The 55,305-nt window shown below is 40.0% G+C and overlaps 6 protein-coding genes across 7 annotated transcripts; 3 read left to right on the plus strand and 3 right to left on the minus strand.

Moving 5' to 3' along the window:
* Positions 1–5,688: 5,688 nt before the first annotated feature.
* On the plus strand, positions 5,689–7,941 carry LOC117729384 (prostaglandin E2 receptor EP4 subtype-like). The gene is made up of 2 exons (XM_034530394.1): positions 5,689–6,468; positions 7,612–7,941. Exons 1-2 carry the CDS (start codon positions 5,689–5,691, stop codon positions 7,939–7,941), a joined length of 1,110 nt encoding a protein of 369 aa, XP_034386285.1.
* Positions 7,942–9,949: 2,008 nt separating this feature from the next.
* On the minus strand, positions 9,950–19,760 carry slc35e1 (solute carrier family 35 member E1). Its single transcript, XM_034530750.1, has 6 exons — positions 19,385–19,760; positions 17,778–17,848; positions 15,274–15,411; positions 14,594–14,719; positions 14,255–14,500; positions 9,950–13,766 (listed from the first exon to the last, which is right to left on the minus strand). Exons 1-6 carry the CDS (start codon positions 19,710–19,712, stop codon positions 13,545–13,547), a joined length of 1,131 nt encoding a protein of 376 aa, XP_034386641.1. The 5' UTR covers positions 19,713–19,760; the 3' UTR covers positions 9,950–13,544.
* Positions 19,761–20,705: 945 nt separating this feature from the next.
* On the minus strand, positions 20,706–25,497 carry LOC117730077 (mediator of RNA polymerase II transcription subunit 26-like). Of its 2 annotated transcripts, none has more exons than XM_034531575.1 (3): positions 25,152–25,497; positions 23,774–23,848; positions 20,706–23,675 (listed from the first exon to the last, which is right to left on the minus strand). In XM_034531575.1, exons 1-3 carry the CDS (start codon positions 25,221–25,223, stop codon positions 22,104–22,106), a joined length of 1,719 nt encoding a protein of 572 aa, XP_034387466.1. In that variant the 5' UTR covers positions 25,224–25,497; the 3' UTR covers positions 20,706–22,103. The 2 variants fall into 2 exon arrangements, with proteins under 2 accessions (XP_034387466.1, XP_034387465.1); XM_034531574.1 differs by having other exon boundaries at positions 20,715–23,675; positions 23,774–23,851; positions 25,152–25,484.
* A 949-nt stretch (positions 25,498–26,446) lies between these two features.
* smim7 (small integral membrane protein 7) lies at positions 26,447–28,481 on the minus strand. Its single transcript, XM_034530796.1, has 5 exons — positions 28,373–28,481; positions 28,104–28,145; positions 27,947–27,999; positions 27,729–27,819; positions 26,447–27,288 (listed from the first exon to the last, which is right to left on the minus strand). The coding sequence occupies exons 1-5, from the start codon at positions 28,396–28,398 to the stop codon at positions 27,273–27,275; spliced, it is 228 nt and encodes a 75-aa protein (XP_034386687.1). The 5' UTR covers positions 28,399–28,481; the 3' UTR covers positions 26,447–27,272.
* Positions 28,482–29,223: 742 nt separating this feature from the next.
* Positions 29,224–38,149, plus strand: tmem38a (transmembrane protein 38A). The gene is made up of 6 exons (XM_034530818.1): positions 29,224–29,837; positions 33,695–33,851; positions 34,618–34,802; positions 36,058–36,145; positions 36,588–36,705; positions 37,478–38,149. Exons 1-6 carry the CDS (start codon positions 29,714–29,716, stop codon positions 37,679–37,681), a joined length of 876 nt encoding a protein of 291 aa, XP_034386709.1. The 5' UTR covers positions 29,224–29,713; the 3' UTR covers positions 37,682–38,149.
* A 2,688-nt stretch (positions 38,150–40,837) lies between these two features.
* Positions 40,838–50,579, plus strand: comp (cartilage oligomeric matrix protein). Its single transcript, XM_034530817.1, has 19 exons — positions 40,838–40,904; positions 42,163–42,236; positions 42,659–42,710; positions 43,038–43,186; positions 43,733–43,870; positions 44,637–44,714; positions 45,691–45,843; positions 46,347–46,451; positions 46,836–46,943; positions 47,034–47,193; positions 47,487–47,605; positions 48,014–48,066; positions 48,179–48,372; positions 48,460–48,638; positions 48,744–48,792; positions 49,050–49,246; positions 49,625–49,797; positions 50,047–50,186; positions 50,511–50,579. Exons 1-19 carry the CDS (start codon positions 40,838–40,840, stop codon positions 50,567–50,569), a joined length of 2,247 nt encoding a protein of 748 aa, XP_034386708.1. The 3' UTR covers positions 50,570–50,579.
* The last annotated feature ends 4,726 nt before the right edge of the window (positions 50,580–55,305 follow it).

Here is a 55,305-nt window from a genome sequence, read left to right on the forward strand (position 1 = left end):
TCAGGTATCGCTCCCAATAGTGCTACGTCAAAGACTTCTCTCCAGTATGTATTTAATTTAGGGCATATATGTGTATGATTGGCAGCGCTTCCACAGTTCCGCCAACACAAGTTGGAATGTGTTGGGCCCACTCTTGGTTGTTTTGTAGGATAAACTTTCAGTCGTGACGCTGTCTCTCTTTCTCATCAGGCCTTCCACTTGAGAGGGATCTAAATACAAGCGATGCACTTTCTTACATAAATATTTATGACCTCAATCACTTGTGACATGATATTTAGGTTCGCAAAGAAGCTTCTCTGCATGAAGAAACATTTTCTCATGAAGAAAAGCTAATTTGTTGAAAAGCCCAAAAGCCAAGAGTCTCATGTCAGATTAGGCATGGCTTTCCCCTAAAATCTCCTCTAAATGAGATGGATTATTTTAAAGTCAAAATGATAATCAAACCTAACTATTCAGGTCAATTGGCAGAGACTTTAGTAACCTGGGGACATGAAATAATAGATTCAATCCACTTTGAAAAACAACCAAAGACGGTAAATGGTCACATAGATTACTGTCATAACAGCACTAAGGGGGTTTTAAGTTTACTTTTTTAAAAGAACAACAATTACAGACACATTTCCCAACAGTGACAGTGAAGCAGTCTGAAGATATGCCTCACACAGACTGAGCTGGGAGGATCAGCCACCCTGCAATGTGGGATTTATTAAGTTGTGTTTGTTGGTCGCCTTGTCATCATGTTGCCTGATTTTGGAGCAAGTTCCCTCTGTTGCTCCTTAAAGCCACTAAGCTTGATGAAAACATTGTCCAGGAAGAAGGTACATCCTCTTTTACTACAAAGTTCTGACTCATTGAACCAACATTGTGACCTGAAATCAAAATAGAAAAGGTCTCATATTGTCACTGCCAGGAAAATAATTCTTGGAGAAATACTGGAATCATCTAGAAAAGTACCCACCATGTGCAAGTTATTAATTGTAGTATCAAAATGCTAAAATCCACAAATTCACAAGGAAAGAAAAGACATACGACGTGACCTCAGTATCCTCAGTGATAGTTTCGGCCTGAATGACCTCCATGCTGGATTGTTGAACTCATGCCATGTTTGTGATGAATGACTCATCAGAATATTGACGCCAATGACCCCAAACCAACCACAACTTTGCTAACTGGAGCTGATTCTCAGTCTAAAATCCACAAATCTAAAATAATACCTGAATCCTGCAACAGATTTCGTCCTCTGATGCTGAAACACAGCCGAGTGCACCACAAATCATGTTAAATCAAATGTACAGAAATCCAGACTCAAGTTGTTACTTTGGACTGTTTTGTCTTCTAAACTTTTTCGTGTCATGTTGGTAATCTAACGTCAGCGCTTTCACACATCGTAGTCAAGCCTCTTGTATATGCCTGGGTTTTGAGTGTGCAGTGGTAGTAGCACATCAGCCACCACAGTAGACACTAGTGCATCATCCTATACAGTGCCAGCCAATGGCCTGCTGTGTGGTTGTCGCTAAGAGCAACACATATTTCTCAAAAATTAATCACCTGTCCAATAAATTGGACATCATGCATCGCTGGATATATTTGAACTACAATTTACACTATAACTTTGATTTAAGTGAATTGATTCAGTAAAACTAAAGAAATGTATATTGCTGAATTACTTTTGGAGAGCTATGGACAATAGTTTTGGCTGCATGGTTTTGATTGGAGGCCCACACACTAGATCAATGTTGGCGAATATAATACTGAGGATACGTCAGTATGGAGTAACATAGCATATGGACTCCTGTAAGACCACTCTGCCTTGTACTGTCACTGAACTCCTACTGAACTCCTGGTTACACTTTACACACACAGTAGAGGTGTTTATTTAAATTCATGAACAGTTTACATTCACACTACTGTAGCAAACTTAAACAGAGCAAAGAGGACACTGTGTCTTCTAGAGACCTTTTATTAAATTCAAGATAATCTGGCGACGAGTGAATTTAAAGATATAATATGCAATAATGTCCGAGAAAACAATGTATAGATGCAAATAATAACGAAAGTTCGGAACACGTCTCAATACAGACGATACCGATTAGTCAATATGCTTTGATCAGCCCCGATACTGATCTTTAAGATTGATCAGGCCATAACTCGTCAATACATATCAGATCGATTGTCAGGAAATGTTGTACAGACAATTATGTTCCCCTGAGGATGAATCTTAATGACTTTGATCATCTGACTTTTCATCTAGTGTAATGATCACGTCAAAATGTTAATTTGTTAAAATACATAATGACCAAAAAACCTGCAAACCTATATGACATCTGACATCTGTGTTTAGTTTTAATAATCAAATATTAGCATGCAAATAAATGATTAACATGCATGGTAAAGATTACACCTGCCAAACATCATGCTAAAATATTAAACAAAGACTCAAGACTAAAGTTTTATTCACAACATTTGCAACATTGTCCAATAAAAACTCACGACAGTTTATAAGGAATATTTTGCCAGCAGCCATGTTGGGAAATTGGACAAATAAAACCACTAAAACTGCAGACAGCTGACTAACATTTCTGACATGAGAGACAGAAATCCAACTAAATGTCGAGAGCCTGGCATTCTTCATTCAGGCAATTAATCTGGCGTCCTGACCCAATGTGACTCAAAGTGCACGTCATGGACCCGCCTGAAATGATACAGTGTTTAATAATTGTGGCCAGCTGAGGGTTTTGTTGCTTGACTTGCATATAAAATGCCTTTAATGTCACTATTGCGACAATAAAGGAAACAATATTTTGCTTTGGCTCATTAGCTGGGTAATGAACTACAATTCCCAGTCAGCAGGGCATGCGGGGCCAAGGCTGCTGCCCAGCTGAAAGAGAGCAGGCTGATTACCTGGAAGGGGCTGACATGAGGGAGAACAAAGGAGAGGAGCAGAAGAGATGAAAGAGAGTATTTTTTATGTTATGTTAAAAACAATGAACCAGAAGAATACTTATGTTTGTTTTGTGTACGGCTTTTCTGCCGGAGTAAAATGTATCTTTTTTTTTTAAATACAGAATTTTGAGTTAGAAACCACTGCTTGTCATCCTGTTTTGTGCACCCACGCCTCACAAGCCGATCCCGACCTCTCAAGACATCACAAGGGGCAGAGCAGCAACTCAAACTGCATCAACAGAAATGTATGGAAGAAGAGGATAAGAGGTTATCTCCCAGAAGTACACATCGTGACAGTGAGATCTTATGGATGACAGAATCCCACAAGCTAATTGTTTTTAAAGTCAGGGGACTGGTCTCTGGAGGTATGGACTTCCAGAAAGCTTGACTATGACAGTGCTTGAATATCTTTACTATAAACTGAGTCACTTACTTACTGTAAGTGCAGGAATGTGACATGCAGGATGAATAATTTCCGTGAGACAACGTTTGTCTGGAACCCATTTTTGGGATTTAGCCACAGAAAATATACTTATCTTATCCTCTACATGCAAGAATACCATCATGTAGTCCTAAACGTAAAGGTAAAAGAGGAGGTTATCCTACTAACGCTTTTATCAAACACAATAAAATATATGTTATTGAGAAACTGAAATAAATATGAGCTGCATTGAACTTAAAGAGTTGTCTAATTGTGGTGGAGGAAGACAATCTGGGAAAAGGCAGAGTAACATCATTCATCAAAGGTTTGATGCTGAAGTTTTGGCAAATGATAAAAAGTCACCTAGTTTAACTAATAACTGGCTTCCTGGATTTTAAAAGCAGCTCCAAGAAAAACAGTACAGCGCTGCAGGGTTTCAATATTTTCTGTTGGATAAACAAGTACCCTGAGAGACTTCAATGGCAAGGGTCAACTTCCTTGGAGTTTCACACAATATCAGAAAATAAAAAGTGAATTAATGGTTTTAATCTGGTCCGTGGTTATTTTCAATGTCACAGATTAACTGACCTTTTTGTGAACTAATTAAACAATTACACTACATTTACTGTAGGTTACCAAATAAATCCTTAATGATGACCTTTTAGAGGTATATTTTCTGTGTTACAGCTTATCATAGGCTACACTAAAAACAATGTACACTTTACAGCCCCATCCTGCTGCAGAGAGCACAGACATTTAAAGTGCATTTGCAATTAAATGAATCACCTTTACAACATTCAAGAAAACTATAAACTGTGCACAGACGGCTGGTACACCCCATGATTTACTGCAAACTGGGTTGCCATTCCAGTCAGCGTTGGAGTTTCCAAGCCTTGGCATCACTTAAGTGGTTTGTTGTTTCTGTAATCTGCCAGCTCCCTTTTGTCTGCAACAGAGATGAGCAGTGGTGGTTTACCTTTCGGAGAGGTGTTGTGTTCTGTCTTTTAAGGTCGGCTGCAGACAGAAACCCTCGCTGCAGCTCCTCACTGTAAACATGAGTCAGCCTGTAATGAATGTGATGGCTGGAGAGTCAGAGCAGGCTAAGTGCATTGACGTCCCGTGTGTGTTCTCGATGTCCATCAGCCTTCTGTTGATCCTCACAACCATTTACAGTCATCTCTCTTTGGGACAAAGCTTGAACAAATGTCTTCCCGCTTTGTCGCAAACCAAAAGACTGAAGATCAATGCTTAACCTTAACTGTGCATATGTGCATGTACACTACTGTGAGTACATTTAAACTTCTGAGGCTTTGACAGCACCAATTCACACCATTGAAAACACACGATCATGAAAGGACGCAGGAAGTCCATTAAAGGCTCAGTTTATCAAAATGATGGTAAATGTATTTTTATTCCTGCTGGTTCCAATGTTCAAAGCATTTAAACAATCATTTAACAGTCAATTAAGCAATCATTTACATGTAAAAAGAGTAACATGTTTTTGCAAAAGCAGCATCCCTTTACATTACATTACATTTTATTTAGCTGACGCTTCTATCCAAAGCAACTTACAATAAGTGCATTCAACCATGAGTACAAACTCAGATCAACAAGAATCAAGAAAGTATAATTCCATCAAGAAAGCCAAACTTAATACATAACCCTGCTAACTAGCTTATCATAGTGAGATGTATAGAATATATCTCAAATTTTGAGAAAATAGAAACTATCTGTGCGGCTAGAAGTTATTCATTATTTATAAATGTGTAATTTGGGTGGACTGGCCCTTTAAAAAGATAACAGTGAAAAAACACTCATTCATTGTTATTTGATTTGATTATCTCTTAATATCTCTGTGATATAAGCTGACCAAACTGTTTCATCATTTAAATATGACTCATGTCTATCTTGGTGAAGTCAGCTGAATTGAGGCGTCTTCGTTATTCTTTCTTTACGCCAGTCAAGTTGACCTCCTGACAGGCGGCAACAACTATTACGCAGGGCTGGGATGACGCCCACAGATGAGACATGAAGCGTGGATTGAAAGGGGACACAAAGATATGTTCATTATCATTTGTCTATCGCTTATCCTCAAAGCATCCCATCCATTACGTCAGGGTGATGGATGTAAATTAGAGACAGCCCACCTCTCCGCAACGACCTCTGGTCAACTGCAGCTGGAATGCTGGGAAGCAGAGGGGATGAGACTACCAGAGAAAATGCCCCCGCTGACTACTTAACACATGTTACAGCTGGTTAAATTGGATATGCACTCCCAAATCCACGAAAGACCACATTAACCAAGCGTATCGATGTATTTCGCGATGGAGAGCCAGAACTTTACGCACGGACCCGTTTCCACAAATGAGACTCAGATAAACGCTTTACCGATTTTTATGTTTGCCGGAGGAGCAATTGGGAATTTAATTGCAATAATCGTCCTTTCGGTATCAAGACAGGAGAGGAAATCTTCAGCTTTCTACACGCTGGTGTGCGGTCTGGCGGTGACTGACTTGCTGGGCACGTGTCTGGCCAGTCCGCTCACCATAGCCAACTTCCTGGACCCTAATGTGCTGAAGGACCAACGTCTCTGCGAGTTTCACTCCTTTTTGTTGCTGTTTTTCGGTTTAACAGGACTGAGCATCATCTGCGCCATGGCAGCAGAGCGGTACCTGGCTATATGCTGCCCGTACACCTACGAGCGGTGGCGGGTGAACCGACGCTTTGCGCAAAAGTTCCTTTTCTTCATTTACATCAGTCACATCTTCTTCTGCTGCCTCCCGGCGATGGGCATGTCCAGGAGCGAGGTGCAGCGGTCTGGCACGTGGTGCTTCATCAACTGGGGGAAACACGAGCCCGTACCCGCCTCTTACTCCGTCATGTACGGCGTCGTGAGCCTGCTGCTCATCCTGGGCACCATCGTGCTGAACCTGGCGGTGTGCGGAGCGCTGCTGCTGATGCGGCAGAGGACCGCGCAGCGGCCCGTCACCAGGGCCAGCGTCCGGCAGAGGTGGAGGGCTCTATCCTCGGCTGCAGAGACGCAGATGATCGCGGTGCTGGTGACGACCTCCGTGGTGGTTCTGGCCTGTTCAGCTCCGTTGGTGGTGAGTCAGGACCGGATTGTTCTTCAGATTACTGATGTTGCATCCCCTTTGCCTATTAAGTATGGAACAGATAAGCTTTACATTTTCTTCCCAGAAACTAAACAAAAGGGGAATGCACACAGTTTAGCTATTATATCTTGAGTTTTTTCCATTATGCTAAATTAATTATTGATAGAAGTATTCAAATGCTTTGCTGAGGATTAGTAGCAAGTTCCTCCTAAAAATATTAAAATAAGAGTAAAACTTATGCATGCAGAAGTTGTGGAATAAAAAAGTGTGACTGTTGGATTATTGTTACACGCAGGCAGAATATCAATGTTTTGCTAGACCTGGGTAGTTTAATCTAATACATCATTTCATGTAAAATGACAATATGTTTCGTAAGCCACATCGTAATGTATAGAGTAACTAAAGTGACCGCATTGGTCAGATAAATGAAGAGGAATAGTATAAAACAAGCATTACATGTAAAAACTCAAGTACGGTAAAAGTAACAATGTTGCCCTTTCAGACCTCCAAAAAGTCGAAAGTCATCAAAATGAAACAATTTGAGAAGAGAAAATTGAAATATTTTAACACACAATTTGTAGAGATTGTCAGGATATGGAGTTTTTGTGTCTTGTTTCCTTTTTTATTTTGAAGTCCCCATCTCTTGTGTCCTCTGTTTCTCTACACTTCCTGTCCCTGTGATTGTCTGCCCTGTCCCTGATTGTTTCCTCCTGTGTCCAATCACCTGCACCTTCCCTGTGTATTTAAACCATGTTGGTCTCATTCCCCAGGGTTGGGTCGTCCTGCTTAGTTCCCTGGTGATCGCGTGTTGTAGACCTGTTGTTGTGTGTGATTCCTCAATTTAAGTGAAGAATAAAGTTTCTTTTGCAACGTTGTTGGCGTTTGGGTCCTGTCTCTCGGTGGCCACACATGACAGAGATAGTAAACTGCTGACAAAGGGTCACATTTTGAAATGTATTAGTCTTAAGCAAAAGCCAAACAGTTTGGGAACCAGTTAAAATAGTTCTTGCTCACTTTTCAGAATACATTTAGGAATGATAACCTTGATTTGAGTTGGGAAACCAGACAAGTAATGAAAAAGAGCACATATTCCAGTATTTTAAAACTCGTAATAACATGTTTTTCTCCCTTAAGGTCCGTTTGTTTGCCAACCTCATGATGAATAAATACCCTGACGCTGACCTGGCTGCCATCCGGATAGCCTCTGTGAACCCCATCCTCGACCCCTGGATCTACATCCTCCTCAGGAGGTCCTTGTTTCGGCGGTTACTCCGTTTATCCAGGCGAGGGAGGAGCACTCGCAGGAGTTCATCTCCTGCAACACAAAGGAACCTGTTTCATCCCGAACTCATGAGGGAAAGCCACGTGTTCACCCAGCTGATGTGCAATGCAAACATCATGACTCAGCTGCCTGCCACTGTCGAATTCACTCCGCACAACGCAGAGAGCCTCTGCCAGTCTTAAACAGAGGGAAGACGTGGTTGACATCTATGAATGTTTGGCTCTCGCTGGCTGCGAGCAGCTCGATGTAGGGACTTTGTCTCCGAGCTGTTGTCAGTGGGACGGAAAGACTGTGATGTCTCTGTGGACCCACAGCTGGACAGGACCCTCAGGGTTACTGAAATATTATTTATTAAATAAAAGTAAACTGCTGATCTGCATCTATAGACATCTCCTGAAGTGACACAGGACACAATGAACTATAGGACTTGGACAAAGTGCAACAATAAGACATGGTCGAGCCTTTATTTTGTGCCTTTCACTGTCTTCCAGCTTCGCCTCATACAATCGGGGCTCTGACTTCAACCTTTTGATCTCTCATCAGCTCCTCCCTCCACCTGATTAGCAACACAGATCATGTTAATGTATCAGTATGATGCTACAGGAAAGGTGTACAGCTCATTTCATCTGGAGGTTCCATTGACCAGAGACTCTTGAGTTACGGCCATTGACACGTTAAACTAGCAAGAGGTTAGTTTTGCATCAGGAGAGACTGATAAGCTTGATGAAGCAGACTGAATTACACTAATTCATGTGTAGCCTATAAAGATCCTATTGAGCCTTGCTGTCTTTTGTCTCTGTGTTTGTCTTGACTGGATCTCATGTTGTTATCATCTCAGATGGTGTTGACCATCTTTGAATCCCCTTCTTACAGTTCACATTGATAACGGATGGAAACTCAGTGGTCCTGACAATGGCAAAGAAAATATTCAACTACCTTTTTCCAGCAGCACATTTAAGCTTTCAGTTTTTCAGATCAGATTCTGTTTCTGTTGTAAGCAGTCAGTCACACAAGCCCAATTGGCCATCGACTATTCCTTTTGGTCTCCTAAACTTCGACCATATTGGGGCTGAACTTACCTGCATGTCGTACACTGAAGAGTTTGGTTAAAGGAGTTTCACCAATGAAGGGAGGCCACATAGTGGTAACTGTAACATCACAACTGGGATGATGACGTTCTCTCCAGGATGTTGTTCAAAAGGTAATGCAATTGATGCTGCATTAAATGATGTACGGCCACCAGGGGGCAGGAAAACAAAAAACACTACTGGTTTTATACAACAATGTCATATTTTACTTTCAGCTGTGGTTAAAAGCCTTCTGCAGCTTCTGGTGAAAATATCTAGGCTTGAGCTTCCAAGACTCTAGTATGTACACAAACCCCTTTTAATTAAGTAAGTTACACTTTCCAGGTGAAGACAGTTGCCTCCACATATTCATCCTACATGTCCTGACTAGTTAAGTGATATCTGTTTTAACTCCAGATAAACCACGTTAAAGGCAGAGGGCAGCAATACGTTTCTTGTTCGTTAAATCTGAAACCTTAAACGGTTCCACATTAAACACCTGCTTTCATAAATTACACACAAATATGACACTGCAATATGTAAAATGATCATTTAAGTGTGGCTGAATTCAAAGTTTTCCAGCATTCAAAATGTAAATAAAAAGAATGAAACATAAATGTGTACATTAATAAAGATATTCACTCTTTATCAGTATTCCATAATGCATTTATTCCCCCCCCCCCTCCCCAACATTTAAAAATACCATTTACTAAAATAAGCAGACAAGACTGTGCATAGCTGCACTTCTGTACAACATGTTTGTAACTTGACACCATAAATAAAAATCTATGAACATCAGTTAAGTAAAAAGTCTGCCTCGAGATCAACTGCAGACACAGAAATAATAATTGTACAAGTTTTACAAATTAAGCTCCCCTTTCTCCATTCATTGACATTTACATTCCAGTTAAACGCTTTACAAGAGAGAGCACACATCCAAATGAACAGTGTTCTCCCAGTGAGCTCACTCTACAGAAACAAACAGTGTGTCTCAATCAGAAGGAAATGCATAAACTACGTGTCCTACATGTTGTAGTTTATGAATTTTAACATCTGACCCACCTGCAATAGTCTCCCACCCTGTGGTGCATCAACACCAAAAAATTATACTTTTTGCACACTGCTTTTGGCAACATGAAGAAAAGACATGAAGAAATCCAAAAGGGCCTAAAAACAAATCAACCACAAAAGGTTTAAATGTGACTGGAACGCTTTTCATTTTCTGCAGGTCGTATATTACATTCTTGAATGAAAGGATTGTCTATTTGGATATTGTTCATCGATGTCACACTGCCTACAATGTAATCACATTTCTCAGCTGTTGATAGCATTTAAGTATTTTCCTCCGCAATTCCCGTAAAACGTAGATTTAATCACACAATAAGTCCTCAACCTGATTTATTGAATCCGATAGGCAGATGAAGTCTCCATTTCATTTAAGCCATAAAAGGCTATTTGTACTGAAATTTGTCACCGACAAGCTAATTTAGATTGTTTCTAAAAGTATATATGACGATTAAAAGGGAGGAGATTTCCCCCTTTGACATTTACAAAAATAGTTTGCAAACAATCAGCTTTCTAAGTTATCAATGTTCCACCTGTTGAAGACACAATTTCGAGAACAAAGCTGTTTGTACATGATTTAGCATTGAAGAAACGATTGCTTATTGTTTAATATTATATCAGGACAAGTACTCAAAATAGCTTTTTCAGACATCTGATTCGTCACATAACAGTAGTAAAAAGTAGGATTTTACAGTGAAATAAACATTTAAATGTGAATGATATCCACTTTTCATTAGGCTGTTTCGGTCTCTTTTTGATAATCGGGTGCTTTAGGTGTGAAACGCTCCACTTTGTTCTGCAGTGAATCGTTCTGCTGCTTTGGAGCTGAAACACAAGCTTGAAGGGAGTTGATGAGCATTTACCATACAGGATATGTGCGGCTGTAAAGCCAAACAGAGGGCCCTCTACTTTCATATCACATAATAAATGATGCCTCTATGAATTTTTTTTTATTATCCGTGCTTACACCAGAGGATTTTACTTTTAATATTTATGAGGCTGCCGTTTGTGGTGGGAGTTCTAATAATTCTGCTTTTGTGTTTCCATTTTATCGAAAATGTAAACACCTCAAAGTGTGCAACACAAAAACTACAACAGCAGTGTTATAAACATTGACAATTGAATAAGGTAATCTTTATTCCAGGGCTGTTGAAGTGAACTATATGCCAACATGCAGGTGTTTCTGGTCAAACAGTCCAAAACAGCCAACTTGATCTTTGTATCAAAAACAGTGGTGATTTCATTCCCTGCTGGAGAGAACCAGAGCAGCTACGTAAGACTACAAACAATGTCAGCTACAAACTATCTCAGCACTTACTTAGATTTATATATAACTTAAAAAAATATTATTATTACTGATACTAGTTTGTCTCTGGGAAGGCCAGAGCGCACCAACCCCACAGAGCTCGTTTACCTCCAGACTAAATAATGTGACAGTGTTTTTAATTTGTCAGAGAAGACAAAACCAGTGCACCATAAAAAGAGAGGGTGTATTAATAACCACACTATCCCCTTACCCACATCTACATGGGACTACAGCTGAAAAACCAAGCTCACAGGCTACAACTGGCACTTTTACAAAAATTAAATTAACGAGCATTGTCCTTACAAAATAAATGAGCAGAAATTCTACATTGATTTCCAATGCTGAGACAGCTGAATCACCAAAACAAAAAAAATAACCGTATATTGCTGCAGTGAGATTCAGATCAGAGATCCTACAGTAAGAAGAGCAAGCGACTGTTTCCTACATTAAATAGTTCTTCAAGCAGGAAAAAGGCATTTCAACAAATGATTATTAGTTAAACATTTTGCAGACAGTAATCAATAGTGATAATCAACCTTTTTTTAATTACAGTTGAATCTTTAATTGCAAAACCAAACCTGTGATTTCATGCATGTCTCCTTTTGAATCTGTCCAGTTACAAAAATGTCTTAAAGTAAAACACCATGACGTTCAAATCACTTGACAGAACGCCACAATCTGCAGAACACATTTTGTTGTTTCATGATGTGCAAACTGGAACCGGGCCTGCTTGTTCAGGCTTGGGGGGGGAAAAAAAGAAGAAAAAAAAACACCCGACAGGAGAGAAAATATCATTCTTCCTGAGAAGCTTTGCAAATCAATAAATACCAGTAATCAATTTTAAAAAATTGTTAATTGTCTCAAAACTGACAGCAAAATAATGCCTATTACATTTTTACATGGTTAGACTTAGAAAGATGGAATACGAGAATTCTTATGCACTGAAAGGATGCTTTGATTTGGTAAATCTAATTGTAACTTTTACATTTATGCTCCATGATAGCAAACCATGAACTAAATAGTTATGTTGGGGAAAGGACAGACGCGTGGCCATTGAGAGGTCATTGACAGTTCTGGGAGACAGAACTGGTCTCACTCTGAAAGTTAATCTTTCACACGGCCTCCATAGTTCAAAGATACGGAGGCCGCATGTGTTCAGTGATGAAAATATGGTGATAGTTAAAAACACTCAGTTGTGACTTAATGTTAACGGATCTGCTTGTGCAACAAGTTTTCGAGCATCAGTTTCTTGCAGATGCAATGATTTTTTAAATGTTTATATTTGGGCATTTTTGTTCATTAGGCACTTGTAATTTTGAGGGACGTTGCAAAGTGAGTGCAGTCTAAATGCTACTGTTGCCATGCTCACAATGACAATGCTAACATGCTGATATTTATTTACATTTACTATGTTCACCATGTTAGTATAGCATGCTAGTATGCTAACATTAACTGTAAACAAAGGCTGAGGCTGATGGGAATTGTCATTAATTTTGCAGGAATTTAGTTATGAATATAAGTTTGGGCCATTTTGACCTGTTGGTGGCGCTAGAACAACGTCAGAGGGTCACCAACATCATTACAGTTCACCCTGAGGGAGAAATTAATAACTGAACTGATCAGACCAAATCTACAAAATCTCTAAGTGAGCGTTTCCTAAAGTCCCATCTGCATCAAATGTTTGAAGAGTGCAATGTATTTTATTCACTGAGGACAACGATTCAAACCGATTGTTTCTCCTCATATCATTACAGGTGCCTCATGTAGAAAAATAACGCCTACACATGAAATGCCTTAAACGAAAATGTTAAGGCTTTCCACTGAGATTTGTTTGTTAAAAATGTATACACGACTGTTGTTTCGGTGCAAGTTAGCGTTCACATTAAACAATTACAGCCTTTCCTCTGAAAGTGAACAAAATTACCCAAAATACCAAATTATGGATGGTTTTGAAAACAAAACATTTCCAGACAGTAAGGTGCAAATCATATATTAACTACCTTTTGCATGTCCACCTACAGCGACGCATTTCTGTGTGTGAATAACATGGCTGAATCTGTCACCCAAATGTCTGAAAACAGGTGATTTAAGTTTTGTTTCCTCTCAGACCATCACATACAGTCTCTACAAAAACTAATAAATAAACAATGTCATACAGCGAAGCTGTCAGAAAGTGATGTTTAGAAGCGGAGGAGCTTGGGAGAGGTCACGTCACTGGCCATCTCATTCTTCCTATCCAGAACAAACAGCACTTGCCTTCAGTCTCGTGTTTGGAGCAGGGCTGTGTCCCGCTGCTGGGAGGGCGGCGACACAGTAATGTCTATGACGTCGAGGACAGGACCCTCCTTCACACCACGTACTGGTGGTTGCCGTTTGTCGTGTAGGCCTGCCGGCTGTATTGGAAGTGGTCAGTAAGCTCGTTGTTCCAGTTGTGCTGCTGCTCTGAGCCGTGGGAGAAAGGCATTGACCCGTTGGCCTGGACCTTCTCCAGAGTCGGGTTGTCAAAGGACACCAGGTCCTGATTGGCGCTTGGCAGCAGCTTCTTCTCCTTGTTGTCGTCATACTTGGCCTGTTAGTACAGGAGAAGGACAAATGGATATTAAATGACTGGGTGTCTTTGGAGTTGGTTCTTTGGTACTGCACCGTGGATCCTAAATAGTTTGGGTGGGTCAAATATTTCTCCAAGAGGAAGTGCAACTTAACCATTTACATTTAAGTGGGATGGAGAGTGAAAGATACGGAAAGTTGCTTTCCGGCAGAGTACCAAGCAGCTTGCAGCTTAAGAAAGAACAAGTGTGAATGGAGTAAAGTGCTGGTAGAGCATAAACTATAGACAGTGAATATAACTGTACACTGCAGAATAACTTTGGATTTAGAAACCTCCACACATTTCTACAATATCCTCTACTGATATTAGTTTGGTTGAGATGGCTGATGAAGAGCTTTCAGTTCAAAAGGAACAAAAGAAGATACATTCTTCTTGTCTCCTTTAACGTCTGCCTCTCCTCTGTCCTAGCTCCTCATTTAACTCCCTTCCTTCATCCAAGGCCGACTCACCTTGTTGTAGAGGAAGACCCCGACAATGGCTGTCATCATACCCATGACGTTTGTGAGGGTGACCGGGTTGCGCAGCATCAGCAGTGAGATGCTAATGACCATGATCCTCTTGGTGGCGTTGGCGACCGCGTAGCTGAGCGGGCTAACGATGTTCAGTACGCTGAACGCGATGACGTTCTGAGCAAAGTTGCAAAAGCCGCTGATGAGGAGGAGGACGAAGGTACCTGTCCATCCTGAGACTTCTGACTGAAAGGAAAGCAGCACGGTCAGGCTCCGTTCAGGTTCATATAACAAGCCAGATGCTGTAAATGTCATGAACAAGACAGTACTGCTACTCACCAGATCTCCATTAACAAGAAAAACAGAGAGATCCACCAGAATCCAGGTGGGCAGCATGAAGATAACGGCATTAAAGCCCAGGATGTTGAGCAGCCTTAAGTGGTGGATCTTTATGTCGCGCAACACCTTTAGGGAGGAAGGATCAGTTAAGACAAATGTAGTAGAACAATAAACGACTGCACTAGCAAAGGAGTTAAAGATGTAAAGTTTTGGGGCTTTCATTGTTACGATACTTCCGGTTGTCCACTACAACCGTACTCAACATGACACAGAATCCAGTCCTGCTGCCTCTTTAAAACAGAAACAATCCCTCACGGCAGAAAAAAAGTCAGTTCAGTGTGAGCCAAGATATTTAATAAATGGGCCTTATTCTCCTAACTTTTCCAACTCTGAAGATTGTTTTCACCTCATAATCACCAGATACATATACCGGTCAATATCAAAAGAGAAACAGGCTTTTGTGATTACAGTTAGTGGCACTTGTGAAATCCTCCTATTTATTATTTACAGAGCCACTTCTCTTATAAAGCAGCACTTTTAAAAACACACAGACATGCACAACTTCACAAACCAGGATGTCAGTTTCAGGCGTTTCACAGCAAACCACCAAGTGGTAACATTTTTCAATCCACCCCCCCAACCCCCCTCATGTGGCACACACCAGCCTGAGAATGACTTACCTTCTTGGAGAAGATGTTCTGCAGAGAGAAGCAGAGCGTGGCAGCCAGAGCACTGATGAGTCCAGAAACATCAAAGGACAGCTCAGTCGCTGTGGCCAGCAGCACTCCTCCAATGATGGGGATGAGCGATACATAAACCTACGACACGGACCACACGGAGACGGATGGCAGAGTCAGCAGCAACCAAGAAAAACAACAATTCAATTTATATCAAAGCATAATTTGCTCCATACGGGATTGTTTCTCAATAACGCTAATTGTTAGATGCACCCCTACTAAAATGAGCGAGAATATGAGCGGCCTGTTTCCTGGTTTGTACATCTACATTTAACATCGCAACACTGATGATAAAATAAAAGCTATACGTTACGTGAACATCAATAAATCATTATCACAGTAGCTCTGGCAGGCTGATAAAGTATGGGTGTGATTTCTGCATGTGTATTTCCAACATTCCCTTAAGCCTTGATTTCAAAGCACAGCTTCATTTCAACCTTCAATCTGAGACCACGCACACCTCAAAAAGGTATTCTACAACCGGATTTATTTGCATTTTTTAAATGTCGGATCATGAGAAATGAGGTGCCACAACAAGCAACAACAATGAGGGTCTCTGTAGTAAAGGAAGTAAAAACCGGTTGTGAACTTGTTTTAGCTAGAACTTGTCTCATCTCAACAATAAGTTAACACAACTGCAGACTGCGCATTTAAGCCATCTATTTCCTGTGTTGGTTGATGATTAAACCTTTTCAACAGATTGTGCAAAGAAACTTTGTGCAACAACTTGTTAAACACAACACAATATTTATTATCTTCTGCAAACACACCGATTATGCTAATCAATCAAAGTGCTTTTAACACAAGCACACTATTGTAAAGTGACTGGTTTTCTTCTTTGTGACCCTGAAAGTGAAGAAAGGCCTCGTCTATTTTGGCAGAGGCCTAGATTTCTGTCCCACTTCACGTTTCCCAACTTAATTTTTTTTTAATTCACCCGGAAGGCACTTTGCACTTAATAGGAAGACTTGGAGACTCCACGAATGTTTAGTCCAATGTACTCCGTTCTTGGAAAATCTACACTGTCCACTTTATGAGGTCAACTTGTGCAATCCAATACAACAGGTCTACCATCAACTCTACTTTTATGATGTTTGTTCTTTATGCTGTTATGTGGCAACTGAGCATATTCTGTATACTTTATGATGTTTGAGCATCTGTCATTTAAAAAAACTGAGAGATTGTGTTTTACAAAGTAGTTGTTAGTAGTCTTAAGGTTCTTCAGTACAGCAGAGCGGCCTGCTGCTGTTCAAACAAGATCTCTTCACACACAGAAACACGTCATCAACACCTACGTTCCCGGTCTGTGGACCAGTCTGAATACTGAAAGATAAACATGACAAGCTGATGCGAGACTCAAAGGTCTCCTAATTCACATGCAGTGACCTAGACTGTAAGATGTTCCACCATCAGGATGAAAAACAACCAACGACATTTTTGTTTTTAGATCAGTAGAAAATGATATGATAGCAATAGTTTTGATTTTGGAAACAAGATCTGTAATTGGACTAAATCAGCGTGCGTTCTAGGAAATTTAGATTTTTCAATCTTTTTTCACATTTCAGACCAAACAATTGACTAATGGAGAAAATAAACGTTGCTATGCAGCGATATGACCGTGTTACCATTTAAAGAAAATGTGTGGTCCATTAAAAACTAACAAAACGACTTATTAAAGGTTTTGTTTTGTGTTTTAATATAATGCTAAAACTTAACACTTGATACACTACAATATGTACTTAATTACATCAACTCAGGTGGATCAACCAAGTGTAAATCCCTCCCATGTTTATTGTCACTCCTGTTCTACAATTTAGTGAAATACATTTTGCTGGGAGGCACCATGAAAGAAAAAAATAATTAATAAAAGACATAATGTACCATAACAAAAAAAAGCAATCGAAATATACATTAATACAAAACAATAAAGAGATTGCAATAACTTTAAAAAATAGCCCTAATAAATAACCCGTAACCTAAAATATATCACTTATATCTTTACATAAGCAAAAAAATCAAAAATCAAAGAATGCTTGTGTGTACCTTACAGGTGATTTGTCTTGAATGACACCTTTGGGCCAGAAAATCTAGTTCTCATTTTACTCTGCAGTGCAAGTGTTCAACCACCTGAAGCCTTTCCACCAGCTGCCCACAGCATACTGAAGAAAGACATGAATGAACACCACTTCTATGGTATGAAAAGCAGTGGGTGAACGTGGGGCTTTAAAAAGGTGAATATGGCTTGTGGAAAGAAAAAGTTCTGACCGCCGACACCCCGAAAGAACATCTGATCAACTTCAGGGAAAAAAGCCGCTGCAGGTGGCCGTAATATTTGACACTACTGTGCCACATCACCACTGCTCAGTCTCAAACACTGAGACATAGCCTGAGGCCGCAGGCTGAAACAGAGCGTGCCTTGTTCCGTGTTTGCATTTTAACCTACTCACCTTTGTGGTTTGCTTCTCCTTCATGATTATTCTTGATAACAGCACCACCCATATTGGCATTGTAGCTTTGACTGTGTGAGAAAGAAAAAAAATAGAAAAGGGACAATGTCAGCTTAACAATCAATGTGTTTCCACCACAATGTAATGCCATTTAATGGCAGCAGGTAGAGTACAAGACTGATTACGTTTGGAGAATGAAATGATCCGATGTCAGAGCCCGGCCAACACCTCTGTCAAACACACCTCTGTTGCACTGCGTCTGACTGGTGTACTGTACATTAGGTTTATCCTGGTGTGTGTTACCAACAACAATGACAACTTCACTCAAGATTGGAGAAACCCTGATCTTTGAAAAAAGGTACTAAAAGGATCAACAACACATATTGTGTACAATGTACATGTTCACTGTCAGATTACTGGTGGAAACTGATGGAATGTATTCACTCGAGTAGTTTTAGCTGGTAAAATCAGTTCAAAGACTTAATGGTAACTATCATTGATGACAACACTCAGATTGTATCGACATTTCAGCATTAACACCTAAATTAGGTGCCAAGACAACCAGAATTCTCTAAAGTGGTGTAGATGGGGTGCAATTTCAAGTGCACTTGATTCTATAAACACTCATTTGGCAGTATATTCAGGTGGCCCAAACTAAATACGACAGGCATTTCAAGGTGAGAGGTTAACAGAATTCCTGGACTGTTTCAGTTTAAAGCCAGATGCCACTTTATTAGGTAAAGCCGTCTAATAATAGGCCTGCAATATGTCCTGCTGTCATGATGGCTGGTCAGTTGTTCTCTAAACCGTGTCAGAGATGTGTTGAATCAACCTTATGGTAATAGAGGCTCAACGTTGTGGTTGCTGTTGACCTATAACGTTTCATACCGAGAGGCGTTTCCTTTATCAAGCCTCTACTCACTGATATAGAAATACGGTAAACAAAAGTTTAGCAACATCCTCTCACCACACTCCAAAAAGACCGTAAAGCACTCAAAACAGTTTCAACATAAACTTAACATGATAACCGCCATTAAAGAAGAATTTAGTGAAGGCCAGTTCTGTCAGCTTGAATTAGTTTTAGCTAGTTAGGTGTAACGTTAAGTTAAGTGGCAACTGAGTGTAACTTACACAACAGACAGCTAGCGTTACTGAACTCCACAGCCAGTAACCCACTCGTGTTTCACATGGTTTATCTGAGGACACAATCCATTACATGAGGAGCTGTGATCTGATTTCCATCCGGCAGCCAGAGATCTAAGTTAAAGACGGCAATTCAGCCGGTCCAGTAATGGACCCTCCCCCCTGACGTTGTGCATCAGCCATCATTAAGTTGGCTAGCGAGCTAACAGAAGGTGGTTATTGCATGGAGCCTAGAGATGACCCGTTTGTAGTTAGAGGACCAACGGGGAATTCATTTATTTCACGAAAGTCCGTCTGTTCTCGACCTCAATAACGCCACAACAAACCGAGGCCCGCCAGCTAGTTACGTACTGCAGTCCATCGTTAGCCGCGGAGCTAGCGTCACCTGACGGCACCGACACATCACCAAGTTACCGGGTGGCCTCGCGTTAGGACCCACGTGAAGTCAGGCGGGCTGTACTCACCGGTATGCGCGTAGGAAACGGGTACTTTCCATATGCTGAAGTGTGCCGTCACAGACGCAAAGTATTTCCCGAAAGCTAAAGGCAGGATGTACCACTGGTAGTACTTGCTCGGCAGTTCTGTTTTGGGGACTCCCCACGCGCGCAACAGCGGCGGGAGGAAGACCACGATAGAAATAATATGAAACAGAGAGACTGTGACCGGGTACGGGAATCCATTGAGGATTATTTTGTTGACGATGTTGCCCCCCGAGCTGACCGTGTACCAGCCCACACACAGGAACACTATCCGGATCCCTTCCCTAACAGGGGGCCGGTCCGCCGCAGCCATCTTCCAGCGCGGAGTGACGAGACACAGGCGGTGTGCGTGTGTGGCTCATTGGGGGAGGGGGGCTCGACGCATAGCTTCCGGTGAATAGTTTCAAAATAAAAGCATCTTCAAGGACACGCGTTTATTAAACGAAATTTTTGTGAGCTGCAATCAAAATGGTAGATATTGGGGCGTTTGCATTTCTCTAATCTTGGAAATACATATTGAAAAAAGTACATGAATAAAAACAAATGAATTTAAACAAACCAATTGGCGCACCACAGCTGGAAGTGTAGACAAAGCAATGTCCCATACCTGTGACATGAAAGTGTTGAAAATGAAGCAAATAAAAACACATTGTGAAATAACTAAAAATAATAAATATACAATATACATAATCGTGACATTGTGAAATGTTCTTTTTCCTGTTTTATTTCATAATGCAACTTTTCATTTCAAGCCTCAGTGGAATGAGCTCAAATGGACATTCAGAACAATGAGTCTTCCTACATATTCCCTGGTGGCTACAGCATTTATGAAATCTTCATACTTGAGGTAGGAAAATCCTGCATTGAGGGCTGCATCTATCAGGTTTTATAATCGTTTAGATTTTTTCATATGATTGGGTCAATTTAAAAGTGTAACTATTTTCTCAATAACAGTGAAATTGCTTTTTTCACAAAACGGCACAAGACAAAGAGATGCAGCATATTATCGAAGAAGACAGAAAATCAGCAAATGCTCTAAGGAGTAGGGAATGTTTAGTTTGCTTGAAAGATTCATTAGAAAATAATGTTTTATAAAATAGATGACATTTTTTTCTGTTGAATTAATTGATAAAAACAGCTACAACCTTTTCTTATGAGCATAGCAATGTTGTCAAAACGTTTTCAGTATACAGGAATAAATGGTAATTCATCTGAGAGTGATGTGCACGCAGATTCTGCACTGTGGAAAATAATTTGTCAGTTAGATTAATGCAGTTGCAAAGAAAAAAGACAATCACAATTCTTTCAGGTTGTTTTTTATTAACACATAACATGTCCACTTAAAAGGACGAAGTAGCAAATATGTTCTCTTCTGCATTCAATGGAACACAAAAGGCTAATTTCTGTACATTCACTAAGGCTCTGTCTTTAGGGAAAACACAGGTTTCCATAAGGCAAACAATATCTACAGGAATGATATTAAGTACTTTATCCAGCATGTCAATTTATATCTCAGTTCTTCCTGACAGTACAAAGATGCAAGCTATAGCGTTAATTGCCCTGCCATTTCAATTAATATTTTACATCTTAAATACACAGTAAAGGGAAAAGGCAAGTATAAAATAAAGTTCACATTATCAGAATGTGTCTTTTTGGAGTTTCCTGTGTAATGTAGGTTTGGCGCATCAGCAGGAAAAGGTTGGACTGTCACTGACCCAATTCTGAATAAAACAAATCAGACAAAAATGTTTGTGTAACTGAACATGTAAATCTTAAAATGAATACGTAAATAGCAATAAATATCATACATGACAGCCACATTTATTTATCAACGTGCATTTTTCAACCATCATACCAGCATTTCTTTCCCTCACCCCAACTGAAGAGTCACATCTGGCAGTTCAATGTCACTTTATTGAACAGCATTCAAACCTAACACAAGAACAATACTCAATTGTTTTAAAGCTGATTTGTCAGTTATGTTTCTGGTAAAAGAGGCTGTAAGAGACAGTTTTTCAGTGGGTACACATCTGTTCTAAAGATAAACATTTTTCACAGCAGTATAGTTGTTAGTACCAAATGGTAATAGCTACTTGAAGATTAATTTCAGCTTTAACAGCTAAATAGCCTTCAAGATTCACGAGTGTAACAAAACCTTATTGGGAGACGTATCTGTTGGTCTTCTGTTCCAATTATGTAGCTTACTACTCTATTGATAGGTGATTATGTTTTAAAAAAAATACTTTTGCTAAAAATGTAACTTAAATATAAAATAAATAATACTGCACGGTGGATTAAATGTACGTGGATGCAGAAAATCAAGTGAAGTCACATTCCACATTGTATGTGTACTTATAATAAAATGTAGCTGTGTAGTTTCATGTGTTGTCCTTTTCCATACAAAGAATGGCAGGTATTGGTACCTCATTCTGTACAGTTACTGAACAGCCACAACTAAATGGCCAGATAATGCATAGCCTTGTTCCTTCGTGCTGTCAATGTTCAAACACTCCTAAAAACACTGATTACACCCCTTGTGCTCCACACACACACACGCAAGCAGGCAGCACACTGATTCCATTTTTACCAACGATGCAAAACAGCAGCGTACACTGAAATAAAGTGCCTTCACGCACACGCAGAGTTGCTCCGCTATACGATAAAGACAGCTTTCAACTTTCAATTTAAAAACGCTACCTCAGTTTCAATCCAGACAGATGTACGGCAGTATGTTCAACCTGCTCTCATCTCCATGCAGGTCTAAAGAGATGCACTCCGTCCAGTCATACCAAGCACCCTTTGTGTCATAGCAACCGTTAACCCCAGACCAGTGTTGCTTGTGTAATCTGTTCAAGTCTTCATTGATGACCTCTCTGCTAACTCCTGGTAAATCCCTGGCTGGGAGTTCTGGTGCCAACACATGTGTTTTCTTGACATCTGTACTTCGGTGCTCCTCTTTTTTCAAGAACTCGTTCATGAAAAAGTGTGTACTGGGGGTGTGTGTGCCTGACGATGTCAGGACGTTGCTTTGCTGGCTAAGGTACGACTGGATGATTTCGCTCCTCGACAGCTCTTTCCAGTCTGTCTGCTGGAAGGGACTGGGAGAGACCAGTGGATTCTGCTTCGGCTGTTCTGACCACTGAGACTCAGGTCTGTGGCCCAGTCTGACCCCTCCCTCCTGGCAAGACTCCTTCTGTAATGAGGATTTTATCTGTCCTGTTACAGGGTCAAATGTCAGTCTCCTGTCTTTTAACCTGACAGGTTTAGTGTCATCCTCTACGCTCTGTCCATCTAAATTCATCACGTGGTCCTTAGGCCTATATTTCTGTCTTTTCCTTTTCTCTGTATTGTTAACTGGACTATCATCTTCCAAACTGAGCACATCACTGCAGGTGGAGGCATAAGACTTGTGAATAGACGTACTGGGAGGCCTGCTTTGAGAATCCAAATCTAAACAGCCTGTGGGCAAACCCTGAACACAACCAGTGAAAGGCTGAGTGGAAGGCTCCAGCCCAGAGGTGTCCACAGACCCATGCCTTGCAGTGGGGCTAGATAGACCCTGTGCTGGTAATGCAGTCTGTTTGACACCAGATTCCTGCTTTGGAGTCTGAGGACTGTGCAAGGAACAGCGTGGGCTTCTGGGTCGACACTGCCCCCCAGAGAAAGCTTTCTCCTGTCTGGCTTGTTGCTGCAAAACTGATGCTTTTAGCAAAGAAGACGTGCTTGGAGGCTTGACGTATCCTGGGGCACTTGGATGAGGTTTTACAGCATTGACTGGGATTTTATTTAGCCTTTCATTGTCCAATGGCTCAGAAATCTCCCTTTCCAAAGACTGATGTGCATGAGTATCTGTAAAAATGTCAGAGCTACCACCAATTCCATTGGTTGGTAGTTGTTTGGAGTTTTGCATTTTATCAACAAGAGTTGTTTTGGATATCTTGGCTGGTAAGAGCTGTCCTTCCTTCTGGTCAACCTTACGTTTCCTGTTGCTCGGTTTCTCCACCCTCGGGGAGGAACAGTTGTTGAAGTCATTTCTGTTCTTCAACTCGGGACCCGTTTTACTTGATGGTGTGGTGGCAGCTGTAGTGGAGATGCAAGGATGAGCACCACCATTGGAAGACCATGATGCACCGCTGTGTCCTTTGGACAACACCTCACCCTTTCCTGGCTCAATTAGCTTCTGCCAGTTTCGCAGGAGCTTCTTGGCCCTTTTTGCAAGGTCCTCATTCTTGGTTTTCTTCCGGACATCGTTGATGAGCTTGCCAAGACGGGTTTCCTTTATGGAGATAAGATTGGTCATAGTTGCTTTTTAACACCAGACAGGATTTAACTGCATGTCATTTTGTATTCACATACTGTAGGAATGTAACCCACCTCCAGTGCCTCTTTGGTGATAGGAGTTTTCTCCAAAAAGGAGATCACCTCCATCACTACCACCATGTTGCATATCTGCTGAAAAAATGCATACGTTTGTTATATATATATATATATATATATATATATATATATATATATATATATATATATATATATATATATATATATATATATAATTATTATATTATATACACACACACACTGAGACATCAAATTATTATCAGCATTACAACAGCGCCCACGTACAGTTGTTTCTATGTAGATGTTGTAAAGTGTGATCCATAACATCATAGGCCCAATTAGCATGAATTCTCCAGAGAGAGAAATAAAAGCCGTTAAAAGGTCGAGGCATGATTTGAATAGACTTTCAGGTGTGCACCTGTATGTTTGGAGTACTTCTACTGGTTTCAGGCTCAATATGACAAACTGAGATTGCATGCAAATATATTTTTTATTCCCACAAGAAGAGTAAGATAGAAGAAAGGTGCATTACTGTGGCTGCAATCCCTTTAATATCTCTAATAGTAATGGACCGTTGTACTGGATTTGATTTTAGGATTTCTGCATCAATGATATATGAAGTTGGGGCGTTTAATTTGCTGGATTAGCCCCAAAACACATTCCTGTGAGATTAATTAACAAACATCATGATAGAGGACGTCATATCCACCCCACTTAACGCCATGTATGTGATCATAATTATGCAGAGAATATCTAGTAGCAAACAAATAGTAGCTTATTAAGTTATGTGCTTGAACACACAGCAGTGCAGTATACATATAAATGTATCCAAGTTAACAAATACCATATCCGGCACTGTTAATTAAGTTTCTAAGATTGTCGTGGTATTTTTACAGCATCTTTCAATATCTGGCAATTACCAGAGGTATAATAAAACTGGACGGCACACAGCAAAACTTAAATGTCATTGCTTGAAATGTTTGCTGGATGCGGTGCAGTCTGGCTGTAACATGAAAGTTGACAATAAAGTGCTGTAACATATCTTAATAATCTCATCAACTGTTTGATAGAGAAGAGTATAGATGATAATGTAATCTCGGAGAATATCACTTGATCCCACTGTAGTCCGAATTAAGCAACGTTTCTGTCACGAAAGGACCCTTACCTCTGGATTTACCGTTACACTTCATACCTGGAAGCTCAGTTCAGCAAGTATTGGCTACATCAACAGAAGTCAGATAGCTCGGAGTCGGAATGCATTAGTTTATTTAGCTAACTAGTGATGTTAGCCAGCTAATCAGCAGTAACATACTGACACTGTCTGCCCCCACTTTGTCAACCCAGAGTCGGCTTGGCCTTGTTGTCTGCCTTTCTGCGCCCACTTTGTCCTCGGGAGACTAGCGGTTATACTCACATTGCTCTGGCCGTCGATGGCCTGTAGCAGCCGGTCTTTCATCACCTGCGGAGTGGCTGTAGCCGCTGTCATCGCCTGGCGGTGTCGCGGGTCAGGACGGACTCAGACAGCAGAATCCCCCGAAGAGGCAGCGGTGGCGAACCTGCCGACACTCACAGGCCCGACGGAAGACCTTCTCCGGGTGAGAGCACCATGGTCTATGATGCTTTTATTTTGGTTTTCATTCGCTGCCGTCACGATTTAATAATTCGGACGACGAGCATCGAGAAACCTCTCCGGGTATCGGCTACCCCCCTCGGCTGGTAGCCTGCTCCGCTCCCGTCTTCTCATCGGGCTTTTTGTGAAGAGCTCGCGCAGAGCATGATGGGAGAATTTTACGTAACCAATTGTTCACATCCGATCCGTTCGATGAAGGATCCCATGTGAGAGATGCATACATCCATGGAAAGATGTCGCGTTAAACAATGGTGATCTACACGACAAAGGATCTTTATATTTAGTTTTTCATTCATTCATAAGTTTCATACCGTAACAGTTTTCCGTTAGAGGTTTCAAAACGAAATTTGTTTACGTGCAAATAGGTATGTATAATAAAAAATAGTATGCCCAACTTTCCCTTGAAATATATTATATATTTTTTTATATCTAAGATAATGATACACGGAATTCTTAAGGAAAAATGTCACTTCTATAAATGTAAGTTACAATTTGAAATACATTAATATTACTTTGCAAGTATCTGATCCTTATTAAAAAAAGGAAAGCTGTCAAAAACCTACATTTCTAATTATATATACTGTACATACATTTCATATGTATTGCTCTTTTTTTCATTGTCACTTGGTGGCACTGTTACCTCATTGGGATTTGAAGAAAACAGATAGGATAGTATTTAGATCCGACACAATATACGACTAGAGTGGTTGCAACCCTCAAACAGTGAGACATATCTAACTCCAGAAGTGGTTTCCAACTTGTCCAAGTCCACACATAGAACCTAACATTCATTAAATTTATTTCCATCCAGTTCAACAGCCAATGATTTCAAACCCAGGACCTTTTTTGGCTATGAAGAGACAATAATTATTTTACTTTTATTTGTTACATTTAATTGTCATTGACATTCTAGTAGCAGTTTGAATTTTAATATAAAATATATGACAGCAAAGTATGTAAATTGTTTATATATTAACTGCCCCAAACTGTATAATTGTATAACTGCACAGTACATACTGTATACAATTGGTATGTAGTATATATTAAGTATTCTTAGGAAGGAAGTAGCAGACCATCAATTTATGACATTAACAATAAACTGTATTTAATGTATAATGAGGTAAGAATTGGATCATGCATCCCTTGTGACAATAGCCAAGCGCAACCATACAAGTAAATGAACAGACATTGGATAAGAAAACTGTATTTGTTTAGTTAAGAAAAGAGAGACATTTATATATACACTTTTGCCTCAGAATAAAGGAAATGGCTTCTTTTCTTATTTATAATCTGCATTAAAATATTCTGTCTCAACCATACTCTACACTAGAGCATAAGAGCTGGTGTGTAAATTTGTAGATATTTGTACAAAGAAGATGTAATTAAGTAAAAGAGAAAAGGGGATGATTAAGCAAAATGATCATGGCAAGTCACAAGATTCTCCACCAGCTTTGATCAATTTGCTTACTGTGGTGCGTGACCCTTAACGATGACACATAGGTACGTTACATGAAAACATTTTTCATCCTGTGAAGGTTATCCATCCTTTTCAATCCTGCCATTTCTTTTAAAAGCCAACGGGCAGGCTGGAGAAAAAAAGTTGATGTTCTATAAAGAAGCACAGGGGCACATGACAATACATATCCAGCAAGGGCAAGGGACCTCGTGCAGTTACATCTTGATCAAAAAGGGTACAAATGTAACAACTTCAAAGACAAAATAAATACGATTAATAAATTCCTGTACAGCCAGAAGCAGATTTATGATTTCGGGTTGTAAAGAAAATGCAGCTTAATTACAGTTAAAAGGGCCAAAAGAACAGCAAACTCAGATTAAGGAGAAGTTTATAGAATCTTTCTTGGAAAATCAGCATCCTGATGGAAGTCCAGTCGCCCCAAATGTTGATCAAGACCCAAACAATCTGTCAGGAGAGAAGACGATCAGCAAGTTAGAAAAGCAAGAACTTCATCAATGTCTAGGATTCTTAAAAAAATAAATATTGTTGGACATGTAAGAAAGCACAATTCAACAATAAAGAAAGATGAATGAAGGAAAGTAGGCTTGATAACATAAATATAATAAATAAATAAATAATAATAAATGTATATCAGATATCGCACACTAGGAAGTAGTTTCTTACTCTAACTTGAAACAAAGTTTAATAGTAGGACGTAGTAGGATGATTACACGATACATTGGTGATTATGGGTCTTGCGTGGGATTTATTGAGAGCAAGACATCTATTCTTTAAAATAACATTTTGGGACAGAACTTTTGAAATCCCATCATCACAATAATGTCAGTGTTTTAAGACATTGTAGCCTATTCACTACCATGACCAGGATCATGTCGATTACTCACACAACCATGCAGAACATCATGAAGACATTCCAGAGAGCGATGAAGATCCGAAAGTATCGCAGGCTGAGCAGAAACTCTCTGATGTTGTCACCTAAAAGACAAGTTTGATGGCTGAGATTTGAGAACTTAATTTACCATAGAACACACCAGTTTATAATTCCCCCCCCCCCTCCCCCTCCCTCTCTCTCTCTCTCTCTCTCTCTCTCTTCAACACACACCTGTTGTCGGTGATCCGGACTCATCTCCAAATCCCTGAGACTCCTTCCTTTTGCTGCAAAGCATCCATAGTTAAACTTCAACTGGTTGCTTTGTTAATTTAGCTTTGTAGCTCTGATGTGAGGTTTTAAACTGTGTGACCGTAACGTTAATACTCACAGTTTGAAGTTCAGCACAGCCCCTGCATTCACCAGTAAGGTCCTGGAGAGCACAGAGAGACACACTGTTGATAGGTAACGGGAGCTGTGTTACCTGAGCTAATGCTTGCTGGTGAGCTGGCATTAGCCCAGAGCTAGCTTGTTATTTAGCTAGCGTGATACACCGCCATCGAACCAGCAACTCATTGCAAAATAACACACACAGTGAGAACATTTATATTAAATACAAAAGTATATGTAGTGATACAAGTCAGAAACCGGACCAATTACCCGAATATCAACAGATCTCCGATCATTTTGATCAAATCACATCACAGAGACGCCTCACTTCCGTGTTCGTTCACGCAATCAGGAATGTGACCAATAGCATCTCAGAGCCTTATGTGGGGGGGTTAATGCCCGGATGAGGGCTGTCAGGTTTCAGTTATATAGTGGTGGTTTCAGTTATAGCAACAATAAATGGTAAAAGTCATAGTTAGAAGCATGGTTGGGATGAATAAGATGAATGTACAACAACATACAGCATCTGAAAAGTTATACCTCAAAGACTAAAATTGGGTTTTCAAATAATTTGAAGGATTTGCTCCATGTTCATTCATTCAACCATGTTGGGCTATAAATCCCCTCAAAACCTTTTGGATAGTGTCAAAAACAGTGAACTATTTTGTTATGAACTTTAACTGTATTTGGTTTTTACCACGATGCAAAAGTAAAACACATGTAATTGACCTAATAAAATAACATAATCAAGAGCAAATATATCAAGAAGCAGGGGCAACATTATCTTAAAGGAAGGCTATTTGGCATGAGGTCGCATCTTGCTGACCACATTTTAATGGATTTGACTTCGAAATAATAAAACAAAAATGTTTAAGTGGACATTTGGGAGCTACGTTTTTAATGTTATGGCTTGGGCTCCCCCTTTTGGTTGCTGAGGTAATTGCTCTTATTATTGTTGTTCACTGACTAAAAGCAAAAATAGAAAGATAAATCAAATATATTCTAAAAAACGTACATTTCGGTTGCTGTTATGTAAGTAGGTTTAGGTAACATTGCGCCTTTAATCACAACGTGTCTGCATCATCTGGAAGAATGTGAACAACCAGTGATATCCCAATGTTCGCTGCAGCCTCGGTGCAGGAGCGCATCCGGATTGTGGAGTGTTTTTATAAGAGGGGATGAATGAGTCTTTGTCCGTATTACAGCATTGGACGCTTGTCTCTGCTTTTGTTGCGTGTATAGGCTACAATCAAACCTCCAATCGCGTTGAGACTCAGTGAAATAATGCTTTTGTGGACGATGAACACCAAAGGACAAACCTTTTTTTTTTCCTTTCAAGCAGCTGATATCGACGTGGTCTAATAAGCGGAGCAGCTGGCACGGACCGCAGATGATATTAATGATGATGATGATGATGATGCTGAGACTGTGGAGATGAGTGGTATTAATAGGAGGGCTTGAGTGTCACAGGCTTTCCACTGTCGAGGGGGTTTGGTGGTCCAGGTTTGGGGGGGCTTCACAATCCAGACTGCGCAGTTGGAATAACAATTTGAAGGAAACGAACAAACAAAAACATTAAAAACAGGGGTCACTGTTTATCAGACAGGCAACATGGAAGTCTTGGCAGCTCTTAATTTGGGCGATTTTGCCCAAATTTTCTCAAAAATGGGAATGTTTCCCGTATTTGATCTCGCTTACTACATCGTGTCGATCCTCTACCTCAAGTATGAGCCAGGTCAGTGGGTTTTACACTTTTTTGTTTGTTTGTTGTTGTTCTTTTTCACATTGCAGGTGTTCTTTATTATTAGATATATTATTATCTATGAGCTATTTCGATTGTTGTGTTGGCATGTATGCTGTCCACCAATCAGACCTGTGCCTAAACACCAATTTATTTACAGCAATACAAAGTTAATATCTAGAATGATATACTTAATAACATAGGAGTTTAATACTTAAACTGTGATACGTTATTTGTGGTATAACCATACATTGCTGTGATCTCCCTATAGGGACTTTCTGTTGCTGTTATCTCTATAGTACCCTGTCCTTATAAAGCATGACCTGTTACATAAACTTCAACAGAAGCACTTACAGCTCTGCTGGCTTGGTGTGTGGGAATGTCTGTTCCTGCAGCAGCCTGACCTCATTTACACTGAGGAAATCACTGGAGTGGATTAAACCACTCCGTTTTGGGTAAAGCCTAATATTTTCTAAGATTTAACTTATTTGAGCAATAGAGCCTGAGGAGGATGAAACCTGAGAAAGGCCTGTGCATACCAGAAACTTATAGCAATAAATAGAAGATCCTGAAATAGACAGCGTCAGTGGCCCTCTGAAGCTCCTCTGCTGCACACGTTTAGGCTGCAGTTGGGTATGAATGTTGAACATGAAATAAGCTGTTGAGCGAGTAGCCCATGACTTCACGCCTTCAAAACATACTAATTTTCCTCACTCTGACATAAAAGTTCAGTCATTGTTGGACCATTTTAATTTGGTGAAGATGGTGGGAGCACCAAACGCATCTTAACCTGAACTCCACAACATCTAAAAGTATAAAAGCATACAGCATCAAATCCTCCACAACAGCTTGTTCGACATATTGTATGTGTGTTTTCAAACCAAATGATTTGGATGTAACATATATCCCTCAACAGTGTTGCTTCAGACACTTTCAATGAAGAAAACTAATACTATTAAAAACAATTGATACAAATATATTGCATGAGCTACCTGGAGAAAGTTAATTTATATTATACGATGCATTTCCAGTGTCACTGTATGTAGGTCTACTGTGTCACAGTATGTAGGTTTACTGTGTCACTGTATGTAGGTCTACTGTGTCACTGTATGTAGGCCTACTGTGTCACTGTATGTAGGTCTACTGTGTCACAGTATGTAGGTTTACTGTGTCACTGTATGTAGGTCTACTGTGTCACTGTATGTAGGCCTACTGTGTCACTGTATAGGCCTACTGTGTCACTGTATAGGCCTACTGTGTCACTGTATGTAGGCCTACTGTGTCACTGTATAGGCCTACTGTGTCACTGTATGTAGGCCTACTGTGTCACTGTATAGGCCTACTGTGTCACTGTATGTAGCCTACTGTGTCACTGTATGTAGGCCTACTGTGTCACTGTATAGGCCTACTGTGTCACTGTATGTAGCCTACTGTGTCACTGTATAGGCCTACTGTGTCTCTGGAGAAATTGCCTCAAGTGATGTCTTTTGAGTAAACGTTGTTTGAGTCTGAAGACTACAAGTGTGATAGTGAAAAAGGTCTTAGTTAGAAAGAAGTGCCTGTAGACCTCTGTTGTCTGCTCCTCATCTCTGCTTGAGGCGAGCAGCTCAAAGCATTAAACGCCACTCGCATAACCCTCCTGAATACCAGACCAAACTCTTGGTGGTTGAGTTGCATTTCGGCTAATGTAGGCGCTAGGTTTTGATAAAGGAGCAGAATGCATATATTAAGAAGAGATCCTTTTTTAAACTGTCCATCATGAGTCCGACAAAGTTAAAGGAGTGCAATGCTAAATCAGTGGAGTATTTAACAGCCACAGCTGCATACAAATATTATTACTGTGTTAGAAACGGATGTGAAACTATGCTGCCTCTCATATTGGTCACAGCAGTAGAGTTAAAGGCGACTGACTAACTTTACATTCAACACATTTGTTGCATTGTACATTAAATTAGAGGAAAAAGAGGTGAAAAACACAGTGTGCTTGTTTTTAATTCAAACAATCTGCATTTCTGTATTTTAGAGTTTAAATCTATAATTTCCTCAGAATTCATGCAAATTGTAACACGTTGCTCATAAAGCTGAGTGTGTGACTGTAACCTTTATCTAATTTTACTATCAAATATCTCACGCTGCCTACACATTTGCAACATTTTTTTATCACAACATGTGTCTGAGTGGAGAGTCACAGTTCATGTTAGAGGAGCACATGAATGAGTTTTGGGGGTCAAAGTGTGTGTGTGTGTGTGTGTGGTGGTGGTGGTGGTGGGGGGTCAAAGGTTAAGACAGGCCTGACAGTTGCAAGACAGGAGAAGCAGTTGAGCAGAATATATTTTTAGGGCAACATTTCTCAGGATCAGATTGCTTTCAAAGCGAGCACCAGTTTCAGCACAACACCCTCACCCACCTGCTGTTGGAGATTTGTGCGGTGAAGCAGCCGCTCTTCACATCTCCTTTTACTAAACGTCTCTAACACTGTAAAGTCTTTACCCGAATGCTAACATATAGTCCTTAAATCATATCTATCTTTGCATATAAATATATCATATTTGTGTAGTTTGTCTTTAGTGTTCAGATTTCATTCATTATAGGAGTGAACGTTTGCCTTGTGTCTTCTAAATGAGTTATTATTACATCCGGACACTTTAGTAACTGAGTACATTTATTCAATGGTGGCACATAAGTATTTCCATTTCATGCCACATACTTTGTATCGTCAATCTTGTGGGATAGAAGCATATTTATTTGACAGCCATAGTCACTTTTCAGATTAAGATTAATTATTTTAATAATTTGTTTTGCTTCCCCAGAGTGAGTTAATTGTAACACAGCACCAAGCATTCACATTATTTATATTGTTAGCCGCCGTTTATCATACCGTGCGTTTTTATTTAGGAATGTGCTCAAACTGTTGACTGGAGCTATAATTGAATGATTTTGATATGTAGTTGTAGGACCAGGGCGTAGCATGTAATATCTATACAAAAAGAATGGTCATATAAAACATATACAATCAGTTGAATACATTATAAAGAGCTGTCTGTTCTGCTCACATCTGTACATGATAAAGACTTAGTCATCTGTTGAGTTGGTGAACTGTCAACTCATAAATGATTATAGAAATCCTGGGTCAATATTAGGTTATAATAAAAAAGTGGAATATCAGGGCGTGGACTGAACTGGTTGACTGGGTGTGGACGAAGATTCAGCTCATAAACACACAAGGGATCCACTGATAATGACTTTTGAAAGTCATCACCAACAGTTTTGCTCTTAAGGAAGTAACAGAAAGTTGTTTTAATAATGATGAAATGTATGATGCTTTTCAATCAGACCCTCGTCATTTTCAGAGCAGAACAAAGACATCCACATAATATTGTTTTGGTCTGAGCCTCTAAACCAGGAGAGACTGTACAAGGAGACTGCACTAATTTTCACAATTTAATCTTTTAACTGATACATTTAGACAACATTATGAAATTAAGGGATCATTTTGTAAAAAAAAAAAAAGCATTAGATTTAAAAATTAAAAACTTAGGCTGACACTGTTTTGTAAGCAAATAAATTGAATATGATTCATGACAGTCAATCATTCCGTGATACAAAAATGTGCAATGAAAATGGGATTTGTCAGTATTTCATGGTATATAGTCATTTAGGAACCTCCAAACCATCGGGTTGACGTCTGATCATTAGTAAAAGCCCAAAACATCTTATAATTCACACGTGTATAAAACTCCACCACTTTGCCCAACACCTAACTCACTCTCACTCTGAAAATCCCTCTGGACCACTTGCTGTGATATTTTAAGTGTTGGAGGCGGCCTGACAGCTCCTCCTCTGTGTTGCAGGCTCGGTGGAGGTTTCTCGCAGGAGTCCGGTGGCCTCGTGGCTCTGTGCCATGCTCTACTGCTTTGCCAGTTACATACTGGCAGACGTCATGCTTGGAAGCAGCCCCCTCGACTATTTCCAATACAACAGCCACATCCTGTTGGCTTCAGCTGTCTGGTGAGAGTCTTCAGAACAACGTTGCCCTTCACCAGGGGAAGAGACGCTGCCTTATGGGACCATCACATCTTTATTTCATATTCATGCCTTCAATCTTATGTGTGATAAAATGATCCCCTTCCAGTTTGGAGGTCAATCCCATTTTCCTTCTTTTCCTGCTTTTGAGAAAAAGAGACTTTTCAGACGTCTTTGAAGAATCAGTTCAGCCATATCACTAAAGATAATTACCTCCCATATCACCAACTTCACTCAGGATATCTACAGCCTGCAGGCTCAGTTAGTGTGCACTTTAAAGGAGCATTGTGTAGGATTTAGGGGCATCTAGCTGTGAAATTGCAGATTGCAATAAACCAAACACACCTCTGCTCAAACTAGCTGAAATAATTGAGAGTATAAACTAATGTGTACAATGTAAATCAAGTGAGGAGTAGAGTCATTTTCTCAAAGACTTCTATACAATCACTTTTTTTTGCAATCAGAGGAGTCGCCGTATCGCAATAAGAAAGAATGCAGGTTTAATGCACTTCAGCCAGTGTTTGGTTTTGTCTGTTCTGGGCTTCTGTAGAAAAAGTGCAATCTAGTAGACTTTGTGAATATGCAGACATTCAAGGCTCTTTCTTAACAAATGAGAACACAGTGATTCTTAGTTTCAGGTGATTAAACGATGATGAAACCCATTTATGAACATTATATTCCATTTCTGCTCACATATCCAACATAATCCTCCCCTCGCTCTAATATCTTGTTCTTCGCGGGTCTTTCTCAGGTACCTTGTGTTTTACTGCCCACTGAACCTCTTCTATAAATGCGTGGCTTTCCTGCCCGTTAAGCTGGTGTTGGTCGCCTTGAAGGAAGTCGTCCGCACTCGTAAGATCGCCGCTGGTGTTCACCACGCCCACCACGCCTACCACCATGGCTTTTTCATCATGGTCATCGTTGGATACGTCAAAGGTCAGTGTCTTGAGTTGTAAATGTGTTTATACTGTATAACACGGCAGGTGGTTTTGCGAAAGTGGCAATATATTATGCAGTATTACAGTTTCAGATCAGCAATATGGTTGTGGCACAAAATGTAGTCATGTTTAAAATAGTTTTAAAAAATGTTTCAGAACAACCAAAATTTGTTGCGTTACTCCATCACTGAATGAGAGATGATGAAGAGATTCATTGTGATAACAAACAACATGAGTATCAACTTTCTGGGGACAATTAGTGACTATTCTGTAGTCTGTTAACATTGTGTGCTTCTTTTTGTGCAAATATTGGCAGCTTTACCTTCAAGAAGGTTGGCCTGCGATGAATGAATTATGTATCGTCTACCAACTATTTTCTCAATGAGTCGATTCATCGTTTGGTCTGTACAATGTCAAATAAATTGGGAAAAATGCTCATCAGAATTCCCTAAAGCCTGAGGTGATGATACCAGGTACAGATATTTAGTTTATGAACACATAAGACAAATAAAGCCATCAAATCTCCCTGCAACTCGGGAGTGTTTGGCATTTTTGCTAAAAAATAATACTTTAATGATTAATTGATGAATTGTTGCGATGTATTATTATTTGTCTGTTGGTCCACTAATTGATCAATTGACTAATCATCTCAACTTAAAAGTCTTAAATGCTGCTCGGTGAACCTCCAGGTCACTCGTGTTGAATGACAGCTGCATTCAGTGAGCCACCTAAACATGAATGAACTTCTCATGTTCATGTCGGTGTGCACATGTGACATTCCTTCATGTTTGAGTAGGACAGTGCCAGTGTTCACAATCAGTGCGTTGACATGCACTTAAGTAACAGAGAAACCAGGTTATGTGGATACAAGTTTTAAATTAGAGCCATTTAAAAAATAATAAAAATGTTAGGTATAAAGTTATAGTCAGTAAGTGCATTTGACAAAAAAATGCATATGAACAATATTTATGTTTGAAGCAAGAAAAGCTCTGAAATGTCTGTATAATGTACCTCTGATGTCTTTGTTGCACACTTTAACCACGTTTCCTGTACTTTTTCACTGTGAAACTATCCAATAGTAGAGACATGTCCATAGAAATAATAAATATAAAGGATTGTCCTGGTCTGGTCTTCACAATAGTGAGGCCCTGCAGGCGTCCATGTTGAAAATAGGGGAGGAAAGCTGAAGCCAGATAAGAGCAGTCAAATGAAACACAGACTTTTTTTCCCACTGTCTATTTTTATCTTTACAGGTTCTGGGGTGGCTCTCATTTCTAATTTTGAGCAGCTGCTGCGCGGTGTGTGGAGGCCCGAAAGCAACGAGATCCTCAACATGTCATTGTAAGTCTGAGTTATAGTGACTACACAAAACAGTCAGCCGATATGAGCAACACGGCAGGTTTGTAGATAATGGTTTGACTCTAGTGCCCCCTAGTGGTAACATTAAAATGGCGGTTTGACAGGCTGGAATGAACCTAATGTACACACTGCCAGGAGAAAATATCTTATCCCCTAAAAGAAAAGCCTGGATTCATGTTTTTATAAACTTTATTGCAAGGGTTTGATAAGCCTACGTGAAATTCGTCAATATAATGAGAAATATTCAAGTATCAATCAACAAATTCAGCTAAACAATGAAACATTCAATTGGAAATGTAAATGCTAATAGAATCACAACGTTGTAGGTTGTCACACTTTGTGTAATGAATAACTTTGTTGGTCTCAAGAAGAAGTTTACTTTACTTCATAGATATTATGTTGAACTTTTCTCTTGTCTCTGCAGCCCGACCAAAGCCAGTCTGTACGGAGCCATCCTCTTCACCCTGCAGGAGGCTCACTGGCTGCCAGTGTCCAAGAGCACCCTCATCCTCGTCTTCACCCTCTTCATGGCCACGAGCAAGGTAAGACCAGCCTTACATTTTAGAATCTGGTTTGAATGCGAGACGATCACAGTCTTCTGCGACTAGAGAACACACTTCTCTGACTTTTTTTGTCACTTGCAAAGAGCAGAAAGTAGCTACATTTAGAAAAGATAAAACAATGTTTTACTGGTTTTATTTAGTTAGAAAGGACAATTACAAATGAATTCCCCCTTCCAGTAAAATATTCATATAAGTTGGTAGATATTTCCAAAATGTATCCTGAGCAAACCCTGTAGCTGTACTGTGCTGTTTCAGTGTTCCCCCGAAATGTTTATTATGCTCTAAATTAGGTCTTTAGTGCATGTCATAGGCATTTTGTGCTTCTTTCATTAAAGATAGCCTGTGGACATTTTGACCGCTATTAGTAATATATGGAGTTTGAATGTTATTTTTGAGCAGCTATGGTTTGTTTGTATTTTGTCCCAGATCTCTGATTGTATTTCTATTTAATTCAAACATGTTTTCAAGATACATGTTAGGCCTCTAGGATACCCATAATTTATTTTGGTGAGAAACAGTACATATAAACTACACAGGTCCCCTTAAAAAAGGTAACTCCAGCTATTTATTATTTTACTTCCATACAGTTGGAAAATGTGCAGGACAAATTTAAATACAGAACGGTCAAAACTGATGCAGCAGTGGCCAATATATATCTTGATTTGTCTTTGTCTCTGGTACAAATACAATCTCTCATTAGACCCTCCCTGCCTTGTAAACATCTCCTCTAACTGACACCCTCTTCCTTCAGGTGGTGATGACGGCCCGACACTCTCACGGCTCCCCCTTCGCTCTCATTGAGTCCTGGGTTTCCCATCTGCTGTTCGGTTCCCCTCTGGGTGGATCTGAGGAAGACCACCACCATCCCCCCGCTGCCGTTCCATCTTCACCTCTCAAAACCAAGGAGGAGCTGAGCGAAGGTGTCCGCAAGAGAAAGGCCAAGAAAGCCGAGTAGGATGCCGATCTGAAAACTGCATCATGGCCTCTACATGATGGGACCTCCCATTCCATTTTAGGGAAAGGGGCAGTTAACCAAATGAGACCCTTTCTATTAGAGCAAAATGGTGCTTTCTGCCTTTTACACAGAACGAGAACTCCGTAAATATCACAAATGTTTCACACTTCAACTGAACCTGGACATTTTTGAACATCTGTGCTCAACACTGTGTGCTGATCCACGTTTAGCAGCTGTGTGGTCGTTTCAGGATGGCCTCTGTTCAACACATCAGTAGCTGTGTTTCCGGATCTTTGTGATTTCCACCAAACCGTATTTCAGTTCAGAAAGAAATAGAAAATACAAATTAATCTGACCCTCAATCAGAAATTCAAACGTGAGTAAAGCGTCATGTGAAAGAACATTGCTGCTTTTTACATTGAGACGATGACAACTTCCTGTCTATAAATAAAATCAAGAGAAACATGTCTCAGTATTTTTTGACCTTTGCTTTTTGGCATGTTAACTACTCAGAAGTAATAAACGCCTTCATTACATCACACAGTCTCATGATGGAACAGAATGAGGATATTACATAATTATAACCTCAATAAATTCTCAAAATAAGTGGGAAAAATATATTTGTTTAGGTTTTGGGGACATTGGGTTTTCTATAAAGGATGCTTAAACACATTTTTTTTTTAAATAACTTAAATGAAAATATTCAGGGTTGGATGTATTCAAAATGTCTCATCAAATGTTTGGACATGTTTTATTGTTTCTCGCTTTCCAAAACAGAGAACACAAGCGTCAACCTAAAACTGAAACATGTACTACACTGTATGATGCTATTTTGTAATTATAAAATATTGGGCTGTTTAATTCACAATTTTTTATTTTATTTCAACCAAGAAACAGATTTAAACTAACTTATTCAAATTGTTAACGAGTGTCTTTATTTTGAAGGAATAAGTCACTCTCGCTGCACTAAAATTCTTTATACAAGTTGATTTGTTATAAGAAATTTTTTTTTAAAAATATGCCCAAAACCCTGGCAGATGTTTCCTCTCAGCTTCTCTATACAATATTCAAAGCATTAATACAGCATATCGTGGAGTGATGTCTACCTGAGCAGAGTGAAGCGGTGAGTGTGTTGTCTTCCAAGCTTCTCTGCGCTCTGTTTAGTAGGGCCGGCTACATGTGCTCGTTAGTGCTCGGCTAACGGACACTGTGCTCTTAATGCGGTTAAAGCTGAACACATCTGACTTGATTTAGACTACAATGACTTGGTGTGATGCTCTTGTTCTGAGCTGGAAAGCAGCCATCAGCTGGTGACTCCTAACCGGGTTAAACAGTTCTCACTCTGGAGCTCTGTGAAAGTATTTTGCCGCTGGCGCCAGTTTCAAACACTGAGGAGTATTTATTGTATTGCACTTATTTCTAGCTGTAAAAAATAAGTGCCTAAACTCCACCATTTAAAACGTGTTTAAGACCAACACTAGGAACCAATTGGCAGTCTCTGTTATGTGACTTTGAGGCTGTTGGGAGGTGGAAGGAAAGGTCACGTTCTGACAAACTCTTGTCGCACAAGCAATAAAGCATCAGTAATGAAGAGGAGGTTGTTACGATCGACCTATGACCTTAACATTCCTCACAGTAGCAGAGAAGATCGGGGAGGTAAAAGATCTGTTTGCTGCAGTTTCAGGTTACGTTTGTTGCACTGTTGGAGCTCTCAAAAACCAAAAGGTCTATCTATACTTTGTTGTTTTAAGAATGACATGGTATGATGAGAAAACTGGATCATTTCAAATTTAACTGCTCACAATTTAAAAGCATTGAGAGAGTCGTTGTCATGCTGAATGTTATGGGGATCTGGGTCTAAAACTATGCAAATTAAATTCCTTTTGATCAAAATGAGCAGCTGATAAAATGTTGAGTCTTGGAGTTTGCTGTAAACAAGACTGTCAGATAGTGTGGAATAAGATGATGTTAACAACCTTAAATATACTAAAATTGGAAACGTGGAAACTATATGTTAAGAGACTTAATTAATAAAGGTGGGATTCAATTCATACTGACTTCTCGGTCCCACAACCATGCTGTTTAAAGACAAGAAGAAAGATCTCTTCAATGTGTAATTTCTTCCTCTTTGGAGTAAAACATTCAGGTCTCCAGCATGACGCCAGAAATGAGCTTCTGTGTTTGTTTTTCCAGAGTGAGACGTCCCTGCTCCTTTGGGCAAGGCAGCGAGCCGGCCAGGACAGAGAGAGAGTTTAGTGAAGGTGGTGAGAGACTATCAAAGTGATCTGGGACAAATACTTCCCTGCAAGGAATGTAACCAACATCTGCTGATCACATTACACACGCACGCACGCACGCTCTCACTCACACACACACACACACACACACACACACACACAGAACAATTCTACGCACGGACTGGATCTGAAGTTGAGTTGTACTTCTCGTCTTATAAAGTAACACTTCTGTGTTACTTTATAATTATAATTATTTATTTTATTTTATTTATTCAGATGTTGGAGGCTATTTCAAGGCAAACATTGAGTCTTTGTAAACCTTCTGCATCAGTTTCACTAATAAAACATATTGGTTACAGTGGAATGCATGTCAAACACAAACTTTGTGATTTAATTAAAAACTTTAACTGATCTGGAAAGGGTTAACTTTTGTTTGTGAGTGCAAACACACCTTATCCTACAGTTAAGGCACAAAGATTATGATGTTGTTTCCAGTTTTAGTAACAACTAAACAACAAGCCAGTAAGTTAATCAACCAGAAATCCAAAGAATGGAAGGTCTCCAAACAACCAATTAACTAAAGAATTAAGGCACAGTTTTTGCCAAAATCAAGCACTATTATTTTAACTGAAAAACACAGAGATTATAGGGGAGTAATATGTTGTGCAATCAAACTCCTATTCCCGTTACTTCAACTGTTCCCAATAGTGGTTTGCAGAGGAGTTTTAGGGGAAAGGATGGGGATGTCAGCCAGGCACGGGAGGTGGGAGGTGGAGTGTGTCTGTGTGTGTGTTCGTGTGTGTGTGTGGTGGGTGGTGGGTGGTGGGGATCCAGGTTTGCAGGAGGAGCACTCAGTCTAAAGGCAGAAGAGAGAGAAGAAGCTGTACCTGAAGCAGCATCTGTGAACATAGACTGAACCATGCTGTGGTTTCTGTTGCTGAACTGTGCGCTCTGCATGGGAGGACACGCTGCAGCAGGACAGAGAGGTGAGCATTGTTTGAAATATGTTGTAGTCTTTTTTTTTTGTTGGAAACAATAAAGTACAACTTAATTGATCTTTATGGGGAATTAGAGGTTTGGGAAAGAAGTACGGATGAATTAAAGTTGCCACTGGCCTTTGAATCCAATATAGTAAAGGATTTGTGAAATGGAGAAATGGTCAAAGCAAAATGTCTAAAAAGGATCTAAACCTCTAAACATCCTTGAATTAGGATTTATTTTTGTTGCTTATTTTAATTTTCACCTTTTTTTCCTTGTGATGGAAATGAATATTTTACTTTTCAGAAAAGCTCAAGAGGAGTTTGAGTTGTGTGCCTTTCTGATTACACATCTGTACTTGCACAGGATAAGGAAAAACAATTACTGACATCTTCCTGTCGTAGAAAAGAAAGTGTCTTATTTACGTTTCTATTAGCGACGAGAGGGATTTATCTCCAGCATCTTGTCTCTCTGCTGTGGAATCCATTCAGTAAACAGAGTGGCTGCTAATGGGAATAACACATTTCCTGTGCTTGACACTCAGGAGGTCTCTGCCCTCGTACGGCTCCTCTGGGGGAAGCGGCGGTGAAGGGGGTTCAATTAGCACAAGCAGCATGTTGCTTCAGGATGTGAACACACCTGAGCATCCCATCCTGTTTGCAGATAAGATTCATGAATCTGTCTTCCAGGGAAGCTTGAAACATTTTCGCTTCCAGAAATCTTGTATCATTCCATATCTGGAAAATCAATTTTACAGCTGCAATCAAAACATCTCTGACTCCAGTGAATGCGTGGGAGGTGGAGACCAGCTGCGGTGGCTGAGGAACGTCAGGTATTAGACTTTGATATTCAACAGGCAGTGTCTCATGTCCTACCGGAGGACACATGTTGTTCCCCCACACATTTCAATATGTTCTCCCCTGTGAGCTTCTGGTCCCTGATGTTCAGCCAACAGGAAGGCCTACGAGGTGACATGTGACCTGCTGAAAAAACACCTTGACATCAGTTAATTGTAAGATTACTCATCAGCATCAATCAGAGAAGGCAACACAACTGAAGTATTAGGTTTCGTTAGTTAAGTGCAGAGACTGTTCTTACATGATCAGCAAAGAATAAATAAAAGTGTGACCGTCAGAATGTGGTGGATAAAGAAATTCAAACTGCCTCAGAGTCTGCATTTAATCCATTAAGGTATTAATTCTAACTATAAGGTTGTGATACATTTGGTTTATCTTGAATTAGTTGCAATGATTTTTTTCTTTTTAGATGGAGAAATCATCAGTCAGATTAAAATGACGAACCTGGCCCTGGCTGAGATGAAAGAGCTTCTCAAACAACAAGTAAATCAGTTTTAACATTTAGACAGAAAGCATGAAGTTTAGAGGTATCTGTTCATAATGCTGATGATTTAGATTTTGATTAGGTTCTCAGCGAGCTGCGACAACACTTTACTGTTGTAAACATAACAACTTTTTTTTTGTATTTTAAATGACCACGGAAAATAGTTCAGTGTCCGTTCTAGACCGACTCTATTTCTGTGGTTTTCAGATTAAAGATGAGACTAAAAGAGTTAAAACAACATTTTTCAGATATAATCCGATGCATTTAAAATATGGAGATACAACTGGATCTTATTCTAATTCCTTTATATTTACACTGGTGTACCAGACGCCTCTATTTCTAAAAGTATAATAACAGCTGGACATTTGAGTAGATTCCGGGTCGAGGTATCATACAAACATTTCATTGATTGTTTTTCCAGATAAAAGAGATTGTATTTCTGAAGAACACCGTGATGGAGTGTGAAGCCTGCGGTGAGTTCACCCACCAAACACAAACTCTTTTCAATGTTTTCCCAAAACTTTTTCAACTGGATTTGTAGCTTCACTTGTCGTTCAGATGATTCAAAGATGATGACGACAACTCATTTTTGCACCATTCAACACGGTTTGAAGAATGGCTGAATTTTTCAAGGACTCTTCTTTTATAGTTTTTCAGACTTTCAGACATGTCGAAGAAGAATATTGAGAAACAACAAACCATATATATATAATATATATATGTTGATGGGAATTTCATATCATCATACAGACCTGATAAACTGCTATTAAGCTTCGGATATTAAGCTTCTCTCTCGTCAGGGATGGGAGGAATGCCGACTCGGCCCTCCTGCGTGCCCAACCCCTGCCCCCCAGGGGTGAAGTGTAAGGAGATACCTCAGGGTATAAAGTGTGGGCCCTGTCCTGACGGCATGGAGGGCAACGGCACCCACTGCACTGATGTGGACGAGGTACGCAGAAATATCATACGATAGGTCACATCGTACATCGCTATGATGGTAAAGCGATTGGTGTCATTATTTAATGAGAAGGGTTTTCTTCTGCTTTCACACGTTTCAGTGTCTCAAACTCACTTAACACGAGACAGGCACAACTACATTCTAGTTACTAGAAAGCCAGCTGTGTCTCATGCAGACACTAAAAGGTGCCTTGTGCGTGGAGGGGCCATTACAAAGCGTTGGTATTCGACGACTTGGGAGTGAGAACGGGCTGGTTAGTGTGGGAGAGTTACACCTCTTTCATTCTTATTACCAGCATAGCGTTGCCCAATTTTAACCAGGGTTCTAATCTGTATTAATAGTTGAATAAATGTTATATATAATCTGCCTAAATAAGTGAAAAATACTTGAGTGGGTCTTTAATATCAAAACTCCATGACTTTACCGTTACTCAACTTCAACATGTTGACTTAAACCAAACAGCAATCTGAACGTCATCGTCCAACAGAACCAGATTTGGGTTATTGATCAGTGTGTTTCTGTCTTTGTTGTCGACAGTGTACTGTGATGCCCTGTCACATGGGCGTGCGTTGCATTAACACCTCCCCGGGTTTCCGCTGTGGTACCTGTCCTGCTGGATACACCGGCCCTCAGGTCCAGGGCGTTGGCCTCGCCTACGCCACCGCCAACAAACAGGTCAGCAGTGAACGCAGGAACACACTCAGAACCTCTGCACTCCTCTCACGAGGAAACTACGACAACTAAAGAGGAAAACAAAGGGAGAACTGCTCATAAATTATGATACAACACATTCAAATGACAAAGATTTTATATATCAATAAAATCAACTAGCCCAAGAGTTTTAACAGTTTCTTACTATTGATCCTTTTTATAATTTATGTTGATTGTGGTGAAGCCAAAGACAATTTTCTATTTGTGGACCATAACGTTTCTGACTAATCAACTAACCAACTAACTAACTAACTAACTAACTAACTAACTAACTAACTAACTAACTAACTAACATATTAAACTGTTATGCAAGATAAATGATGGTCCATATTAAGATTGATAATTCAAGATTAAATCACCTATCTATGTAATTACAATTTTAAACTGAGCTATGAAAGGTAGCAAGATACTAATACATTAATTGAAATAGTATCATTAAGTTATATATTGCTGATAGTTTTTGATAAAACCTGAGGGAGATGAAAGTTTCCCCTCTGCACCTGAAGATGTTTGTCTTTGCTTCTCACCAGCTCCTTTCTAAATGAATCTCCCCCACCTCCTCTGTCTCTTCTGTATAACAGTACGTCAAACAGGGAGCTCTGGTCTGTTTCAGCACCACCTCAATCCTCGACACAGGACTGTCTTCGCTCTGCTGCACTTATTTATGTCTCGATGTGGAAGCACATTGAAGTTATCTAATGTTCTTTCCATCTGTTTATGTCCTATCAAGGTGTGCAGAGATATAAATGAGTGTGAGGGCCTCAACAATGGAGGCTGTGAGGACAACTCGGTCTGTATGAACACCCCTGTGAGTATGAACACTATAATAAAACACTGAAGGTCACATTTGAGGAAAATTCGCTGTTATATAAAACCCTGCAGCATGGCATTTACAAGATCCCACTGAGTCCGAAGATAAACAACCAATGAGAGCTGAGGACAAGCAGCTGTCAAGTTCAGTGCCCCTCAGAGTCTGATCCCGATGCATGGAGGTGCCCTCTAGCGCCAGTATGCGACACACCGCTCTCTCAGCTAACTCCAATGTAAACAAACCCGCGACTTTGTTAGACAGTCAGAGCAACAGCTGATGTATTAAGAGTGAGATAGTCCACACAGGGCGGGTGGGAAGGTCAAACCACGCTCTTTTCCTAAACCAAACTTCCTGTGAAGACGGAAGTTAATTTAGAAAAACCACAAAAGCATATAACGAGTTGAAAATGACAGGCCGTCCCTGACGCTAGTGGGGAAGCCTACCTAGAGCATCCTAGTTTGAAGCTTAGGGCCACTGACTGAGCGTCTGTATTTAACCAGTTAAGAGTGAGAATGTGCTGTCAAACTAGGCAGCACTGATCAAATGACAAAGAAATGTCAGAAATATATTTCAGTGTACTGTTTAGCTTGAGAGAAAGTGCTCCACACAGTGGGAGGCGCTTGATTTTGGCTCAACTGTTTGCAACATGGCAGCCGGGTCACAAAAGAATAAATGAAGTCTTGGTCACAATCTGTGTCACACTGTGTTTTCAATGTTGAGGCAAATTATTATTAGCAGAAACATATTATTGACTCATATCATTCATCCATGCCGCCCTCATATTTTGAAAATGCACAGGCTTTAACAAAAATGTGTGTTTTAAAAAAAAAATATATATATAAATATGATATATTTGAACTGAAAATGTCCATGTCACGTTGGTATAGTAAGTCGTAAGTCAAGGAGGTTCTGTTTCAGCCATACTCCTGTAGAAACATACGCAGAGGGGTCTGAGTCCTCCGTGTGTCCACAGGGCTCGTTCAGGTGTGGTCCCTGTAACGCGGGCTATGTTGGGGATCAGCGGCGTGGCTGTAAGCCGGAGAGAGCCTGTGGAAACGGCCAACCAAACCCCTGCCACACCAGCGCTGAGTGCATTGTCCATCGAGAGGGTCGACTCGATTGCCAGGTGAATAAATCAAACATTCTGCTCCTATTCATATCTTTATGAGCAAAATGTTTCACACTGAAGCAGCCCCAAGTAGAAGTGAGGGATTCCTTGGTTTTAAAGGATTTTAAACTGTGACGATCTTCATTATCCACTTAATTGAGTTTTAAATGATTCTCTGTGCTAAATTTTTTTTTACAATAGGGACTTATTACAATTGAAATTGATTCGGGGTGCAAAACAGCTTCATCATAGTAAATCATATTATACTTATCTTTTGACCCCCCAAATCTTCACTGCATTGCTTGTGTAAAATCTAGCGAAATATGCTTAATTTACTTCCACAAGTTCTTCTACATTCAAGTTTGTACAAAGCTGCTGAACATTTCTAACCCAACTATTTTAATGATATTCCACTTATGCCCGATATTGTGAAATCAAAGGTCTGTTTGAGCACTTGGTACTGTATGCAGGCCCAATGAAAACAGTCTGTGTCGTACATGAAACATTATCCATCCGCACAGTGTGGAGTCGGATGGGCCGGCAACGGCCTCCTCTGCGGGGCTGACATTGACATCGATGGTTTCCCAGATGAGAGACTGGCCTGTCCTGAGAGGACCTGTAACAAGGTGAGTCTCCATGACTACAAGCAACCACAATCTAGCCATCTGCAAATAATACATATTCACAGGTCTTATGTAGATGTGGATACAGAATAAACAGTATGTTGTGATGCCAGCTGAGGAATTGTACATTTGTACTGATATAAAGTTGATTTCAGTTGAAGTCTCTTTTAAGGCTGTGGTTTGGCGTTTTAACTGCTTTAGAAACAAAAAAGTGTGGCCATAATGGGACACCAAAATTAAAAATGTCTTTAAGTTTTAGCAGTATCTAAATTGAAGCATGTTCTCCATGGTGGAAGGAACTGATCTATAACTGTATATCAAGCACACTTTTGACTTAATTGGATCTGATTCCAGTCTACTTTAATAGAGAGTTTTCTTTCTTTTCAGGATAATTGTCTCACTGTTCCCAACTCTGGTCAAGAAGATGCCGACGGCGATGGAATTGGAGACGCCTGTGATGAGGATGCCGATGGGGACGGGATCCTCAACATGCAGGTGATGCAGAAAAGACAGCGATGGGATTTTAAAAAAAGTATTCAGAAGACATAAAAAGGAATGAAAAGCCTTCGTTTATCTATGCTACAGGATAACTGTGTGTTGGTGCCCAACGTGGACCAGAGGAACATTGATGAGGACGACTTTGGCGACGCCTGCGACAACTGCCGCGCCGTCAAAAACAACGACCAAAAAGACACAGATGTGGACAAATTCGGGGATGAATGTGATGAAGACATTGATGGGGACGGTTAGTATTCTACATATCTTTACACCCTCTCACGTCTATGTGGATTTGTTCGTAGATCAAGTATTGATGTTTTGAATCACGAACGGTACATTCAAAGCTGCAAATGTTTTGTACTAATATTTGTTAATACTAATATAAGAGAGGCCTATAATGTGAGTTATGATTGTACAGTTCTTTGGCGCAACTAAATTAAGGCTATATGGAAAAAACAGAACAAATAGAGCTTCAACAAAGTGGGCACGGGAGTGCTATGAAGTCACCTGAACATTAACTGGTTCCCACCTTAATCTAAGGAATCCCAAATCGCCTGGATAACTGCAAAAGGGTTCCCAACGCTGACCAGAAAGATCGAGATGGAGACAAAGTGGGAGACGCCTGCGACAGCTGTCCTTATGTTCCAAACCCTGACCAGGTCACAAATCTCTTTTTTGTGTACAAACTGTCGCCCTTAAATCAACAACATATATTTGAGTCTGATGAGCCAAAGCACATACAGGTTTAACTCTTCTAGCAGAATAGAGAAAAATGAATACGGCACAAATAGCATATGCCAAGTAAAGTGGAAAGTTGTGGTTGCAACTTCAGCAAAAACGTAAGCAAAGAGGGAATAAAGCCTCTTAAAAAAATATATGACAAATATCAAACATTATTACTCAACAATGAAAGTTAAAGTTTGAGTTTAATAGTCTAAACTCAACTACCGGTAATCTGCTTCATGTGGACTGTGTGGTTTTATCAGATTTTAATGACAGTGACTTGGTAACGAAGGAGAAGCAACAACTAACTTAACACTAACAATAATTAATGTAATCTTTCTCAGACGGACGTGGACAACGACTTGATTGGCGATCCCTGTGACACCAACAAGGACAGGTACTGTGTGACCTCATCAATCACATCACATGTATGTATTCTGAATGATCGGTGTAACTCGTGCACTGGAGACCGAAGTATGCATGTACCAGTAAAAGTCTCTCACCTCCAGTGATGGTGACGGCCACCAAGACTCCCGGGACAACTGTCCAGCCGTCATCAACAGCTCCCAGCTGGACACCGACAAGGACGGCATCGGAGACGAGTGTGATGATGACGACGACAATGACGGCATCCCGGACCTGTTGCCACCTGGTCCCGATAACTGCCGTCTAATCCCCAACCCTCTGCAGGAGGACTCTAATGGTGGGTAACGCCCCAAACTACATCTAGGAAATAACAAATGAAGAAAAGGTTTGGCTCCAAAGACAGTCTTCATATTTATCTTTTCAGGTGATGGTGTGGGAAACATATGCGAGAAGGATTTCGACAACGACACCATCATCGACACCATCGACGTTTGTCCAGAAAACGCTGAAGTCGCCCTCACCGACTTCAGGGAGTACCAGACAGTGGTTTTAGATCCGGAGGGAGACGCACAGATCGACCCCAACTGGGTGGTGCTGAACCAGGTTAAATGTTTCTTCCACTTTTGTCTACGTACATTTTGTCTCTCAGAATCCGAAATAACTTGATCTGATTACATTTATCTTAAATCCACTCTTTTGTTTGTGTAGGGAAGAGAGATTGTCCAGACCATGAACAGTGATCCTGGGTTGGCCGTTGGTAAGAGCATTACATTTAAAGTCCACATTTTAGGAAATTGGCATTGGCTCTCTTGGCGAGAATTAGATGAGAAGATCGATACCACTAATTTAATCCCTGGACCTAAACCTCAGTGGGATAGGTACTGGACACACACAAAATAACAATTGCAATTACAAGAGAACTTGGATCACACTTTAATTATATTAGTAACGTCTCCACCAACTGCAGGGGATTAAGTGTATTCCTGAACATGGTTGATTCAATGTCTCCACCAGGATACACAGCTTTCAGCGGAGTGGATTTTGAAGGGACCTTTCATGTAAACACGGTAACGGACGACGACTACGCAGGATTTATCTTCGGGTACCAAGACAGCTCCAGTTTCTACGTGGTGATGTGGAAGCAGGTGGAACAGATCTACTGGCAGGCCAACCCGTTCAGAGCCGTGGCCGAACCAGGCATCCAACTGAAGGTATTTGACTGTTCCACCGAGGAGAAATGTTGTAGAAGTTAAATGTATTAGCTTTTAGGAATACCACTACCAATTTTTAATCGGGCTCCATTTATATTCATGGGTTTAATATTGGCTAATATATTAATGAATTAATAGATCAGTTGCAAGCCATTAATAAGAACAACTTTTGGGTTGCTAGGTTGTGGAAAATCTGTTCAACCACTTGACCTGCAATTATAAAACCATTATAAACCATGTCAAGTTGTAAATGTTAGTAAAATGTTTATGAAGTCCTGTTGGTCCTAAATAGTTTTACGGACACCCACGAGAGTTGACATGCCATGCTGCCCGAGGACATAAAAGATCAGACTTCTTGTCGCTTGTGCTTTTGAAAAGGCTGTGAAGTCAAACACGGGTCCAGGTGAGAACCTGAGGAACGCCCTGTGGCACACCGGCGACACCAGTGAGCAGGTCAAGCTCCTGTGGAAAGACGCTCGCAATGTTGGCTGGAAGGACAAGACTTCCTACCGCTGGTTCCTTCAACACCGACCCGCCGACGGCTACATCAGGTACTGACCGAATTTAAGGAATACACACAGTCAGGTGATATTTTGTCATTTTCATATCCGTGCATTCAGTTTTATGTCCTTATTGGCCTAGCTTAGCTCAAAGACTGGACGGTGGAAGAAACTGCTCCCAAAAGAACATTAAAAAACTTCCCAGCTGCTTCTAAATGGTCTCAGTTTCTAACAAACCTACACATCATAAACCAGTTTGTTGCTGTGTGATGTTGTTACCTTCTCTCTGATCGTGTGCAGAGTTCGCTTCTACGAGGGTCCCAAGATGGTGGCGGACACAGGCGTCATCATAGACACCACAATGAGAGGAGGTCGACTGGGAGTCTTCTGCTTCTCCCAGGAGAACATCATCTGGGCCAACCTGCGTTATCGCTGCAATGGTGAGAGAAGTTTCCGAAATCAGGAGATTTAAATGAGCATTAATGTGTTTTTAGTACTTAAGGGACATCACATTCAGTTATCGCTGAAGTTAAAAACAAATAGCATTCCTGTAAATTTTACTCATCTGTCATACAAAACTTGTAAAGAGCATTCTGATAAATTTGTTTTTGCTGAAAATAGCCAAAAGCAATACAAAATAGAGATATGAATGCAGCCACAAATGTCACGAGTTGTTTTCCTGCTCCATGTTGAGTATTTTGCCCTTCGGCTGCTCAAACTGTGAACAAAACAGAGATTTCACCTCCTGTGGTTTCTCTCTTCAGACACTCTTCCTGAGGACTTTGACACCTACAGAGCCCAGCGGGTCCGGCTGGCAATCTGATGACAACCAACGAGCCCAGGGAATTCTGGGAAATGCTTTCCAAAGCACAACTGGGATCAGAAATAAAATCATCCCTTTGCAAACATTTATTTAAAGAATTTCCAAAACACCAAGATTAACAAGAGTGGTAATAACGTTTGAATTATAAAACGGTTACCAAGACAAACAATTGTTGTCATAAATCATTTTGAGACAAAAGATTATTGTCCACTGTATATTAAAATTTCAATTTATACTTTTGAAAGAACTATTGCAAAGATTTAACTCTCACTAATAAATAAATGTGGATTTCGGTACATTTTGTGCAGCATTTTAATTAATGTATCATTGTACTACCATTAACAGTGGCTTCACAGCTGATTGTGCATATTTAAAAATACTGATTATAGTCTTGAATCAATTATAATAGAATAGAAGCTATAATAATATATTATTAGCAATTATATAATTAGCTCACTTTAATGTGAGAGCTATTTTTAAACATGTCAGATGCATCAAGTGTGGAGAAATTATTTCTAAATTTGTCAATTGTTTTTGATAATGCAAATACATTTAAAATATTTTCATCATGAAAAGCATCTTTAAATTAAGTAAATATAAATGTAACTTAGTAACGTTAAAGCACAATCATATAAAAGCTCTTCTGCAAAAAAAAGGTCAAACGTTTGATTTTAAGTAACAGACGTGACTTTTTTCAAACTCGACAGCTTTTAGTGGAAATCAACATTCTGAACATTTCACAAGCATGCATATATCCAAAATATCTTTTTAAATTTTGCATTTGGAAATACAGATTACAAAATAGAAACGATAGCAAAGACAATATACAACAGGGTCGAAACACCATGCATGTCCACAGCAAACACACTGCAATGTTGTAAAATGACATCAGACAATTTTTATCAGCGTATTCTGCAAATCAAGACTATGTGCAGAGGAGAATCTGTCTTCCACATTCAATTTAATTGACATTGTTCTTTCATCTTATAAACAAATGGTCACATAAGGATAATCACATGGCAACACATAAATAACTACAGATCTTTTACTACAACTTACAGGACAACAGTGATATTATGCTATTCTCACTATAAGCTATAAGTGCAACTTAAACTGTGTTTTTCCAGAGACAATTGTAGTCTTTTTGAAAACCCTGTGTTATTAAAGGGACATTGTATTCAGAACCTAAAACACTCTGGGAACAAGCAGTAAAGGCCGAGCAGCCAGACTAAGGATACACCGTTAAACACAGGACTCCTGCTCCTCTGCTTCTTCAGTTCGGGACACGGTTTCACAGCTTCACTGCTTTCCAACACACAAAATCTAGTGGTGCTAACATGTAATGCAAGTGGACTGTGTCTCAAGCTAAAACCAGCAGATGAGTAAAAACTCAGAAACTCTAGAAAATACACTGAGCTTATTTGTTCATCTCATCGTTTTGGAAAATGGACTTCCGGCTTTCCTTAGATAGCCTGAAAGGTTTTGCTTTTTGTGTGTGTGTGTTTAGCCTCAAACGCAGCAAAGGTTTGTGAAATTAGCCCAAAGCCTCAAAATGCAAACACTCTCAACATGTTAGAAGGAAACGTTTTCCTACCAAGAAAAGATCAGTTAAAGACATGTAAGTTTACTTTTTATTTCCTAACTTCAATCAAAGGTGTATTAGCTGCCTGACTTGAACTAATTGTTTAGCTGCTAGATAACATAGTTAGCAAAAGTGACAAAAGGCATTGAATACCTTGGTCAAACTATTTGTTACTTTTAACTTTGAGAACACACTCCAGAGATCCAGACCAGCGTGAGCTTCAATACAAGTGGAGCAAAAGTGAAATACGTCCAACAACTCTTCTCCGGTACAGCGCGCTTCATCTATCAAATGTTTAGCAAGCAGGTGTTTCATGCAGCTGGAAACGAGTTGACTTATTGTAATCACATTTCATCTGCAGCTAATTTCGCAAAGTGAGACTGTGTTGCAGTCACGACGCAGACGGCTTCACTTGAGTATTATTGAGGTTGCAACCATCTTTGATCTATTGTCACTGTGAGAACCGTGACTTGCTCAAACTGCAATTTTTCACGTGGGGGAAAATATGACCAACAGAGATACATTCGGAGTGCCATTCCTTTACAACACGAGAACGCAAGCTGCACTGGAGTAAGCCCTTTCTAGTTTTGCATCCCCTAAGATCTTCACAGAAAAAAACAAACAAACAAGACAAGCCAAAACATAGTTTACAAAGGAAAATAGAGAATTCATCTTTTTGACATGAAAATATCTCCGCAGTATACATCTGGAGTGAAACAGTCAGCATTCACATCGGGCAGAACCGTCCCTGCTCAAAAGCCAGGAAGTCACAAATAAAGTGCGAAGCAACTAGAGGACTAAGCATTGCACACAAATAGAAAATAATAATAACAGTATTACACGTTACAGTCCAAAACCTGACATGATAGGCAACAATAACATAAAACAATGATATCTGATGTCTTTAAATACACTCAGCATAGCTAAATCAAACTCCTGCACATTACATGGGATAATAATCAGCTCAACGTGTCTATCATGTCATGCAGTTGACTGCGTAATGCAGAAGCTTCAGAAGTCCAAGTATGCAAACAATCAGTGCACATGCCAATCTGCAATCTAGTGGGACAAAATCTGCTTTTCATTTTCAAAAGTGTGCCGACGGACAAGAAGGGGCTGGATCGACTATACGAGAGTCTACGGTTTACACTTGTATGCAGTGAGATGCTACAGCAGGAAGAGAGCGAGAGAGAGAGACTGAGTGGTTCCTCAGAGGAGAAGAATCGGCGACCGAAGAGCAGAGAGGAGGAGGAGTCTGGTCCGACTGGGACGGGACCAAAAACTCCAAACGTCATTTGGCAAACAGGCTTAAACTAGGACACTGCCACAGAAAATACATTCTCTTATCATTCTTGAAGTAGCATTATACAGAGAGTCACTTAACAGGAGTTAACTGTCGCACAGGAGAAACCCATACATGCATCCCTTTAGACTATGTGATAGTGTTAATGTTACCCAAATCAAACCTGCGGAGCTATAGAAGGCCTTCATTTAGAGGTTTTGACTGTCAGTTTAGTCATGCATTGTGTTTCAGCTATAGTGTATGTACAAGGTCAGTGTGAATGACTAGTATTCAGCAGGATGACAGGAAGTGACGGGGATGCCCAAATCACTGGCATTACGGGAGATGCAGTGAAGCTTGGGCTCAAACACACATTTTGTTTTAGGAATAACACCTTTGGAAATCTGTAGAGAATGAGTTCCACACATTTGTTTCAGTGACTTCAAGGAAAAATCCAACAAATAAAAACAGCTTCTGGGAAAGTGGTGTATTTCTGGGGCTTTTGTGGTGGTGTATTTGTCTTCCTCCTTTGGGTAACAGGCCCATAAACAAACAAAGGGATGTTTTCAGTGACTGGAAATGATAAACGTTTCATTTATCTAAACCGGCTAAAGTGAGTACAAGGTTTTGCATCAGTTCCTTTAGGATCAGAAATAAAGAATTTCTTTCGACAGCTGCAATTTTGCACAGATGTTCAACAGTGACACAGTAAGAGATTTGTTGAGCTGGACAGGAAGTCCGGGAAAATGTTGGAAATTAACAACTGAAGAAGTAGAGGTTCACAAAAAAAAAGTAAAAAAGTTCCAAGTAGAGCTGGATTTATGTTTCTTTTTCCTGGATTTATGTTTACTCGTTGATTGTCATAGCACCACTGCAACGCTCAATATACTCACTTACCCAGTTTACATTTTCCTTTCGTTTTCCAACACAGACTTAATCTTAAATTACAAATATGTCCACGGACTGAAAAGGAGAGAATAACTGAGCTGAGACTTCATAATTTAGTCAAATTATTCATTGATTTTGGAAAGAGTGTAAGGAGCCACCAAAGTCCCGACAAGCGTAATAAATTATACTAAATAAGAAAAGCCTCTCGGGGCTCTGTAAGGTTGAGGATGATACTGGGCCGGTTTTCAAATGACTCAAAGCACTTCACTATGAATGATCTTTCCTGAACATGTCGGCGAAAACGGCCCGAGCTGAACAATAACAGTTCTGTCTTTGACTCCATTACATTTCAGAAGAATAAATCCAGCTCAGCTCCAGGAACGTGTTAAAAACAAGAAAACATCAGGTGGTGGATTTTTCTTTTAAGGGTTGTTTTTTGTGTATCTCGTTTGCATAGGAATCACAAATCTGTCGAAGGCAAACAGAACCTTTGATGGAGGATTACAGCAGACATTAAACACTTCAAAACTAATTGTTCAACTGTGGAGGCGTACAGAAAAACAAAACGCCAATCCTTTTGGAGAGAGAGGAGGGGTCGAGTGAATGATTAGCACATCTGTACGTGAACAATACAATATACCAAACGTGATCCCACAATGAGACGCACACCTCAGGGAAACTCTGACAAAAGGCCAAGGCAGATTCAAATTTGACACAATTTGTTCCAACACATGGCAAATGAGATTGCGTCATGGATGTAGTCAGAGATAATATCAATATGTACATTATAAACCATTTTAGACTAGCATATCCTCGATCATTTATGGAACAGTTTTTGTTTATAACACTGAATTTGAGTTCCCTAAATAAAATGTACCCTCATTCCTAATCTCTGAAATAGTTTGCATCATATGAAAACATCAAGTTGGAGGCTTCAATAGTTAGAGTTTCAACAATCAATGATTAAAATCCCGATACTTAGTA

Source organism: Cyclopterus lumpus, chromosome 4 (assembly GCF_009769545.1).
Source record: "Cyclopterus lumpus isolate fCycLum1 chromosome 4, fCycLum1.pri, whole genome shotgun sequence".
NCBI classification, from domain to species: domain Eukaryota; kingdom Metazoa; phylum Chordata; class Actinopteri; order Perciformes; family Cyclopteridae; genus Cyclopterus; species Cyclopterus lumpus.

What these genes read in the sequence shown, in the direction of transcription:
- LOC117729384 (XM_034530394.1), top strand. Translation starts at nt 5,689, where the DNA reads ATGGAGAGCCAGAACTTTACGCACGGACCCGTTTCCACAAATGAGACT. An exon ending in CCTGTTCAGCTCCGTTGGTG is followed by an intron (nt 6,469 to 7,611) that starts GTGAGTCAGGAC and finishes TTCTCCCTTAAG; the next exon opens with GTCCGTTTGTTTGCCAACCT.
- slc35e1 (XM_034530750.1), bottom strand. Translation starts at nt 19,712, where the DNA reads ATGGCTGCGGCGGACCGGCCCCCTGTTAGGGAAGGGATCCGGATAGTG. An exon ending in AGGAGAAGCAAACCACAAAG is followed by an intron (nt 15,412 to 17,777) that starts GTGAGTAGGTTA and finishes TCCGTGTCGTAG; the next exon opens with GTTTATGTATCGCTCATCCC. An exon ending in AGAACATCTTCTCCAAGAAG is followed by an intron (nt 14,720 to 15,273) that starts GTAAGTCATTCT and finishes TCCTCCCTAAAG; the next exon opens with GTGTTGCGCGACATAAAGAT.
- LOC117730077 (XM_034531574.1), bottom strand. Translation starts at nt 25,223, where the DNA reads ATGACAGCGGCTACAGCCACTCCGCAGGTGATGAAAGACCGGCTGCTA. An exon ending in CCATCGACGGCCAGAGCAAT is followed by an intron (nt 23,852 to 25,151) that starts GTGAGTATAACC and finishes GCATTTTTTCAG; the next exon opens with CAGATATGCAACATGGTGGT. An exon ending in TCACCAAAGAGGCACTGGAG is followed by an intron (nt 23,676 to 23,773) that starts GTGGGTTACATT and finishes ATCTCCATAAAG; the next exon opens with GAAACCCGTCTTGGCAAGCT.
- smim7 (XM_034530796.1), bottom strand. Translation starts at nt 28,398, where the DNA reads ATGATCGGAGATCTGTTGATATTCGG. An exon ending in GGAGATCTGTTGATATTCGG is followed by an intron (nt 28,146 to 28,372) that starts GTAATTGGTCCG and finishes TGTGCTCTCCAG; the next exon opens with GACCTTACTGGTGAATGCAG. An exon ending in GTCCGGATCACCGACAACAG is followed by an intron (nt 27,820 to 27,946) that starts GTGTGTGTTGAA and finishes CTTGTCTTTTAG; the next exon opens with GTGACAACATCAGAGAGTTT.
- tmem38a (XM_034530818.1), top strand. Translation starts at nt 29,714, where the DNA reads ATGGAAGTCTTGGCAGCTCTTAATTTGGGCGATTTTGCCCAAATTTTC. An exon ending in CATCGTTGGATACGTCAAAG is followed by an intron (nt 34,803 to 36,057) that starts GTCAGTGTCTTG and finishes TTATCTTTACAG; the next exon opens with GTTCTGGGGTGGCTCTCATT. An exon ending in TCTTCATGGCCACGAGCAAG is followed by an intron (nt 36,706 to 37,477) that starts GTAAGACCAGCC and finishes CTCTTCCTTCAG; the next exon opens with GTGGTGATGACGGCCCGACA.
- comp (XM_034530817.1), top strand. Translation starts at nt 40,838, where the DNA reads ATGCTGTGGTTTCTGTTGCTGAACTGTGCGCTCTGCATGGGAGGACAC. An exon ending in TGTGACACCAACAAGGACAG is followed by an intron (nt 48,067 to 48,178) that starts GTACTGTGTGAC and finishes TCTCACCTCCAG; the next exon opens with TGATGGTGACGGCCACCAAG. An exon ending in CCTGCGTTATCGCTGCAATG is followed by an intron (nt 50,187 to 50,510) that starts GTGAGAGAAGTT and finishes TTCTCTCTTCAG; the next exon opens with ACACTCTTCCTGAGGACTTT.